This window comes from Musca vetustissima, unplaced genomic scaffold (genome assembly GCF_032173495.1).
Source record: "Musca vetustissima isolate MV318-11 ecotype Yass unplaced genomic scaffold, APGP_CSIRO_Mvet_v1 utg13860, whole genome shotgun sequence".
Taxonomy (NCBI): Eukaryota; Metazoa; Arthropoda; class Insecta; order Diptera; family Muscidae; genus Musca; species Musca vetustissima.
The window spans coordinates 12744-84832 of NW_026878469.1; the positions used below are offsets into that span (position 1 = coordinate 12744).

The following is a 72089-nucleotide window of genomic DNA, read 5'->3' on the forward strand; positions in this document are numbered from 1 at the left end:
TTGTGACGCACCTGCTAAAGCATTTGTATGTGGTATTAAGGGCCACACTTCTTTCAATGGATGTACAAAGTGTCAACAAATTGGTAAACGGATTGACAACGTCAACACTTATTCAATATTTCCTGGAGACAGTAGAACTGATATAGGATTCCTGTCAAGGAATTATACAAATTATCATCTTCCCTTACATAGTGACACTGAGATGAAACTGGAGACTATGAGGGTACAAATGGTTTCACAATTCCCTGTAGATTGCATGCATGCTGTTGATCTGGGAGTTACTAAAAACATGCTTACACGAATTTACGAACGAAAGACAGTAGTTCCAGTTTCTTCCTCTTCGAGTTCATCAATATCAGAAATGCTTCATTCCATGTGCCGATTCATACCAAGGGAATTTGCAAGAAAGCCAAGGATGCTTCTCGAACTACCAAGATGGAAAGCGACAGAATTTCGTCAGTTTCTTCTCTATACAGGCGTTGTTGCATTAAAAAATAATATACCAAGTGAATTGTACGAACATTTCCTCTTGCTACATTGTTCTTATAGAATACTTTTATCACCTTTAAATGAACAGCAATTGGAAAAAATTCAACACATAATACAAGAATTTGTACAAACATTCCCTATTCTGTATGGAAGATCAAGCGTTTCCTACAACGTACATAATCTTTTGCATCTTTCAGATTGTGTTCGGCAATTTGGACCACTGTGTGACTTTTCGGCCTACACATTCGAAAACTTTATGCAACGTATTAAAGCTGCAATCAGATCCCCAAAACATATTTGTCAGCAAATTTTTAATTCATTTGAAAATTTCCCCATAAAAATAAAAGGGCCGCAACTAGGACTTATATATAAGAAAGGCAAAGTTAAATCCGTGCAGACAACCAAAGGGTATTTCAGTACTAAATGCCCTGATAATACGTGTTTGGTAAATGGAGCGACATTTTTGACCATAACAGAAATTATTGATGAATTTAAATTTAAAGCAAAATCATTTCAAGTATTGCACAATTTTTATAACTCTCCAATTGATTCACTCGATATTGACGTTGCCTTGGTTGAGCCGATTTATTGCGAAGAACAAATCTATGCTTTAGAAGATATTAAATGTAAAGTGGTAAAATTACCATATCAGAACAACTACGTTTTAATTCCAGAAATACACTCCTTTTGTTAAAAAAAAAACATGTTCAAAAAGCAAAAAATATCTGCACACCACCTCAGTATGGACATAAGCAACGAAATGCGTGACATTAAAGGTAAGTACTTGCGGAATTTGTCAATCAGTAATAATACAAGACTTTTGCCCAATTTCAGACTTAATAATACAAAAACAAAAAGACGACGATGAAAGATACAAAAAACTAGTGGGTAAATATTAATTTGTTATTTGAATTACTTAAAAAATATCTCATATATTTCAATAATTTATTTTAATAGATATAATCGAACACCAAAATATGGTAATAAGCAACATACTAGGCGAACAGAATGCTCTTTTAAAATCCATGGTTAAAAAATCTAATGCTGACATGTCAAAATTCGTTAACAAATTTCCCATTACATCTGACGAAGGCTTAAAAGAAATTGAAAATTCAATAAACGAAGAAAATGAAGATGAACTAGTGTGTATTAAGATTTTTTTATCATAAATAATTTAAGCACATATCATATTTATTTTTCAGATCGCGGTTATTAAATTTTTACTAGGTTCAAAGGGACTGATAAAAGGGCTTACTTCAATTATAAGCCAAAATTTATTAATAGAATATAATTACATAGGAATACACAACAAGAAACCCCTACGAGATTTTAAAAAGTTTATGGCCGTTTTAAATCGTAAGTATTACAAGTTTAAATATGTATATAACTAATGTAGTCTATTTTTCTTTTAGGCGCAACAAGTGAAGGAGGCGATTTTCAAAGGAATATAAGAATAGCCATTCGAAAGGCCAAAAATCGGCATTTTAGGGACGCAAGTGTCCAAAAGAAAAAAAAATAATATATAACCAACTAAATTTTATAATATATATCTTCACACCATATGGTTTTCGAATGTTTAAATTCCATTCATTCTTAATGTAAAGTGAATTATCCTTATTTATTTTTATCCTAGTATTTTGTGTTTGTTTTTTCACACCACATTTTCAAAATGTTTAAATTCCATTTTAATTTATGTTATTTGCTTCTCAATGAAAAAAAATTATCCTTATTTATATCATAGTATTTTTTGAAATCGCAATGTTTTAAAGACTGAAAATGTACAAATAAGTGTATTTAAAAATCTATATAATTAACATATTCATGTATGCTTCAAGCTTATGTAATTTAATACACAAAAGAGGCTAATTTTATTTACGATATTAATATAAATATATTGTGAACTCGTAGAGAATTAATCACTATATAAAAAAAATCTTTTGACTACCCATAAACTTAAAATGTATAAATTGAATTTTCATAACATAAAATAAAAATAATTAATTTTTTTTACCAACTTATATCACGGGTTACCTGAGATAAATAAATAAGTGGTTATTCTGGAGACGTTAGTATGGTGGGTCATAAGTACATATTTTTATTTGAAAAATATGTACTTAAATACGAAATATCAGTAAGTATTTTTTAAGTTCCTCCCCAGAACTAGTTATTAATGAACTTTTCATTTCTTCGAAATAAATAGTTAAATATGTGCTTAAAGAATCTCTTTAAGTAAGTACTTCCTTCTTAGGACATCCCCAGGTAAAAATAATGGGTGTGTAAGCAGATTGGTAAGTAGTTACCATTGCCAAAAATTGCTTATTAAACCCATTATTTGGTAAGAATTTTTTTGCTGGGTGGCGCCCGATTGATTACAGAATAATCAAAATAAAAACAAAATAAACATATATATATATTATTGTTTACTATATATTCATATATTTGTGTGATTCTTTTAGAAAGAAAAAACTAAAGACATTTTTTTAACACTACACAATTTATTGTCGAAGTCATTCTACAATATATATATTTAAATATATATATATATATATATTTAATATATATATATATATATATATGCTTTCGTTTCCCGTTCCTCTATATATAGTAATTTGTTCGAGACATTACATCTGGAATTCATTAACAATGCATTAGAATAATAAAATGGAACGGATGGCTTAGGCTGCGCTCAATAAAGACATGTTGTAGGACAAATTGTCTATTTAATATTCAAATGTTGTTCTAGTGGGATACGAAAAAGAATATACAATGCAAATGGGGAAAATGCTTAAAATTAAATTTATACAAAAAAAAAAAATCACAACTACGAGGTTTGCTCAAAAATGAATTGCGGATTTAAGCAGGTGTTTTCCTAACCATAAATAAAATATTATTTTTTAAAAATACAATTGTACGCTATTTTATTTTTTGTTTAAGGTTTTCATAGACCATGGCCCCGAATACAGAAAGTCGCATAACCGGTGTCTTGAATGAAAATGATACCGATACCATCGATGGAGGCTTGGCCAAAGATATAACACCATTGAAAGGGGCCGAGAAACGAAAAGTCGAATTGGTCTGGTTCAATATAATCGTATTTGTGTATCTATCGTGTAGTGCCTTCTATGGGGCATATCTTTTTTTTGCAAGAGCTTATAAATGGCAAACTTATATATGGTGTAAGTATATAATCGGAATAATTGTTTTTTTTTTTTTTTTGTATTTTTATAATATTTACATTCTCTATTGCAGTCTTATTCACCCTGTACATGACAGCATTTGGCATTACGGTGGGTGCGCACCGTTTGTGGTCACATCGTTCGTATAAGGCTAAATTACCGCTGCGTTTAATATTGCTCTTCTTCTCGACAATGGCTTTTCAAAATTCCATCTATGAATGGTCACGCGATCATCGGGTCCATCATAAATTCACCGAAACCGATGCTGATCCGCATAATGCTATGCGTGGTTTCTTTTTCTCGCATGTCGGCTGGTTGCTGTGCAAAAAACATCCCGACGTTAAGACAAAGGGCAAGACAATTGATATGTCCGATTTGGAAGCTGATCCGATGCTAATGTGGCAGCATAAGTAAGTTGACCCATATTTATTTCTGATTTTTTTTTAAAGAATATTAAGAAAGAAGGCTTACCAAAGGCGTGGATTTTTTAAGACTAATTATTCAAGAGTCATACAAGGCGTGGATTTTTTAAAGAGTAGTCTTTCAAGGCTTTCCAAAGGAGTGGATTTTTTAAAGAGTAGTTTTTCAAGGCTTTCCAAAGGAGTGGATTTTTTAAAGACTAATTTTTCAAGGCTTACCAAAGGCGTGGACTTTTTCAAGACTAATTTTTCAAGGCTTACCAAAGGCGTGGACTTTTTCAAGGCTTACCAAAGGCGTGGACTTTTTCAAGACTAATTTTTCAAGGCTTACCAAAGGCGTGGACTTTTTCAAGACTAATTTTTCAAGGCTTACCAAAGGCGTGGACTTTTTCAAGACTAATTTTTCAAGGCTTACCAAAGGCGTGGACTTTTTCAAGACTAATTTTTCAAGGCTTACCAAAGGCGTGGACTCTTTCAAGACTAATTTTTCAAGGCTTACCAAAGGCGTGGACTTTTTCAAGGCTTACCAAAGGCGTGGACTTTTTCAAGGCTTACCAAAGGCGTGGACTTTTTCAAGGCTTACCAAAGGCGTGGATTTTTTAAAGAATATTTTTTCAAGGCTTACCAAAGGCGTGGATTTTTTAAAGAATATTTTTTCAAGGCTTACCAAAGGCGTGGATTTTTTAAAGAATATTTTTTCAAGGCTTACCAAAGGCGTGGATTTTTTAAAGAATATTTTTTCAAGGCTTACCAAAGGCGTGGATTTTTTAAAGAATATTTTTTCAAGGCTTACCAAAGGCGTGGATTTTTTAAAGAATATTTTTTCAAGGCTTACCAAAGGCGTGGATTTTTTAAAGAATATTTTTTCAAGGCTTACCAAAGGCGTGGATTTTTTAAAGAATATTTTTTCAAGGCTTACCAAAGGCGTGGATTTTTTAAAGAATATTTTTTCAAGGCTTACCAAAGGCGTGGATTTTTTAAAGAATAAGCTTACCAAAATATTTTTTCAAGGCTTACCAAAGGCGTGGATTTTTTAAAGAATATTTTTTCAAGGCTTACCAAAGGCGTGGATTTTTTAAAGAATATTTTTTCAAGGCTTACCAAAGGCGTGGATTTTTTAAAGAATATTTTTTCAAGGCTTACCAAAGGCGTGGATTTTTTAAAGAATATTTTTTCAAGGCTTACCAAAGGCGTGGATTTTTTCAAGGCTTACCAAAGGCGTGGACTTTTTCAAGGCTTACCAAAGGCGTGGATTTTTTAAAGAATATTTTTTCAAGGCTTACCAAAGGCGTGGATTTTTTAAAGAATATTTTTTCAAGGCTTACCAAAGGCGTGGATTTTTTAAAGAATATTTTTTCAAGGCTTACCAAAGGCATTGATTTTTTAAAGAATATTTTTTCAAAGCTTACCAAAGGCGTGGATTTTTTTTTCGGCCTGGATTTTTTTCAAGGGTAATTTCGGCGTTGTTTTCGAAATAATTAATGTTAAGGTGTTTGGTTGCAATTTCGATTAATTTTTATTTCATTAATGCCAACTTTCAATATGGGCCAATGGCTCGTACCAAAGGTCAATTCAGGGGTAATCAATATTTATACCAAAGGGGATTTACCAAAGGCGTGCTTACCAAAGGCTGGATTTTTTAAGGCTTACCAAAGGCGTGGATTTTTTAAAGGGTAATTTCGGCCTGGATTTTTTTCAAGGGTAATTTCGGCCTGGATTTTTTCAAGGGTAATTTCGGCCTGGATTTTTTTCAAGGGTAATTTCGGCGTTGTTTTCGAAATAATTAATGTTAAGGTGTTTGGTTGCAATTTCGATTAATTTTTATTTCATTAATGCCAACTTTCAATATGGGCCAATGGCTCGTTCAAGGTCAATTCAGGGGTAATCAATATTTTATGGGATTTGAGTGCATCAACATCTGCAGTCGGCACGTGTTGGTGATACCATTAAATATATACATATATAAATGTAATTATCATATTTAATTCATGTATTTATTTAAATGCCACATTTGTTATGAATGTGTATATTAGTGTTGAATATATATATATATATATATATATATATATAGATATATATATGATTCTTAAAAAAAAATGAATATGAATTTGTTACACCCTCGATATTTTCCCAAATTTCATAACAATTTTTGTGGAACTATCAGATGCATAAGTTTCCTTTTTTGAAATGAAAAAAATATTGTTTTGAGGACTTAAAGCGTGGTAATTTTTTGTTGAGGGTCTTTCTGAGCTATGGGAGCGAATTTTTTAATAATATATTTTGAGGGACTATCGGAGTTATGAGTGTCAATTTTTTAAATAATACATTCTAATGTAATATCATGTATATATTGGCGATTAATCATTTAGGGGAAACCCTTATGATCTTTCCTCCAATAATTTATAAATAATTAATGATTTCAATCGGTAGACGTCATTTAAGTGAACTGGATATTATATTATTCGGATTATTGCATGATTATTATATTTTACAAAATGTAAATATTTGTATTTAATTCACGCAATGACGAAATCGGTTATTCCACAACAAAACTTGTTTTTTTCGACAAGAAGAAAAAACGATTTATATCGTTGGAGACCTTGAACTTTTTTTAATTAAAACCAATCCAGCTAAAAAAATTATTTGAAAAAATAATTTTCAAGAATCCATACTTATAGCCATGCCTTAAAAATAATTTTAAAAAATCGACATCTAAAGCCAGTCCTTGAAAAATATTTTTTAAAAATCCACGCCTTTAGGTAGGTCTTGAAAAACAATTTTTAAAAATCCACTTATAGCTCTAATAGTCCTTCAAAAACATTATCCTTATTTTTATCTACATCTGCTTTTATCTCTTCCAGATACTATGGCATATTGATGCCTCTACTGTGCTTCATTTTCCCCACTTTACTGCCAATGTATTTGTGGGATGAAACCTTTGTCAATGCCTGGCATAACACAGTTTTGCGTTGGTTTTTCTTGGTCAATGGAACCTGGTGTATTAACAGTGTCTGTCATATATTCGGAACAAAGCCATACGATAAGTATGTCTCAAATTTTTTTCAATTAATCAAATTTTTAATATTTTTTACTTTAATTATTTTAGGAATTACAACCCAGCTGAAAATGCCCAAATATCCCTGTTTACTGTTGGCGAATGTTGGCACAATTATCATCATGTCTTCCCGTGGGATTATAAGGCAGCCGAATTCGGTGGATCCTTCAACAATTTCAGTGCTGCCTTTATTGAATTTTTTGCGAAATTCGGTTGGGCCTATGATATGAAAACGGTGCCGCCGCATGTCATACAGAAGCGTGTTCTACGTACCGGTGATGGTAGCCATCCAGTATGGGGTTGGGGTGACAAAGATCAAACGGGTGAAGAAAAGAAATCGGCCATAATTCTGAATAGGGAGCTATAATATTGAAATATATATTATACACAACTATATATAGGTTCAAATATGTACTTAATGTCATTCCATTTTTATACTTAATTATTTTCATATTTAAATTTGTATTTGTTTAATTTAATTTTTTTCATCATTAAAATAAACCCCTGTTAATGAGGAATGGGTTACATATATTAAAAAAAAGTATTTTGTTTAAATAGGGTTTCACGGCCAAGGGCCATCCATACAAGGCGTGGATTTTTTAAAGACTAATTTTTCAAGGGTAGGCCATCCATACAAGGCGTGGATTTTTTAAAGAATCATTTTTCAAGGGTAGGCCATCCATACAAGGCGTGGATTTTTTAAAGAGTAATTTTTCTAGGGTAGGCCATCCATACAAGGCGTGGATTTTTTAAAGAGTAATTTTTCAAGGGCCATCCATACAAGGCGTGGATTTTTTAAAGAATCATTTTTCAAGGGCCATCCATACAAGGCGTGGATTTTTTAAAGAATCATTTTTCAATGGTAGGACATCCATACAAGGCGTGGATTTTTTAAAGAATCATTTTTCAAGGGCCATCCATACAAGGCGTGGATTTTTTAAAGACTAATTTTTCAATGGTAGGACATCCATACAAGGCGTGGATTTTTTAAAGAATCATTTTTCAAGGATAGGCCATCCATACAAGGCGTGGATTTTTTAAAGACTAATTTTTCAAGGATAGGCCATCCATACAAGGCGTGGATTTTTTAAAGACTAATTTTTCAAGGATAGGCCATCCATACAAGGCGTGGATTTTTTAAAGACTAATTTTTCAAGGATAGGCCATCCATACAAGGCGTGGATTTTTTAAAGAATCATTTTTCAAGGGTAGGCCATCCATACAAGGCGTGGATTTTTTAAAGAATCATTTTTCAAGGGTAGGCCATCCATACAAGGCGTGGATTTTTTAAAGACTAATTTTTCAAGGGTAGGCCATCCATACAAGGCGTGGATTTTTTAAAGACTAATTTTTCAAGGATAGGCCATCCATACAAGGCGTGGATTTTTTAAAGAATCATTTTTCAAGGGCCATCCATACAAGGCGTGGATTTTTTAAAGAATCATTTTTCAAGGGCCATCCATACAAGGCGTGGATTTTTTAAAGACTAATTTTTCAAGGGCCATCCATACATGGCGTGGATTTTTTAAAGACTAATTTTTCAAGGGCCATCCATACAAGGCGCGGATTTTTAAAGACTAATTTTTCGAGGGCCATCCATACAAGGCGTGGATTTTTTAAAGACTAATTTTTCAAGGGCCATCCATACAAGGCGTGGATTTTTTAAAGACTAATTTTTTAAGGGTAGGCCATCCATACAAGGCGTGGATTTTTTAAAGACTAATTTTTCAAGGGTAGGCCATCCATACAAGGCGTGGATTTTTTAAAGACTAATTTTTCAAGGGTAGGCCATCCATACAAGGCGTGGATTTTTTAAAGACTAATTTTTCAAGGGTAGGCCATCCATACAAGGCGTGGATTTTTTAAAGACTAATTTTTCAAGGGTAGGCCATCCATACAAGGCGTGGATTTTTTAAAGACTAATTTTTCAAGGGTAGGCCATCCATACAAGGCGTGGATTTTTTAAAGACTAATTTTTCAAGGGTAGGCCATCCATACAAGGCGTGGATTTTTTAAAGACTAATTTTTCAAGGGTAGGCCATCCATACAAGGCGTGGATTTTTTAAAGACTAATTTTTCAAGGGTAGGCCATCCATACAAGGCGTGGATTTTTTAAAGACTAATTTTTCAAGGGTAGGCCATCCATACAAGGCGTGGATTTTTTAAAGACTAATTTTTCAAGGGTAGGCCATCCATACAAGGCGTGGATTTTTTAAAGACTAATTTTTCAAGGGTAGGCCATCCATACAAGGCGTGGATTTTTTAAAGACTAATTTTTCAAGGGCCATCCATACAAGGCGTGGATTTTTTAAAGACTAATTTTTCAAGGGCCATACAAGGCGTGGATTTTTTAAAGACTAATTTTTCAAGGGCCATCTATACAAGGCGTGGATTTTTTAAAGACTAATTTTTCAAGGGTAGGCCATCCATACAAGGCGTGGATTTTTTAAAGAATCATTTTTCAAGGGTAGGCCATCCATACAAGGCGTGGATTTTTTAAATACTAATTTTTCAAGGGTAGGCCATCCATACAAGGCGTGGATTTTTTAAAGACTAATTTTTCAAGGGTAGGCCATCCATACAAGGCGTGGATTTTTTAAAGACTAATTTTTCAAGGGTAGGCCATCCATACAAGGCGTGGATTTTTTAAAGACTAATTTTTCAAGGGTAGGCCATCCATACAAGGCGTGGATTTTTTAAAGACTAATTTTTCAAGGGTAGGCCATCCATACAAGGCGTGGATTTTTTAAAGACTAATTTTTCAAGGGTAGGCCATCCATACAAGGCGTGGATTTTTAAAGACTAATTTTTCAAGGGTAGGCCACCCATACAAGGCGTGGATTTTTTAAAGACTAATTTTTCAAGGGTAGGCCATCCATACAAGGCGTGGATTTTTTAAAGACTAATTTTTCAAGGGTAGGCCATCCATACAAGGCGTGGATTTTTTAAAGACTAATTTTTCAAGGGTAGGCCATCCATACAAGGCGTGGATTTTTTAAAGACTAATTTTTCAGACCTATATGAGGCGTTGAATATTTTTTCAAAGCCTATATGATGCGTGGAATACTTTTTCAAGGCCTATGTAAGGCGTGGAATATTTTTTCAAGGCCTATGTAAGGCGTGGAATATTTTTTCAAGGTCTATATAAGGCGTGGAATATTTTTTCAAGGCCTATGTAAGGCGTGGAATATTTTTTCAAGGCCTATGTAAGGCGTGGAATATTTTTTCAATGCCTATGTAAGGCGTGGAATATTTTCTCAAAGCCTATATAAGGCGTAGATTTTTTAAGAATATTTTTTCAAGGCGTGGATTTTTTTAAGAATATATTTTCAAGGCGTTGAATTTTTTAAGAATATTTTTTCAATGCTTGGATTTTTTTTAAGACTTGGATTTTTTTAAGAATATTTTTTTAATTCGTGGATTTTTTAAAGAATATTTTTTCAATGTGTCGATTTTTTAAAGAATATTTTTTCAAAGCATGGATTGTTTAAAGAATACTTTTTCAAGGCCTATATAGGGCGTGGCTTTTTTAAAGAATACTTTTTCAAGGCCTATATAAGGCGTGGATTTTTTTTAAAGAATACATTTTTAAATCTATTTACCGAATACCTTGACAAAAATTCCATTCCGCAATTAAGTAAATATTTACATTTTTTGTTGTCAATTAAATAATCAGCATCTAATAACCTTTCGTTTGGCTTTGGACTTTAGCATCTTGTTTGGCATAACAGGTCCCCAGCTTCAAATACAAACTGGAGATGCGTTTCGTAACGCGGTTACTCTCCGTCTTTTTGTGACCGATTTCAATGAACTGAACGTTTTATTTTTTCGGTTTGTGGTTTTATATCGACAGGTTGTTAATAATACCAATGGGTAATATTTTGCATAAATATCGCAAAATTGTATTTGACGTCAGGCAGCGGACATCAGCAGCGTCGATATTAAATGCATTTTGAAGTTTTAACTGTTTTTTGTTGGTCCATATTTTTTATACCCTTCACCACACTGTGGTACAGGGTATTATGTCTTTGTGCATATGTTTGTAACAGGCAAAAATAATCGAGATAGACCCATGGTTCCTTTTGAGAATATGCATAGAAACACTTTCTAAGTCGATTTATGCATGTCCGTCCGTCCGTCTGTCCGTCTGTCTGTCCATGTTAAATTGTAAACAAAGTACAGGTCGCATTTATGATCCGAATTGGATGAAATTTGGCATAGGTCACTTATTCGGCCCAAGGACGAACCCTATTGAAATTGGGAAAAATCGGTTCAGATTTAGATATAGCTCCCATATATATATTTAACCGATTTAATGTAAACGGTCCCTATATATCTTTCGATTTGCACGAAATTTGGTACAGGCTAATCATTTAGGTCTATAATGATGTCTGCCAAGTTTCGTGAAAATCGGTCCAGATTTAGATATAGCTCCCATATATAGTTTCGTCCGATTTCAGGTAAATGGTGCCCCAAAGTCCCTATATATCTTTTGATTTGCACGAAATTTGGCATAACGTACTGAATTAAGCCTAGAGTGATGTCTGCCAAGTTTCGAGAAAATCGGTCCAGATGTAGATATAGCTCCCATATATAGGTTCGTCCGATTTCATGTAAATGGTGCCCCAAAACCCCTATATATCTTTTGATTTGCACGAAATTTGGCATAACGTACTGAATTAAGTCTGAAGCGATTTCTGCCAAGTTTCGAGAAAATCGGTTCAGATTTAGATATAGCTCCCATATATAGTTTCGTCCGATTTCATGTAAATGGTGCCCCAAAGTCCCTATATATCATTCGATTTGCACGAAATTTGGTACAAACTAATCATTTAGGTCTAGAATGATGTCTGCAAAGTTTCGTGAAAATCGGTCCAGATTTAGATATAGCTCCCATATATAGTGTCGTCCGATTTCATGTAAATGGTGCCCCAAAGTCCCTATATATCTTTTGATTCGCACGAAATTTGGAACAGCCTATTCATTTAGGTCTAGAATGATGTATGTAAAGTTTCGTGGAAATCGGTCCAGATTTAGATATAGCTCCCATATATAGTTTCGCCCGATTTCATGTAAATGGTACACCAAAGTCCCTATATATCTTTCGATTTGCACGAAATTTGGCATAACGTACTTAATTGAGCCTAGAAGGATGTCTGCGTTGTTTCGTGAAAATCGGTCCACATTTAGATATAGCTCCCTTTTATTAAAGATTGATTTTAAGTACTTGACGCACCAAGGAACCAATAGGAACAAAACGTTCTGAAATTAGTACAACGTATCCTGTGACAAGTTTGTTTGAAATCGCTTAATATTTGGCCCGATATCAAGTAAATTGGGCCGCAAACTCCTCATGTTAGTCAGTTTGACATCAAATTTTGCACAACGTACAAAATTGAGCATAGAATTATGTAGTTTCGTTTTCTAGAAGTACAGACATAGCCCAACGGACGACCTATTTATATTTGTTTGAAGACGATTTACATACTTTTGTCCCATTGTAACAAACGAATAACATGTTTATGGATAGATCTACGTAGATTCACATTTAGATAAATATCACATGTTTTATTTCATTCAAGTACATGCTAATAGTCCTGTTTAATATACCCATAGTTTTTTAATGCCGTTTGATATTTTGAAATTGTACAGGGTGTTTTGTGCCTTTGTTGTTGGTGTTGCTTACTATGGTCGTTTATTTTAAAGAAAGTTTATTTATAAAATCTATTGTTTATTTTGGAATAAACTACATGTTTAGTAGACATTATTGGGCACGTTTGGCATATATTAAGATTTGGAGAGTATAATTTTGAATTAGACAAACCCATTTTTTTGAAGAATGTCTATTTTTGGATTTTTTTTCTTCGCCTGGTTTAATTAAATTTTCGATTCAATTACTGCTATCTGAACACAGACATCATAAAAATGAAATACTTCAAAAGAAAAAAAAAACATGTTTTATTTTGTAAAACTTTTTTAAACCAGAAATTAGTTAATAATTAATATAGTGCAATAAAACCTATAGTATGTTGTTATATGTAAAAAATATTTATTTGAAATTTGCATTTCTAATTACAATTAATTGTTGATTTGGAAAAAAATATTTTATTTATTGTTTATAAATAAAAAAGAAAAATGAATTTTAAATAATGTGAATATTTATATACAATATATATTATAATTTGTTTCTAATTTAAACAAATTTTCTTAATTATGTATTTGCATAATTAATTAATTAAATTGAATGGTTTTATTACCCGTTTCTAATTAAGCTGTAAAATAATTGTGCGTAAAATAGGAGCCAGCAAATATATCAATTAAATATATATTTTGATATTTATCAATTTTATTTGATTAAAATAAATAATTGTAATTATTTCAAACACAGGTATATTAAAAAAATTAAAATTTGAAAATCCATGTTCCGACATCTTTTACGTCTATGTCGATGTCCAAGAATATATGGTACAGCTAAGACGCAGATCGCCCCTTAGATCTTCCGGAGAATTTTTCTCTCAAACACTCAATAGCTGCCTCATCTGCTTGTGCAAGTTTCAATGCTTCGGATCCATACAACAGCACGGGTAATTTCAGCGTCTTTTAGAGTGTAAGTTTGATCTGGCCTTGTTCTTAAATTGCTTACTCAGACCATAGTAGCATCTATTGGCCAACACTATTCTCCTCCGGATTTCATAGCTGATGTTATTACTTTTGTTTATGGCGGTACCGAGGTATATAAAATCGTTAACTACCTCGAAGCTATAGTTTTCAAATTCCACAGTTGGTTCGTGTGTACTGGAGGCGTTGATAACATCAGCATTTACTGACCCACTAAGGCAGATTCCTTCTTAACTCCTTCCGCTCGCAATATTCGACCCATTATGTCGATATCGTCGGGTAGCATGTAGCCGATACCATTGGCTCTTGGCTTCAGTCCACACAGTACTCTGAATAGCACTTTATATGCGATGGGAAGGGGACTAATTCCTCTATAGTTGGCACATATCGTCTTGTCTCCTTCTTTGTGCACGGGACAAAGGATGCTGAGGTTTCAATTATTGGGCATCTATCCCTCTAGCCAAATTGTACTAATCATCTGGTGCATTCTCCTAACCAGCATCTGACCACCGGTCTTGAATAGTTCGGCTGATAACCCATCGGCTCCTGCTGCTTTATTATTATTCAGCCGATTGATTGCTATTCTGACCACATCTTGGCTAGATGGTATACACTCTATACCATCATCTCTTATTGGTTCTGGGGTATCTTTTTCAACGCCACTATTTGATACCAGAAGCATTTCAAAATGCTCCTTTCAGATCCTCAACACGCTGTCTGTATCTGTCACCAGGTTTCCTTCTTCATCTCTACAGGACGATGTGTCTGCACCAAAGCCTTCAGTTTGGTGTTTTACTCGTTGGTAAAATTTCCGGACTTCATTCGACTCCTTTAAATCTCGATTTGCTCACGCTCACGTTTTTCTTGTTCTTTCTTCTTTTTTCTGAAAATACGTTTCTCCTCTCTCCCTTTCTCCCGATAATTCTCCATCACGTTACGTGTTGCTACTGACTGCAGGATTGTCCTATACGCTGCGTTTTTCACATCTGTAGCATTACGACACTCCTGATCGTACCATGGGTTTCTTGGTGGTGGTTTTTGGTACCCAAGTGTAGCTTTTGCTGCAGTTTGTAGGGAGTGAGCAATTCTTTCCCATTGTGCTTCTATACTATTATCGGGACAAGAAGTGCTTTCTTCAAGGAGGTGAGTAAGTTGAGTGGAGTAGGCCTCGGCTACCTGTTGTATTTGCAGCTTTTCGACGTCAAGTTTCCGTGTTGTGTTAGATCGCACCTTTGCTGCTACATTAATACGAGTGCGAACTTGGCTGCTACAAGGTAGTCGTCCGAATCGATATTCGCTCCTTGGATAGATCGAACGTCTAATACACTGGATGAATGCTTCCGTCTATCACATCATGATCAATTTGGAGAAATCCTGGCAGCCCTGTGTATATCGAGATGCTCGAATCTGGTGCTGCTAACACCATGTTAGCAGTACCGGATTCAAGCGGGAGAACAAACAAAAATAAACAACAGCGAATCACATGATAGCGAAATAGGTTCTTGTCAGACTGAAATTAATTGGTTTATTGAGAATTTTCAATGATATATTGTGCCTGGTGAAATCCCACCCCACCATTGTATTCCTATTCTCCATTTTTTTAAATCATGGAATACTCCATGCTTTCCCCACTTGTTTGGATATACGTTTTCTTACCTATTTTCCGATTTTTGCATTAAAATCTCCTAGCAGAATTTTAATGTTATGGCCAGGGCAGCGATCATATGCTGTTTCTAGGCGATCGTAAAATATGTCTTTGGTCTGCTCATCATTGTCTTCCGTAGGAGCATGGGCGCAAATAAGACTGATGTAGAAGAACTTCGCTTTAATACGAATTATAGCGATTCGGTCATCTACTGAAGTAAATCTGGAGACGAGGTATTTTATTCTCCTAAAACCTATAAATGCGCAGCCAAATTCATGTCTCGTTTCATGGCAGCTATAATATAGGGCGTAATCGTCTGATTTACTTACGCCTGTCCCTTTCCATCGCATTTCTTGTAAGGCAATAATATCGGCGTTGTACTTCTTGAGTAAATGCGCCAAAGCAAAAACTGTGCCTTTCTGTACAACTTTCACACATTCCAAATTCAGATCGTGGTTCTTTATACGTTTGCGGAGGTCGTCAACATTAGGGGGATTGGTTTTCTATTTCGTTACTTTTTCATAGTAGGAGGGGGTTTCCGAGTGTGGGCAACTAACCCGAGGCCTCAACCCATTTTTATAGTTTTTATGGGTGAACTCGCGGCACATATCAGCTCACTATTTCAGCAGTGAGAGTGTGTTCCTCAGCTGATAGAATTTCAAAAAATAAAAAAAAAACTCTTAATTTCTGAATGCAACATATAATTCTCCCATATTTGTTGACTATACCCAAAAAAATTCCTCTCTGTCAAATATCAAAAGTGCATGCTTGTTCATGGCCAAATAATTTATTAAATTATCACTACACAAAACCCTTACCAAACATTTCAAAGAATCTACACTGGAATCTGCCTTAGCCAACTAGAAACCACCTTCTCTTTTAACATAATCACCATTAAGGCACATCGATTAGATTCTAACAACTTGTTTTTGTTTTTTTTTCTTTCCAATACGAAACCAACAATAAACCAATAAAATTGTAGATTGAATTTTATAAAATATTAAAAAAAAAAAGTTCTTACCGGTTTATTTCGAAATGTCAATTCGGATACATGCAAAAAGGCACGCACAAACACTCACACAACTGCAATTACATCCAGACTTTCCCCAAAACACACACACACACGTACACACAAATAATGACAGTTAAACTGGTTACCCCCCTGGTTTTTTTTGAAATTATTTATAATATCAAATCGAATTAAGAATTAGTACTTCCGAAGCGCATAACGAAAAAGTCTTTATAAATTTTTTCCTCTGCCATTGGATTTTAGATGTTCGAGTATTTCCTGAGGGTGCGGTTGGAGAAATTTCGGATCTATTATTAAGTGAATTTTGAAATTAAAAAAGAAATTAAATTAAAAAAACATAAAAATAAATACGATAATAACGAAGTGAAATCGTATCGACGTTTTAAAGGATTAAAAATGTACGTAAAATTTGAAACATTTGATTTTTGCTAACCTTTTTTAAAAAAAATAAAACGGACATGTGGATAATGTGAAATGCTAAAAGGAATATTACAAAATATTAAAAAGTGAAATAATAACTAATAAAGTACAAAAACAAATGTGAAACCTAACCTCAAAATAAATTGGATTATCACATCATTGTGGATTGCTAAATTAAATAAAGGATCACTGAAGGGAGTGTTGAACACCAAGGATTATAATATAAATGATATGTCAAAACATATTGGGATCCTTAATTTTCAATACACGATTTATATGAACTTCTCTAGCGATTGAATAATCGATATGACAGTGGATAATCGATACTATTAATATCTATTTAAATTATTTTTATATCATTACACATAAAATAGTTAATGCGATATTCAGTAAAGATGGCAACACTGGCAAACACTTGTCGTCAGCGACATCTATTGAATGGGTACATCCATGGCACACGGAATAGGTAGTCCATTTAGAGCAGCTGATGTCTTGATTAACTGTCAAAGTGCGTAATTTCTATATGGATTCAATGAGCAGTGTTGCCAACCATGTGAAATATTATAAGGAAAAATTTTATAGAAGGTCGGGACAAAAACAAAGGTTTTTGTTATAATACATCACCTTATTATTGCATCATGGGTACATCCAAAAATCGATTATCAAAAATTCAAACTTCATTTATTTTTGCCATAACTATTGACCTATTGCAATGAAATTGGTCATATGAAATGTAAAATTTTATAGTTTCTGGTGACATAGTAATCAATATTTTACAGTTTTCAATATGAAATATACGGGTATGTTCTGGAACTCACGGCGTGTTCCTTTCACTTCACACATACACTTCACCTCAGAAGTTACCTCCTGTTCTGCATCTCACGTGAATTCAAATTTTCGAACTGCGACAAAAATAAACGCCGACATTGTACTTTGCAGTAATAGTGTTGCCATACAATATAAACTGTATTCGTTTTTAACATTGTTTCTGTTATTTTTTGTAATTTCGTAAGTTCTAACGGTAATTTTATTATTTTTTTAATATTTTATTATTCGCAACATAAAATATATGTATGGAAGACTCTGTAATATAATTAATTTGTTGATTGATTTATGTGGATCATTTGGTATCCCTATCTTCTTCGGCCTTACTTCAAATCAGCTATTTGTGTCAAGCGAGCAATCCAGTTGAAGAAAATGCAACACAAAACCTTAGTATACATTTAAAATTTGTTTTTAAACGCGTTTTATTTTAAATTTGTGATTTTAAACCAATTATACGCAATAATAACGTGTTAATCTATCATCATGTGCCTTTTTTATTTCAAAAAAGATTTTCTTTCATATAGAAAAACATGAATACACCCCACTCTCACTATGAAAATGTAAGTGTAAAGAATAAACCTCAAATGGGTGTAAAGTGTGTTACAGAACACCTCGGCGTGTGTTCGATACACTTCTGCCGTTGAAGTGAATGCCAGAACATGCCCGATAGTATTGAAGTTTTCTGATATTTCCCTCTGTAATATTTTTATACACATTATTTTCTCACTGGTGTTATATGAAAACGTAAATGCCTGCTTTGAATAATGCTCATCAATAGATGGCGCTGACCACATTTCTTTTCGCCATACGTTTTTCGCCTTACATATTTCAAATGAAAGTAGTGACATATGAATGGTACAAACGATATTTTATTTTTGATTTAAAAAATTGTAACTTTTCTGTTACACTGGCAACTCCGATAAAACTTCATTAAACCCGATTATGTGCTAAAGATATTCCAAAGTTGTGAAGAATTTCAGAAAACTTTAATTTTCTGTTAACATGGCATCTCTGTCAAACAATCCTTGATACTGTCGAATAGTGTATGTCATCATTACGCATTCTTTAAATTTAGCAGCACTGGCAAGCACTTGTCGTCAGCGCCATCTATTGAATTTGTAAATCCAAAAATCGATTATGCAAAATTCAATACTCATTTGTTTTTCCTATAACTTTTGACTGTATATACTGTAAAAATTTTTGTTATTTGAATTTTGATTGTAAGGGCAGTGATCATTTCAAAGTAATTTTAAGTGATTATTTATACTCTTTCGTGTCGAGCTTCATGATCTAAGTCTTGCAATGAAAAGGAAAGCCAGGAGAAGAACCTAAGTATCCACCGTTATGCGACGCGTTTCGCCGTTGGTTATGCGGCTCATCAGGCATATTGGGCTATGTGGCTTTACAAAGGTCGTACGTTGATAACTTGTAATTATTCCGCCCTGATGCGAAACTTACATATGCGAATTAAATTCAAATTTGTCAAAGTTCGACATTTGTCTTCATTCTAGGAACAGTCCTTTTCAAAGCAGATTTTTGTTATAGCGATGGATAATTAATCCACACACCTACAATTTCTTCCATGGTATACACATGTTTTTGCGCAACCGTTTTGGAAGTATGTTGATGGCTCAGAACGTTAAGTGGTCTGGCAGCATTTGTGTTGCTCCGAGGAGCTAGATACTGTAAAAATATAAATAAAATTTTTGTCGTAAGAAAGTTACAATTTCATACATCCATTAATATTAATTTTTTAATTTAATATCCCTCGCTAATATTAGTGTTAGGAATTTTTTGATGGATATAGTAAAGTAGATTATTTACTCTTTCATATGCCACCGATTATCTGTTCAAAGATTATACGTTTGATTTGAATCATATCCACCAATAGATGGCGCTTCCAACAATATACAAGCGTAGGTTGTGCAAAGTTTGGTTTAAATCGGATAGCTCGTTCGCATGCCATTTCAAAACTAATTTTAAAAATATTTTGACCATTTTGTGTGGATGGTACCCACCATCGAACTGGATTCACAATACTGCTACTCCTAGGATATTTGGTATTAACAATGTGATATATCGGTTATTTTGTGCACGTTTTTCAGATGCATTAAGCTAAACTTAGTCCACTTTTTAGGGTAGCGCTATATAAGAATATATAACATCCCACATTTTAAGGGCACCATATTATAACCCACACATAAATGTCCGATCTACTTGAGATATATTATAATATGATTCTATAATATTTTTTTCATTCCAGAGCAATATGCCACCAAATCTAAGCATCGAACAATCGACAACTGGCATTCTTGAGCCACAAGAAGCCGACACCATTGATGGTGGCCTGGTTAAGGACATTGAACAGCTGAAACATGCCAAAGATCGTAAATTACAGATCGTTTGGCGTAATGTCATTATATTTGTCTATGCTAACTATTCGGCCCTTTATGGATTATATTTGCTGTGCACCACGTGGATGAAATGGCAGAGTTATGTGTTCAGTAAGTATGAATAAAAAAATAAATGTTAAAAACTATTGGAAAATGCAAATGTCAAAGATCAGTATTCACTCAAATTGCGACACCATCAAACGTGAATTTTGGATGCACGCATTATTTTCATGATGTGCGGAAAAAAATAAGTAATTGGGGTTTCGACATAGCTCCCACATAAAAGAGTAGCGACCGATTTCAACGGTGAGATGTGCGGACTGATCTAACATAATGTAATGTTTAATCCTTAATTATCCAATATCCGTTACTGGAGAGTCGTAACAGATGGCGCCCAACATGGAATACTTTTTGATTTAAAATTATAATAAGAGACGTCGCATTATTGCTGTTAATGAGAAAAAACCTAGAGAAGAGAACAGATTACGTGATATACTTGGTAGGTGGGTGTAATGCATACCCACCGAATAGTATTAATTTTCGTACAGACATCGGGACACAAAAATTAAGTAACACGTCCTGTTCTTAAAACAAAAAAAAACAACCGATTTGTCATTGTTGCGCCCAAGAAGAGCTCTTGCATCCGTTCCCTAATTGGTTCCAACGATATAGAAGAGTCACTGTTTCGTGTTTGGATGGCATGCAACTGAATTTGTAAGCGGCTGCCTCAAATGGGACACCATTAAGACACAAATTTTACATTGCCTTTCACTATCCGTAGCTGGAGGGCCGTAACAGATGGCGCCAAACGTTATAGGTTTTTAATTAAAATAATAGCAATTGCTATATCGATGTAAATGAAAGAAAACTTATAGAGATAGACAGATTATCTGTCACAAATCGGGACTTTAGAACAACGCGAACTGGCCTATCCACTAACGATAAACTTAAGAAAGATTCTTCCACTCATTCTCTGTGATTGATTCTAACGGCGCGGAAGGTGTTTTGGTAATATGTGCCAAACATGACACCATAAAATGTAGATGTGTGTGTGTCTCAAATGAGAGTCGTAACAGATGGCGCCCACGTCGAGCACTAACGTTTTTTTATTTTGAATCTAAGCAAAATCAATTGCTATTTTGATGTTATTTATTTGGTTATGCATGACAGGCTAACGATACGGGAGCATACCAAAAAAAAAAATAATTCGACATTCGTTAGACTGCAAATTGACATTTCAGTGTTTTAATGTGTTTGCAGAAAGAAGTCCGGAAACGCATTTTGCATAATCTCCTTCAAGGTTCTGCTACATTTAATGTGACCATGGCCCTATGAAATAACCGAAGCTGTTGACATTCAGGGTTCTTTGTGAGTAACAACTTTTTCATAGAAACTTAACGTCGTTTGACAGGTTAGAAAATGTCCCTATATATGTGTACGCTATGCATATCCGGAGAGTGGTAAAAGATGGCGCCCAATATGAGATTCGAACGTCATAAAATTGATGTTAAAAAGGAAAAAAAAACTTTGAGAGGTGGGCAGATTAGCTGGTAATGTTTGGTAGGAGAGCGACACGGGAGCAAATTCCTCTTCTGGAATATGCAACTCGACCTTTCAGTGTTGTAATGCGATATCAGAGAGTATTTGAATACGCGTCGGCAACAACCGTTTTTAGATCAAGAATTTAGACCTAATGACATATGACCCTTTTATTCAATTTCCGGACGGGTCAATTAATGTCAAATATATCTCTCTCCAAGTCCATACTAAAAAAAATACTAATTATCGATATAATTTCCGACTAATATCGTGAAACGCGAGATTTAACCTACTGATGGTTTTAATTAAACTAAAATTAACACACGACCCACCCCTCCTCACTAAGCAAGTAACACATTTAGATTTGCTAATTTCTCGCACGTTTTTCTCTAATCCCCTGCCTGTGAACAAATCTAAAAATACCCCACATCAGTGACCATAACCTCACATAATGAGCTGTGCACCAAATCTAAGTCTATTGAAATAATTAATATGAGCAAAAAAAAACCCCAAACTGGAACTATATTTCATAAAACCACAATCATTAGCCAACTTAAATTATAAACTTGTTTCAAATACAAAATAATGCTGCGTGTGTTTCAAAATTATTGCTAGCTGAATTCTGAAACTGGAAAAAATTGCAGGTTTCATAATCAATTTCTTAAAGTAACAAGCTACCGAGTAAATATTTTTTTAATTGATAAACTAATAATTTTTACTTAGAACCTACAATACCCAACTAATTATGCCAAATATATTCAACACATGCGGGATAAATTTAGCGAAATCAAATAACTAAAAATGAAAAAAACCCAAAAACGTTTGGAAAATGCGTCACAAATGTCACTGTCTCACAAACCAGCTTCAATTGCGGGTATTGCAGTTGGAGATTAAATTTTTTTTGCGGCACTGCAATTCTGTTTATTGAACCTTTATGGGTGTTTCCGTTCCGCTGCGGGCCAACATTTTTTATTAGATGTTCAATTTCGTTCAACATTTTTTATTTATAATTTGGACATTTGGAACAGGTTTACGAAGAGGTTTTTTGTGCTTAAATAAGTAATTATTTTAATGAGAATATTTGATGTCCGTTCGGTTTTTTTAAAAAAATATAGAAATATTGAATTTGTTTGTTGTAGTAACAAAAATAACAATAACAACAAAATTGTTTTAAAATATTATATTTTAATGGAATTTATTATATATACATATTTTGTATTTAATTTCACCTCAATTCAGTTTGATTTTATAACCATGGACTTTGGTCCATGATACAATTCGGCGCAATTTATTTCAAGGCCGTATGACTTGTGGAATATATCTGGATTATTCTATTTTTGAGATACAATTTGTTACGAGATATTAGTCAGATTTCAGTTAATTCGTTTTCATAGCACATCTGTAGAATTATAACAAATGGCGCCCAACATGTAGTATGAACGTTTAAGGATTTAAATTTAAGTTGCTTCACAAAAGAAAACTTTTAGAATTGGGCAGATTTGCTGATAGGTTATAATGGCACAAAGTCTCTCCAACAATAATAAATCGATACTCCTTACTTACTTACTTAGCTGGCTTGTTACAGAACGGTTTTTCCATAAGCCATAAAGTCTTTAACTACCTCGAAGCTGTAGTTCTCAAGTTCCACAGTTGGTTGCTACTGGACGTCTTGCGCGTTGATACCATCAGCTTGGTCTTCTCGCCGTTTACTGCCAGACCCACTTTGGCAGACTCCTTTTCAATTTGTTCAAAGGTGGCTGTTACCGCTCGCAATGTTCGACCCATTATATCGATGTCATCGGCGTAGGCGAGTAACATGTGTTGTTTGGTGTACAGAGTGTCATTTCTGTTCACGACAAACTGTCACCTTGTCTGAATCCTCGTTCGGTATTGAAGGGCTCCGATAGGTCCTTTAATACTTTAACTGCTGACCTTGTGCCACTTAAAGTTATCCTGCATAGCCCTATTAATTTTACAGGAAGCAGACATGGCTTTAAACACCGCTGAACGGATAGGGCTGTCGAATGCGGCTTTATAGTCGACAAATAGGTGGTTTGTGTCGATGTGTTTTTCGTGGGTCTTTTCCAGGATTTGGCGCAGAGTGAAAATCTGGTCAATGGTGGATTTGGCAGATCTGAAGCCGCATTGGTATGGTCCGATGATGTCATTGACCATTGGCTTCAATCGTTCACACAGCACACTGGATAGCACTTTATATGCGATTTACTCTTATTACTCTATAGTTGGCACATATCGTCTTGTCTCCTTTTTTGTGCACGGGACACAGGATGCTGAGGTTCCAATTATTGGGCATGTATTCATCTAGCCAAATTGTGCTAATCAGCTGGTACATGCTCCTGACCAGCATCTGGCCACCAGTATTGAATAGTTCGGCTGGTAACCCATCGGCTCCTGCTACTTTGTTGTTCTTGAGCCGATTAATTGCTTCTATGACCTCATCTTGGCTAGGTGGTATACACTCTATAGCGTCATCTATTATTGGTTCTGGGGTATCTTCTTCATCGCCACTATTTGATACTAGAAGCTTTTCGAAATGCTACTTCCAGATCCTCAACACGCTGTCTGTATCTGTCACCAGGTTTCCTTCTTCATCTCTACAGGAGGATGTGCCTGCACCAAGGCCTTCGGTTTGGTGTTTTACTCGTTGGTAAAATTTCCGGACTTCATTCTCACGTTTTTCTTGTTCTTTCTTATTTTTTCTGAAAATACGTTTCTCCTCTCTCCTTTACTCCCGATAAACGATTTGCATCAAATTTGGATGCGTTTTTCACCTCAGTAGCATTACGACACTGTTGATCGTACCGTCGATACTCGTTAGAATCTGCAAATTGACATTTCAGTGTTGCAATACTTCCAGATAGTAGCCAAGCAAAGAATAAAATACTGTTATACCCGGTATTTAGATTAGGGACGATTTCTCACATACGTTGTAACTTTATAGTCACGCGACCTGGCGCCCAACGTGGCAAAGCAAACTTTAGATTTAAAATTAAGATTAAAACTGTCGTTTTGTTGTTGTTAATGAGAAAAATTCAGAGAGGTGGGAGGATTACCCTGATCTGCTTGGTATACCCCTACAATAATAATTCGATACTAGTTAGAATTTGCAAATCGGCATCTCAGTGTTGTAAAGTGACCAACCAAACTTTAGGCTGCTGATATCACACGATCAGTGTCAATTTTTCTAGCAATGACTTGGCCTAAAAAACAAAGACTTATCAGCGATATGCCCATTGAAGACTTACTCCATCTGTCTACTAATAAGTTATGCTATTCGAGCTATGCATTCTAGGTAGGTAGGTCGTATTTCGATCTTCCAATGACATGCGGCAGAAAAAGTTTCCATCAAATTTGGATGCGGGTGTCTCAAATGGGACATTGTGGAGTTATGAACTTGGTTTGCTCTTCCACTATCCATAGTTGGCGCCCAACTTTAAGCACGAACATTGTAGATTTTAATTTAAAAAAATGTTATTGAGAGGTGGATTGATTGCATGTCCTGCCTTGTAGGTTAACGATCCTAAATCCTCTTCAACAGTTCGATACTAGTTAGAATCTGCAAATGTGACATTTCAGTGTTGTGATGTGATTTACGAGAGTATCCAAGTCATAAACAAGATCTTTCAGATCTAATTAGTTCTGTTACTCGAGCGGTTCCGAAAGCATTTCAGATGGGTCTTGGCTCGATGTTTACGTGATATGCGACCGAACAAGACTCCGTCGAAATTGATTGAGGGTAGATAGCAGCTAGGCATAAATTGTAGAATTGGAATCGAGTGTCCGCCATGCTTTTATGAACAAATATTCGAACTTCTCATAAAGGTAACTCTTTATGACGCAAGTGATAATTTAGACCTTTTACTTATACAAGCAAAATTCTTACCCCTACATCGGCATAATAGGGATGTTGTCTGCTTGGGTGTTATAGCAGGATCACCTCATGGATAGGATTCCCCCAATCAGGCACCTCGAAAAAGATCAATATCATTGTGAGAGAGATCCGCATTATAGGAATGAATATCTAGATCAAACAGATCACACTATGACAACAGCAAGGAAGTGCAGTACTTGCAGCAGAAGAACGAAAGCGACGTATGCAAAGGCTAAAGGGCAAAGCAGAATGCTCGCGTTGAGCCATCCGTTGCGTTATGTGTTATCGAAAATACAACAACCACAAGGAAACGATAACACAAACGCTCGAAGTTGTTGTGCGCTGCGCTTCGGAGTTAAATATTTTTTTAAATTTTTGCGTGCGTTAACGCGATAACAAAAAACGCTCAACGCGAAAATTCTGTTTAGCCCTTAATAATTTTAGTTCAACGCAGATCAGCCTGGCACAGCCTCAATTCGGTTCGGGTACTAATTCATCCAGGTCTTAATACGATATTTGGTCGCAGAGATGCTTAGAGTACGTGGGTAATAGGTACCAATCGATCATACATATTCGCATTAGGAACGATCGGTGCTAGTTTCAGTTCTGTCATTTAACTGGTTCCTTTTTTCTACAGTCGTTCATTATTTGCTCTCGTTCACCCAGTTCCTTTTGATGCAATCGTTCAACTACATCTTCTCGTTTATTGGCCATGAACGACGGAACTTAATGAACTAGTTCCAGTTGTAGAGCAAACAGACGAATATTGAACGGCTTTAGAAACAGAAAACAGACTGGGAAACACATTTGGACTTCAAAATATTGCACGAATTGGAATCGAGGCTACGATCTGTTGTAGTCTTACTGTAAGATTTGAAGGATATTGTTGATTGAATGTGTAATAACCTGGGAGTGTTATGGAAATTTTAGAGTTCACAGGATTGCGCGAATTAAAATCTAGGGTGTGATATGCTGTAGTTAAGGTTGCATGGGCAATAATCAGGAGTGTTCTCAATTAGGTTGCAAATATTTGGATTATCGACGGATTAAATGTTGTCAGAGTGACTTGTAAAATCTAGAATAAAAATTATATCTCAGTATTAAAAAATTCCAAAAAGAATATTTCCATTTACTTACCCCAACACCCTTTCGATTTTTCTTACAGCTCTGGTCATGATGTATTTGGGTGGTTTTGGCATTACAGTTGGTGCCCATCGTTTGTGGGCTCACCGGGCGTATAAAGCCAAACTACCAATGCGTATTATGTTGATGATCTTCAATACAATGTCATTCCAAAATCCCATCTATATATGGGTGCGAGATCATCGAGTGCATCATAAATTCTCTGAAACTGATGCTGATCCACATAATGCCATGCGTGGATTCTTTTTCTCACACGTTGGCTGGCTGCTGGTGAGGAAACATCCTGATGTTATAACTAAGGGAAAAACTGTCGATTTGTCGGATTTGAAAGCGGATCCTGTGGTTATGTTTCAATTGAAGTAAGTAGAGGGTTGAAATAAATGCGATTTCTTTTAAATGTAACTCACCTTTTTATTTTGATTTCTAGGCACTATGGCGTCTTGATGTACACATTGACATTCATTTTGCCCACCATCATACCCATGATCTGCTGGGGTGAAACCATGGAAAATGCCTGGTATTTCTGTACCGTCTTCCGTTGGTATTTCATTTTGAATGGTACCTGGTGCATTAACAGTGTCTGTCATTTGTTCGGCAATAAGCCATACGATAAGTAAGCCACGATCTCCTATTTTAATTAGTTACATAAATTAATTTATATTCTCTTTTCTAGGAGCTATAATCCCGGTGAAAATCATGCCTTCTCGGGTGTAACCATTGGCGAATGCTATCACAATTATCATCATGTCTTCCCCTGGGATTACAAGGCAGCCGAATTGGGTGGTTCACGTAATAACATCAGTGCCGCTGTTATAGAATTTTTTGCCAAAATCGGTTGGGCCTATGACATGAAGACGGTATCACCAGATATTATTAGAAGCCGTGTATTGCGCACCGGTGATGGAACACATCCAGTTTGGGGTTGGGGTGATAAAGATCAGACCAAAGAAGAAATTGAAAGTGCGGTTATTGTTAACAACAATAATAATGATGTAAAGAAATAGGTGTAGAAAAATTATAATTAATTATATAATATGTGTGTATATGAATTTATTATAGGGGTATATATTGTTTTAAATATTTGTAAATAAATAAACTGTTACTATATATAATATAAAATAAAATTAACTATTTAAATTATTTGGGGAAACATCTTTAAATCTTGAGCTCTAAACTCCTAGAGGGAAAAGGGGTTAAAACAAAAACTAGCTTATAACAAGTGAAAAAGCGGTAAGTTCGGCCGGGCCGAACTTTGGATACCCTCCACCATAGATATATTGACAGGTACTAGATATGAAAATATAGGGAACATACCAAAAAGTGGACCTATACCAACATTTCTAAAAACGGATTATGTAAACCATAACACAAATTTTAGAAAATTTTAAAGGATAATTATGCCCTCAGCCTTATGGCTAATGAGGGTGTATACACTTTAACACGGTGAAAATGTGTAATCGAATATATTATATATACCCCATGTTTCTTTGGACCAAATCCGTTTCAGAAAATTTACGATTTCCAGCTTTGCCCATCTTATTATTTCTTCCAAGCTTGTTCAAATTCTGGAACTTCCAATCAGGGGCTAGGTCGCATAATGCGGACTAAAGTTATTTACTAAAACCAGAAGTTTTCTCTCTATCCTCCGCAGGTAAATGATAGATCATCTTTAAATACATTTCGGAACAAATAGTTATCTATTTTATATAAAAAAGGGGTTCTATATACTGACGAAAGCAAATTAACAATTTTTGGTAGAGAGATTTGTTACTATATACGACTACAAATTACCAAATTGCAGCAAATTCGGTTGAAAAATACGCTCAAGAACCCAAATACCGAAAAATGGGGGGACCCTTATATGGGGGCTATCCGAAAAAATGGACCTATATTCATAATTTTTGGTGGAGAGATTTGGAACCTATTAAGAACCCAATGTACCAAATTTCAGCATATTCGGTTGAAAAACAAAATGTAAAACAAAGTGGACTTATATGGGGGCTATCCGAAAAAATGGACCTATATTATGAAAAAACGATCCCAAAGCACACAAAATTGTTGGGTACCCTTATATGGGGGTTATCCGAAAAAATGAACCTATATTCATATTTTTTGGTGGGGAGATTTGCTACCCAATAAGAACACAAAGTACCAGCGAATTCGGTTGAAAAACGAGAGGAAGAGTGTCAAAAAAAAATTCGGAGGTACCCTTATATGGGAGCTATGCCTAAACGTGGACCGATATAACCCATCTTCGAACTTGACCTGCCTGCAGACAAAAGGCGACTCTATGCAACATTTTGGCGATCTATCTCAATTCGTTTAGACGCTAGAGTGATTACAACAGTTCTGGACAAAAAAGGATATGCTTAAATCGTCATATTAATTTTACATTTTGATCAAGAATATATATACGGAAATGATACGGAAATGATTATTTCGATGCGTTACAAACGGAAAAACAAAACTAATATACCAAAAGATACCAAAAATTACTAATTTTTAACATTAACTTCGGGGAAATGAGTAGAATGGGTGAACGCTTCAATAGCATCGGCGAAAATCTTTGATTATACAATGTGCGCGAATAAAAGTAATTGGGTGCAAGTCAGCGCTATAACCATTCACATTTAGACAATTTTTTTGATATGTAATTAGCATATATTATATATCTGGGACGATGAACCACTTGTCCGATTCCAAATCGTTAGAAACGGATTTGGTCCAATGAAATAGGTCTTAAACCAATATTTCTTGGATTCTATTAAAGTGGATTTAAGCCTGTTGTTAAAAACCCCAGTCAGGGACTTTGATGCACCATTTACATAAAATCGGACGAAAATATATATGAGAGCTATATCTAAATCTAAACCGATTTTCATAAAACTTATCGCACATCATTTTACACTTACTTTAGTACGCTATGCCAAATTCCGTGCAAATCGAAGGATATATAGGGACTTTGGTGCACCATTTACCTTAAATCGGACGAAAATATATATAGCAGCTATATCTAAATCTGAACCAATTTTTCCCAATTTCAATAGGGTTCGTCCTTAGACCAAATTTCATCCAATTCGAATAAAAAATGTTAACTGTACTTTTTTTACAATTTAACATGGACAGACGGACGGACGGACATGCAAAAATCGACTTAAGGGAACCCCCCCATTCTCAATTTTTTTTATTTTTAAGATTTTAAATGGGCTGGTAAATGAATACCAATGCTTGTTAAGGTTTGTAACTTTGCACATATATATTTGAAGATTTAAAAAGGAAGAAAAATAATTTACAAAAAATTTTTGTTGTTGTCTTGTTGTTGTTTTTTGTGAATAAAGAAAAGTCCTTATTTTTGATGGCGGGTGATAACTCCTCACTGGAACATCGGAATCCGAAAATTCCAACGGTGTTAGAAAGAGTACATGAGATGAACTAGGATTATTGACTTCGCTCTAAAATTAACAAAATGGTGGACCTTTGAAAAAATATTTTTGGAAAATCGCCGATTTTTTACCAAAACCCAAGTCAAAAAATAAGGAAGATCTTCACCGAGTGGTTTGGTAAATCCAAATTGTAGCTAAACCAAAATACTATATATCATATGATTATACCCTACACAACTATGTTGTCAGGGTATTATAGCTTTGTGCAGCCCCAAAGTTTGTAACGCCGCGAAATATTGGTCCTAGACCCACCTTTAAGTATACCGATCGTCATATCTCGACTAGCTGAGTCGATCTAGACATGTGTGTCCGTCCGTCTGTCCATTATAATTTGTAAACTCGATACAGGCCACAGTTATGGACCAATCTTCACGAAATTTTGCATGTAGGATGGTTTCTGGCCATTGAAGACCCCTATTGTTTTTGGAAGAGATCGTTTAATATTTAGGGGATGAAATGGACCAAAAACTTTATTTTTGTCGGTTTTTCTGGTCGCTTCAGAGGCCGCAATTATGGCCCAAACACCGCGAATTTTTGAATGGAGAAGGGGGTCGGACCAACGAATAAGCATGCCTGTTTTGATAAAGATCGGTCAATATTTAGCGGGTGAAATGGACCCGAACATTTGTGTGAAAAATGACAAAATTTGTATTCTATGGCGTATATATTTACCACTGAAGGACATATACCCGATAAATTGATAGTATATCCAAGGGGAGTGGTCGACCTTTAAATTGATACCAATTATATTGTCGTAGGTACTCGGATGCGGGAGTTACACTTAAATATTTACTATTATTATTAGTAACCTATTACCACACTGGAGGGCGGAAATATAGCTCTGATCGCTTTGAAATGTTCCATGAGGTTCCAGTTATGGTCAAGGACAAAACCTAAAATGTTAGATAATAATTTTTCGGATGAAGTGGACCGAAAACTTAATTGTTTGTATTTTTCGAGTCGAAAGCCGAACATCACAACACAACCCACTGTGAAGGGAATCTGGACAAGTAATTAGAGGGGATGTACTGATTATTAGTAACATTTGCTGACATCTAGCCAGTCAAAAGTGTGCAAATATCGCGAAATATTGCCCAATCTCAGAATATAGAACCACAGAAAGTTAGATTTTCATGGAAGTTGTGTAGGGTATCGTATGGTCGGCCCAGTCCGATTATACTGCTCCGCTCACTGGTTGAACTTATTTTTGCCACCTTACCTGAGGTCTTTAATTATCTTCTTACGTTTTCTGGTATTTCAAGAATTTATTCAACACAAAAGTGTATTCGAGGTATTCCTTAAAAATGATATTCCACTTACGAATATTAAAAATAAAGGTTAATAGAACGATCTCACTAACCACTTATTAACACCAATTAATAAATGATGATTAAAATATTGGACTCAAATGAAATATTTCAGGAATTAACACCACCAAACAAGTGACAATTTTTTTATGAGATTGAATGAGAATTCATTGACCCAAAATGTTGTATAGACTCAACAATAAATTTAAGTCTACCAAATAAGTTTTAAGCCTATAAAGTGACAAAATAGAATATTTATTTATATACGAATTTTAATGCATAACAAATAAGTATGTACATAATAGAAGTTCATAATTCTGTTCCAAATGCACCATCAGGTCAGAGCAGACCTCTTTCAGACTAAACAATATTCGCACATATCTAATTTGAATATTAAATTAATTCCGATTTATCTTATATTCCGCGATTCCGATTTATACTACTTGGAACATGTGGTAAGCATGAATCATGCATAATTATCGAAATAAAACGTATAGGAATTCTATTTTGTTAGTGTCATTCCGTTTTTTTTTTTTTCATTCACATCCCCTTAGGTCGGTTATTTCACGAAAGGTGTTATATCCTAGGAACTGGGTTCGGAAGCTTGGATAGGCTGGACAATGACAAAGGAAATGTTCTAAAGTTTCGTGGTCTTCTTCACACGCTCTACACCAGTTTCTTGCCTCGCATCCAATATTGTTTAAAGGGAACCCCCCATTCTCTGTGTCAAAAATGTTTTTGATTTAATTCAAATCTACTGTAATTCTAGAATATCCCTACAAAAGCTCAAAGAATTCTTGAAAATCTCAAGAGCTCTTGCAGATATAGCCGATTTATTGTGTCAGCATCAAGTGACGGCAAGAGTGATTTCCCCCCCCCCCCATTCTCGATTTTTTATTTTTAAGATTTTAAATGGGCTGGGAAATGGATACCAATGCTTCTTAAGGTTTGTAACTTGGCACATATATATTTGAAGATTTAAAAAGGAAGAAAAATAATTTACCAAAATTTGTTGTTGTTGTTTGGTTGTTGTTTTTTTGGGTTCAAAGAGAAGTCCATATTTTCGATGGCGGGCATGATAACTCCTCACTGGAACATCGGAATCCGAAAATTCCAACGGTGTTAGAAAGAGGACATGTCTGGCTCTCGTATGAACTAGGATAAAGCCAATCGGTGAAGAATTTCCTTATTTTTTGGAATACCGATCAATCTGCTGATTCGCTTTTTGTTTAGTGTTAAGATTTGTTTCGTCTTATCCTCGTTTGGGTCTCCAGATTGGCAGATTGCACTAAACCAATTCAGACACTCCGTTATAGCCTGAACCTCCGCCTGTAAGATCGTATGTAATCTGGTATGCGAAGTGAAATTTCAATTCTCGGGTTTTTCTATGAAAAAAAAAGAAATTCCCGACTTCCCAGCCAGCTGGGAGCCATCTGCGTAACAACTGTTACCAGGGGCATATTTGCTATTGTTCTGCTATCCCATAAGTCCTTGTCTGGTATTATTGTTTCACATGTTACGACTACTCTACCTATGACTAAGGTCCGACTCAAAATTACTAATATGTGGGCTTTATCTACCCGATCTTGCATGTGGTCCTTCCATTTAAATTTTCCGTCTAGGATGACCCCGCGATATTTAACTTTATTTGATATAGTTTTCACATTGCTTTCAGAAATGGGTTCTTCATACTGTTATATTTTTTTCTTCCGTATTGGACGGATTTACGTTAAGTCTCCTCGCCCAATTATAGGCGATATTTAATACCGTTTCAGACTTACAAAAAAAAAAAACAAGTTGTTATTCTTTCTCCTCAGAAGTATTATAGCGTTGTCTGCATAACAGACGGGTTCAAATCCCTTCTCAGTTAAGACCTTAAGAGATTAATAGTGGTAACCCACAAAAGCGGAGTCCCTTGTCCTACTTTCTCTCTGATATTTATGTCTTTTTTTGCAACAGTTTATCCATCTATTCCTTAGTATGTGACTGACCCAGGCTATGATAGCCTGATCAACTCGAAAGGTCTGTTTGAATTGGATAAGTGTTTCAGTGACGACATTATTATGCATACAACTAAAGTAAACATTTTCTTCTCGAAGGTGCTTTCAAAGAGGTGTACCACCTCTAGCAGAGAAGTTTCCACTGATCTTCCACATTGTTGCTCTTAGTCATTGTGTCGATTGTCCATAATTTTGAGAACGAAATAATTTATGCTTATTGGCCGATATGATTTTGGTGTTGCGTATGGTATGAAGACTACCCTAGCTTCCTGCGTTAAATATGGTGATGTATATGATAGCCTGCCTCTGTCCCAGCTGCTTTGAATAGTGCGAAGCTCTTCAATGCATCATTGTACCATTTGTATATCTGTGTTCGACTAAGGGACGGGTCCCTTGCAGGGGAGCAATGTCAAAACGTAGACTTACAGTACGTTTACATTTAACCGGATTTCGTTAACCCAGTGGGTTTCAATTGTCATTTCCTTTGCACATATGTCAAATAAATCCTCATAAAGTAGGTTAACCCGGTAAAAAGTTCTAATGTACAAGGAGTTTTATATTTAATTTTTTTAAGAACCACTCAAGAACCTCAAGAACCACTTCGGTTAAAAATTGAGACTAAAAATCCTGAAATGGGATGGCATATTTATATGGAGGCTTCAACAAAACTTGGTCTTATATTTATACCCTACATAACTATGTTGTTAGGGTATTATAGCTTTGTGCAGCCCCAAGAGTTTGTAACACCGCGAACTATTGGTCCTAGACCCACCTTTAAGGATGGGATGGATTCTGCCCAATGAAGACCCCTATTGTTTTTGGTAAAGATCGGTTAATATTTAGGGGATGAAATGGACCAAATACTTAATTATTGTCGGTTTTTCTGGTCGCTCTAGAGGCCGCAATTGTGGCCCAAACATCGCAAATTTTTGCATGGAGAAGGGGATCGGTCCAAAGAATAAGCATGTCTGTGTTGATAAAGATCGGTCAATATTTAGCGGGTCAAATGGACCCTGACTTTTGTGTGAAAAATTACAAAATTTGTATTCTATATACTCCTGAAGGACATAGACCCAAGAAGTTGATAGTATATCCAAGAGGAGTGGTTCACCTTTAAATTGATACCAATTATATGGTCGTATGTACTCGGATGTGGGAGTTACACGTAAATATTTTCAGGATCTTACGTATTCATATATTATTTAGTAACATATTGCCACAATAGTGGGGGGAAATATAGCGCTCATCGCTTTGAAATTTTCCTTGAGGGTCCAGGTACAAAACCGAAAATCACAACACACGGTGAAGTGAATCTGGACAAGTAATTAGAAGGGCTGTACAGAATATTGGGATATTCGGAAAATATGTCAATGTAAGGAAGAGGTGCTATTGATCTCTAAACGGCCAAGAGGTAAAATATCACGAAATATTGATCAGGCTCGAAATAAACATAAGCAAAAGTTAAAGTTCTGTAGTAGTTGTGTAGGGTATCATATGGTCGGCCCCGTCCGACTATACTGTTCCGCTCACTGGTTAAATGTTATTTATGCAAATACTACACCATATGTTGGAGGTTATTATAAACCAATGTTTCTTTTTCCTTCCGAATTGAGTCCAGGCATACTTGAGTTGTCATACCACCATTTTAGTATATCACCATAAGTTATACCGCGAATCATTAGAAAACGTGAATTTTATTCAGTTCAAAACATCATCTAATACTAAATCATCAACAAATTGTTCACTTTCAATTTCCCTCAACCGATTGAACATGCAACAGAAGAACAAATAAATTATTTCTTACAACATTTCCACGTGAGGTTATTGTACTAATTACAAAAACATAACCTACATACGTTTTATGTTCGGAAATAAATTGTGTTGTCTGACGCGGAATGAATAATATTTTCAATTACTTTTCTAATATGACATCAATTGGTTTTTGTTTCGTTTTCTTTCTTCTTTCCGAATTACATATAAATAATCGCCTCATTGAATAATTGAATTATCATGCATAGATTTGTTGTTGTAACTTGTTTATATTTTTTATTGAATAAATTTATTTCGATTGCAACGTGACAACTATATGACTGCCGTATTGTCGTGAAAATGTCTAATACAGGAAAACGACAGCAACAACAAATTGCTCACTATCAGCATGTTGTAAATGTGTAATGGAAAATTTGCAATTACAAATATGACATGGAACCAAAATATACTTTATTCCTCGAAGACTTTGATCCAGAAATATACTCATAAACGGCATACGATGTGTATTTTTAGACATCATACATTATGACAATACTCAAATCTGAAGAATTGAGCCAAACTATAAAAACATGAAAAATAAGACTATGCAGTCAATGGATCCATTGAAAAATTTTGTCCAGATTTGTCGGTTTGTGGTTAATTCGCGGTTAAAACCTTCAAAATAGCGAAACCCCTGGAATGTCAAATTTAAACCACTTCGGTTGGAAAATCCGACTACAATTTTCCAATTTTCGGTATATTTAGGAGCTTAAGGAAATTCGGAAAAGTACAGAGCCGTTGTTTTTTTCTCCAAACTGTCCATAATCTTCAACAAAATATGGATCCAATTCAAATGGAAACGTGTCAAAGATATACCGACAGTCGGGCGCCAAAGTCCTATGCTTGATTGCTACCACTTATAGTGCTAGATTTAGCACTTTTCAAACTCGTTTAGCACCAGAAAAAGTTATTTAGCACTTAGCACCTTTTTTAGCATTTTTATTTTTTTTCTGGAATTAGTCAAAATTTGGGGTATTATTTTGATTGACACATTAAAATGTAGCTATGTTTCACGGTATGAGTTTGATTTTCAAATGTTAAAAAATGTCAGAACATCTGTAAACAAGTAAAATATCTTGAAGCTTGGCCGATCAGAACTTCGTATACCCTGCACCATGTGCAGTGTATTAAAATTTTCTAAAAAAAATGGTTAGGTACAACATTTGGTTGCTATATCATTTTTCGTTGGAAGAGCTTCAGCTCGATGTGGAGTTGCATCATCAACCGGGTGTTTGACCCATAAAAAGGCGCCTACTCCTCACAAAAGAGGAACTGAAGCTTTGCAGCGGATCTTCGAATTGGTATTGGAGTATTCTGAGCTTTCCCAAAGAGGAGCTGGTCGACGCTCAATTTCGACACCCAATGGTGCATCATGGTTAAAGCCGTTAGGCGGGAATCAATTTAAAACCCACAGGATTCATAATCGCATGCTGGTAGGTTGTTTATTTGGTAAAATGAAAAGTCAAATTGAGAGGGCCTTTGAATGGGAGCCATGTACAAATCACGAACCTAATCTGAAACTTTCTGGAAAGAAGTTTTTTCACTGGGAATCCGGAATGTCAGATTTAGCCACTTCGGAGTTCGGAAAATGGGTCGCGTACCACTATATAATGGGGTTATATCAAAATAGGGCCTACATCGACAAATTTCGGCAAACATATTTTTAAAAAACAGCCACTTCGGCGAAAAAAGGTTCTAAATCTTAAAAGGGCGCAAATAGGATGGAACCTCTATGTGCAAACCTTCGCCTTGACAATTTTGTGGGGTTTTGGGGAAATTTGACACATCATTAATATCAAAAGTTTCAAATTATGGTCAATATGATGGAAATACGTGTCCGTTTCGTTTTCTAGGGCCTATCACGAAACTTAGACCCACATTGATAATTTTCGCTAGGGAACTTTTTACCTAATGAGAATCAAAAATATTAAAAATTACAACCAATTCTACTAATTTCTCTTATAAAATTTTTATAAACAAAGTTTTGGCAACACTGATTGCTACATCAAATGTTGTCTACAATCCATACCCATAATGATAAACATAAATTCAAATTTTGCACAACATAATATTTTGCCAAGCCTTTTTATTGCCTGTATCTGTATCCCAACAAGGGTCTAAATTTTGAGAATAGGTTAATCAACTAACAATCGTGTAAAATATCAAATTTGATAAAAAATATACACATCGTAATATTTCTTTTAAACTTTAATCTAATTCGAAGATGAAACCCATCGGTCCGCTCGTTCTAGTACCTCCCATACAATGAAATATTCCATACATCATAGCACACTGTCGTCAGCGCCATCTATTGATTGCGTAGATCCAAAAAGAAAGATATTTTAATGAACCTTTCATTATTAGATAGAGAAAGCGATGTACTTTTTATGTGTATCAATAAAATACGAAAAGAGTAAATTTTTATGTATCGATAGGGTGGCGTTTTTAGGAATATTTAGGCAAATTTCAATGGAGCAAGAATCATTTAAAGAATAACTATACCCTACACAACTATGTTGTCAGGGTATTATAGCTTTGTGCAGCCACAAGAGTTTGTAACGCCGCGAAATATTGTTCCTAGACCCACCTTTAAGTATACGGATCGTCATATCTCGGACGGACGGACACACATGTCGATCTAGACATGTGTGTCCGTCCGTCTGTCCATTATAATTTGTAAACACGATACAGGCCACAGTTATGGACCAATCTTCACGAAATTTTGCATGTAGGAGGGGTTCGGTCCAATGAAGACCCCTATTGTTTTTGGTAAAGATCGGTTAATATTTAGGGGATGAAATGGACCAAATACTAAAATTTTGTTCGCTCGTTTTTCTGTTCGCTCCAGAGGCCGCAATTATGGCCCAACCATCTCGAAGTTTTACATGGAGAAGGGGATTGGGCCAAAGAATAAGCAAGCCTATTTTGACAAAGATCGGCCAATATTTAGCGGGTCAAATGGACCCAGACTTTTGTGTGAAAAATTACAAAATTTGTATTCTATGGTGTATATATTTATTTCAGAAGAAAATAGACCCGAGAAGTTGATAGTATATCCAAGACGAGTGGTTGGCCTTTAACTTGATACCAATTATATTGTCGTATCTACTCGGATTTGGGAGTTATACTTAAATATTTACAGGTCCTTGCGTATTCTAATATTATTTAGTAAACTATTACCACACTGGAGGATGGAAATATAGCGCTGATCGCTTTGATATTTTCCATGAGGGTTCAGGTATGGTCAAGGATAACGCCTATAATTTTCGGTGATGATCAGATAATAATTGTGGAAGTAAGTGCACCGAAAACTTAATTTTTTGTGTTTTTGTTTTTTAAGTCGATATACAGGCCACAATTGAAAGCTCAACATCACAACATAACGGACGGTAAAGATAATCTGGACAGCTACAGCCCTCGCCTACTGAATATTATAAATATTTGTTGACATCTAGTCGGTCTAGAGGGTGCAAATATCGCGAAATATTGACCAAGCTCTGAATATAGAACCATAGAAAGTTAGATTTTCGTCGAAGTTGTGTAGGGTATCATATGGTCGGCCCCGTCCGACTATACTGCTCCGCTCACTGGTTTTTTTAACTGCTAATGTTAAATGTGTTAACTTTAAATGCTAATGGTGGGGGAAAAACCTAATATGAGGCAGGGATTTTTTTTTACATTTTTTTAAGGACTAATATAAAGGGTGTATTTTTTAAAGGTCTACAAGTAAAAAAATATCAGTCGGTCAGAGAACAGAGGTCTACGGAATTAAACACAGGTTTTACTATGCGCTTTATACAATGTATATGTTTTTTATCAAAGGGACCATTTTTATAGAGGTACCAGAAGAGGTTGCACTATAGACCCCACACTAGGATTCAATGTAGGTTTAGAGAAATACATTTTCAGCTATTTCACTGTTGACCATTTGGTGTGGGATGTACCCGAAGGTATGGACCGATGTTACATATCTTCGAACATTTGTAAGAAATATTAAAATGTGGAAGTTTGGCTGAAATCCCACCGAGAGCTATTGTGCGCCCAGCCTTCTAAACAGACATTTGTAAATCGACTTCAAATTGTCTAAAACGGATTTGGTCCAAAGAAACATGGGGTATCAATGTGAATATACCCTGTTTAGCCGTAAGGCTGAGGGTATAAAAAGTATCAATATATTAAAATTAATATTTCTTGCAATCTTAAATCTATATAATAAAAAATAAATTCAAATGATTCTATTTTTGATTGACATATACGAAGACAAAAATATTGGGTACAGTTTGAATATTTTTTTTTTACTGAACGGTAAAGTGTAACATATTTGCATATTTGTCGAAAAACCTGACTGATATTCCCATAATTTTTTAATTTATTTCATCATCTATTAATAGATCAATTTATTGGTTTATATTTATAGTATTGGCATTATTTACCTTTGTCTACAGATTTATTTATATTTTCCCATTTCATTAATTAGTCTTATAACGTTTGAAATCATTATTTTATTTTTTTGCGCACTTTTCAACATCTGCAAATTAGGAAATAATTTATTTTTTTCATTGATAACAATTATTTTTATTTTTTTTTTAATTGTATACATATTTAAAACTTATGTATATCTTTATTATATAGGCCGTTTAATTTTAAAATAGTAATCCTCTTCTTCTGACGACTTAAAAATATAAAATTTTCTACTGCAAATGCGAAACCATTATCGCTCTGACATCAATTGTTTGTTAATTTGTTCTCGTTATTAATAATTAATAATTACTGGGCCTAATGAATTACTAATTAATAAATTAATTCAATAATCGTTTGTCGTCGCATCGATTCGAGATACAACGTGACGAAAATTTAAGTACAACTTTTGAAATTGAATTTATACGCAATAGGTGGCGCTGTTAAACAATAACAACTTTCCCCATTTAGGCCTCATCACGTGTACAACGGATAATTCGGACACGTTGTTAAAATTAGAAATGTTTAAAAAAAGGAAAATGGGTTTGATTTACTCCGACTATGGAATACCCTACAATTGTGATTAATTCTTAAATATATATTACGACAAATAAATAAATTGTAATAAGAAGCTATAGACTAAAAATATTTTCTGAAAATTTGAAGATGGTTTATCAACGCCCGTCCGTCTGTCTGATAAACGATCAGGTATTTTCTTTTTAAGGAAACCAATAGACCATATTACTTCGGTCGTAATATGAGGCAAGGAGGCCGGAAGTTATATGGGGACTATATAAAAATAAGCCTAAATTACAACCGCATCGGCTGGGAAATTATACTAGGATTTTCAAAATACCTATAATCGGACAGAAAACTTTTTTGGAGGCTCTGTCAAAATGGACAAATGTGAAAAGTTTCCTGTCAGTATGTTTGATATCCTTTTTATACCCTTCACCACACTGTGGTAAAGGGTATTATGTCTTTGTGCATATGTTTGTAACAGGCGAAAGGAAACGAAATAGGCACATGGTTCTTTTTGAGAATATGCATAGACTCACTTCCTGAGTCGATTTATGCATATCCGTCCGTCCGTCTGTAGATGTTAAATTGTAAACAAAGTACAGGTCGCATTTATGATTCGATTTGGATGAAATTTGGCACAAGTCACTTATTTGGCCCAAGGACGAACCCTATTGAAATTGAAAAAAAAAATCGGTTCAGACTTAAACATAGCTCCCATATATAGTTTCGTCCGATTTAAGGTAAATGTGGCACCACAGTCTCGATACATCCTCCGATTTGCACAAATTTTGCACATAGTACTGAACTCGGTCCAGAATGACGTGTGTTAAATTTCGAGATAATCGGTTCAGATCTAGATATAGCTCCCATATATAGTTTTGTCCGATTTTATGTAAATTGTGCACCAAAGCCCCTATATATCTTTAGATTTGTGGGAAATTCTGCACAGTATACTGAATTGAGTCTAGAATGACTTGTGTCAAGTTTCGAGAAAATCGGGTCAAATTTAGATATAGCTACCATATATATTTTTGTCCGATGTAAGGTGAATGGGGCACCAAAGTCCCTATATATCTTTGGATTTGCACGAAATTTGACATATGGTACTGAATTAGATCCAGAATGACGTGTGTTAAGTTTCGAGAAAATCGGTTCAGATTTAGATATATAGTTTGGCCCGATTTTATGTAAATGGAGCATCAAAGACCCTTCGATTTGCACGAAATTTGGCACAATGTGCTGAATTGAGTCTAGAATGATGTGTGTCAATGTTTTAAGAAAGTCGGGTCAGATTTAGATATAGCTCCCATATATATTTTCGTCCGATTTAAGGTGAATGGGACATCAAAGTCCCTATATATCATTCGAATTGCACGAAATTTGGGCCAGCCTACTGAAATAAGCTTAGAATAATGAGTGCTAAGTTTCGTGAAAATCGGTTCAGATATAGATATAGCACCCATATATATTTTCGTCGGATTTTATGTAAATGATGCACCAAAGTCCCTATATATCCTTTGATTTGCACGAAATTTGGCATAGCGTACTGAATGGGGTCTAGAATGATGTGTGGTAAGTTTCGGGAAAATCGGTTCAGATTTCGATGTATATAGCTCCCACATATACATATATATTCGTGCGATTTTACATAAATGGTGAACCAAACCTACTAATGTTTGTCCGATTAACACGAAATTTTGCACAACGTATCACATTGAGACTTGTCCCAAGGTACGCAGACGACTCTTAATCTGCCCGAATAAAATTAAATTTAGCATAGTTTGTAGAAAGACATGAGTATGTTCCGTCGAGGGAACATTGTCAAGCAATTGTAAGGATACATATGTACAATATACCCAAAGTGGTGAAGGGTATCATATAGTCGGCCCAGTCCGACTTTACTACTTTTCTTACTGCTTTGAATATATATTATCCAGGGGTCTCCAACGTAATGACACCTTATATTGGAGAGTATAATAATATATATTCTTTCAAATAGTAGCGTAACTATATATATACATTAATGCGTTGAAACATATTACTTTATTCACTTATTGAATAATTGAAATTTAAAATTTATTAAATAGCATTATTTGTGGTTATAGTTTTAGTGTGAACATTTTCAGAGACCATTGCGATCGAGACAGTGATATTAAACAGTTCGACAAATGAATTAAACGAATAAAAATTTGAAAACAGTGTAATATCCTTCTGAAGTAAAGGATAGTGTTTGAATTGTATTTGTTACAAAAAAGTGTATTTTAAAGTTAAGTGTAATTTCTGCAAGGTGTGTATTAAATATATGGACTTTAAAAAAGTTTTGTTAAAAATTTATTATTACTATGTGATGCTGTTAAAAAGTTATATTATAAAAAAGTGACAATTTTTTTAATTGGGTCTTTTGCCTTACACTAAAAGATATGTGGTCTATTCCAGTACTTTTTCAATAGTAATGCTAGTAGAAGGGAAATATTTCAAAAACGCTCTCAGATTACAAAATAATTTGAAAAGTTCGGGAACGCAAATCTAGTAAATATGCCAAAATTAGATGGCAATACTTCGAAATCAACATAACAACTGTTTGTCATCAATAAATCTGAGATTCACTAAATTGTCGGAAACAAATATTTCGATTTTTTAAACCTTTCTTCTGATGTTTGCTGTGATAAATTAAGGAATGAAAAGTTTTATTTTTAAAAATTTAGGGTTTGTAAATAATACCTATGTCTACCCACCCGAGAGTATTTTAAATTCATTTTTTGTTCTTAAATATAAGGTGGATAATCCAGTTTGACGACCTCTGTATAGGAAAATCCTTAAATCGGGATGTACGGCTGCTGATTGCAACCGTTCACTCAGAGACATGTGTCCATTGTGTTCATCCTTGGTACCTTAAAAGAGAGATGAAAGATATTGGAAGTTTGAAGAATATAGAAATATGGTTTTTTTAGCCATGTCAAAAACTTAAAAATGCTTAGGATCTTCTTTGGGTCTATTGCGGAGGATAATGCTGGATTATCAATTTCATATTTGCCAAACTGCCTGTGTCTTCTGCCACTCAGCGATGGACACCTACAAAGGATATGTTTAATTTTTTCTAGGTTTTCCTTATCCTCACATAGACCGCAGTAATCTACTCCGTTTATGTCCCATTTTGAAGTGACAGACCTAATCCTGCAGTGACCTGTTATAAACCCTTACAGCGATTTTAATATCTCTCTTTTATAATGGGACAACAGCGAAGAAGTTCTAGGGCGAGAGAATTTTGGCCAGATAGTTTTCGAGATCCTGCATCCAGGTTCGCTTGACCATTTGTTGCCGGCTACCTCGCAGTATTTCAAACGGATTCTGCCAATAAAATAACCAATAGGCGGTTGTACAAATCTCTTAATCGGAAGATTGGACGACTGTAAACCTCCTCGAGCAAGCTCGTCGGCAATCTCATTAGCTGTCATGGAACCTGGAACATAATTTAACAATCCGTCGTATATCACGAAGATCAACCTTGCAGTCACGAACCGCTTTTGAGTTAATAGTGTACGATTTAAAAGCTTTAAGAAACGCATGACTATCGACATATATAGTCACCGGTCCTATGTTATCTGCAGTAAGTGTTTTGACTAACTCAGCCGCTTTCGTTATTGGCAGGATTACTGTGCTACGAAGATCATTAAGTTTATATGAGTTATAGATTTCTAGTTCGCTGCAGTAAACGCCTGCATCAGTACCTTTCTCCATCTTAGACCTGTCTGTAAAAATCGACAGAACGGTCAGAGGTAAAGAGCCACAAGTCCAGGATTCCCTAATAGGAAACATCTAGAAGCCTGAATTTTAACCAGAGAGTCCAATGGTTGGAGGTTGAAGATTGCATTCGAGGCTGTTTGTGATGTGCGTCTTAGCGCTCCAGTTATCAGAATCGAAGCCGATCGCTCTACTGTATTCATTTTAACCAGCAGTATGATGATGATGACCCATTGCCATCATACAAGGCATCCATATGTAACAGTATAATATATATAAGGGAGTACAATCGTGACGTACAGCCAGTGTATGATCTCTGGTTTTAGTACCCAGCTCTTTACCGATAGAATTCTTGCAGGAATGGAGTGACATTAGTCCTTTCTTAGTGCGTTCCTCATCATTCCTATTCCACGTTAATTAGTGATCAAGGATTGTACTACTGAAGAGCACCATTTATGTCTTAGTGGGATTTACGCCATGACCATTGGCATGTTTCCAGTTGGACGGAGTTGAAAGGGCACCCTCCATGATATCGAAAATAGTCGACAGAAACTTCCCATCGACTAGCAAAACTATATATTCAGCATAGACTACAACAGTTTTTTAATATGGTCGTATTTCAGCAGTATCTCATTTATCACCAGAAGCCATACAAGATGAGATAATACTCCTCCTCTGTTGACAGATTTCCTCACGAAATTCTCTCCCACAGGCAAATTGATAATTCTACGTTCCGGCATTCTAATAATCAAATCCGTTAGGAGAGAGAGGGCACCTGAGGTATCGAGAGCAGAATGGATAGCCTCCCGTTTCACATTATTGAAGGTTCCTTTAGTATCGAGGAACGCAGCCAATGTGTGACCGGAGGACTCCATATTATTCTAGATACGTCCAACCACATTTGCGTTTTATGTAGTCATGCTGGGATTTTGCTAATTTTATTGTGGTCGACAGTATTCCTAATATCAGAGTTTAGTAACCTTTCTAAAGTCTTTAGTAGAAAGGAAGAGAGGTTAATTGGTCAGGTAGCGTATGACCTCTTTCCATAGACTAGATATGTAAGAGCAGACATGCCCTAAAAATGTCCTGCAGGATGAGTAATACCCCTTCTTGAGCATGTTGTAGCATGGCCGGTATTATGCCATTTGGGCCTGGGGATTTGTAGGATTAAAAGCTATTTATTCTATACATATTATATAGGTATACACTTTGATGTAGTGTCAATCGAGTCAATTCATGAATCATTGTGTTCCAAATATATATACTGATCAAAAAACTTATCATTTACGTATTTCCTTGTGGAAAATAAATTTTCCATTAGATATATTTTGTCTCACCGGGTTTTTTGGTAAAATCTCCCTATATACGCATTTTCGTTCCTGTTCCTTCTATGCCCATATCAAAGTTCATATTCGTCCAATTTGAATATATAATTGTATAGGAAATTGTTGTTTGGATTCGAAAACCAGTTCATGCATTAATGACACAGGTCATTCTGTAATTAATAAACAAACAAATACATTAAATTAAAATCCATAATAATATAATAAATAATTGATTGATTTATTTACTTACTTACAGAAAAATATGACACCGAAAACAGAAATCCGTAATCAATATGCTGGCACAACAACTGGCATACTGGATGAAAAAGAGGCCGATACAACAGATGGCGGCCTGGCCAAGGATATACAAAAATTAAAGCAAGCCGATCAACGTAAAAGTGAAATTGTTTGGTTAAATGTTGTCTTGTTTGGAATTATTACCATATGGGCTCTGTATGGATTCTATTTGTTCTTTTCATTCTCCATAAAATGGCAGTCATATGTTTTTGGTAAGTTTGGCAATAAGATAGGATACTACTACGGGGAGGTATATGAAAAAAATTACTGGGCAGTTTTTCCACCATAATGAGGATTTTTTTATAATTATTTCCTTTTGATATTGAAAATGATATTTGAAGATTTTGGGGCTGTAATTTGTCATTCCTCCGGCTTTCTGGAAGGCAAACAAAAATTTTTGAAGAAAATATACAATGCTGGTCTATGATTTAACATTTCTTCACATAATGGTCATGATATTTAGAAATTTCTCGGAAGATACAAAATCTTCTGAAAGATTTTTTATCACAGTCCCCATATAAATATCCCGTCAGACTTTTAAGTATTTTGGATCCCCTCCTCCCGGCCTGTTCTGACATAATACATTTTTTTCTTGTTTTCTGTTTTAGCCTTTGCTGTCGCCTACATGAGCGGTTTTGGTGTTACAGTCGGTGCCCATCGCCTATGGTCTCATCGTGCCTACAAATCAAAACCGGCCATGGAAATAATGCTAATGATTTTCAATTGTATGGCTTTTCAAAATTCCATATACGATTGGTGTCGTGATCATCGCGTTCATCACAAATTCTCCGAAACCGATGCTGATCCTCACAATGCAATGCGTGGTTTCTTTTTCTCACACATGGGTTGGTTAATGGTGAAGAAACATCCGGATGTCAAGACCAAGGGGCAAACAGTGGATATGTCGGATTTGGAAAAGAATCCCATTGTTATGTTCCAGCATAAGTAAGTTAAGAAACTATAAAGTATACAAAATATTTAAATTTGAAAATAAATATTAAAATTGGAAATTATTTACCTCAATGGATTTCCATTACCTTTGGAAAATTCCACTCACTGATATTTATTTGTGTTTAAATTTCCTTTCAGATACTATATCCCACTGATGTTGTCATTCACATTTCTATTACCCACGGTGATACCCGTCATATGGTGGGGTGAATCGGTGAAGAATGCCTGGTTTGTTTGTGCCGTTATGCGTTGGTATTTCGTTCTGCATAGTACCTGGTGTATCAACAGTGTCTGTCATTTGTTTGGCAACAAACCCTATGATAAGTAAGATTAAAATTAAATATTTGTTTCCAAATATTTATAAAATTCATTCCTTACCAATCTTTTGTAGAAGTTTCAATCCCGGCGAGAATCCCTTTATCTCCACCATGACCATTGGTGAATGTTATCACAATTATCATCATGTTTTCCCCTGGGATTATAAGGCCGCTGAATTGGGTGGTTCTTCGGCAAATTTAAGTTCCTGGTTTATTGAATTCTTTGCCAAATTGGGATTGGCTTATGATCTGAAAACCGTTTCGCCGGAAACCATAAAGAGACGTGTATTACGTACCGGTGATGGTAATCATCATGTATGGGGTTGGGGTGATAAAGATCAGACCAAAGAAGAGCGTGAATGCGCTGTAATTAGAAATAAATCATCATGATTCATCGACAAATAATCTTTAATGTAAATTAAGTAACAAATTATCATATGATATTATTTTTAGTGAAAATGCATTTATTTAAAAAAAAACTATTGTTTATCCTTTAATTAATAAAAATACTTATAATTTATAGTGCTATAATTATGTATGTATATGTTTGAAATTCATAGACCGAAACGTTTATATCCTTCACCATTAGAATTTCAAATAAAGTAAAAAAAGAATAATGGAATATACTGAAAAATCAATCCAAACAATTATAATTGGTCCCGCTATATACGGAAAATGTCAAATCATTACAAATCATTAAATTGAAATTGATTTTTTTGCGATGTCGTATTTCCTAGAGTCTGAAATACCAAATTACAGGCTTCCTTCTGCTAAAAAATCGGGAAATGCCAACAACATACCTAAAATAGGCCGGGATATTTATATGAGGCTATGTCCGAACATGGACCTTCACTCAATTTTTTTAAAGAAAAACAAGGGAACTGAATATCAAATTACAGCCTTCTTTTTGCTAGAAAATATGGGCTAAGACCACGAACATATCTAAAATAGACCGGCACATTCCTAGAGTCTGGAATACCAAATTATAGGCCTAAAAAATCGGGAAATGCCAACAACATACTTATAATAGGCCGGGACATTTATATGAGTTTATGTCCGAATATGGACCTTCATTCAATTTTTTTAAAGAAAAACAAGGGAACTGAATATCAAATTACAGCCTTCTTTTTGCTAGAAAATATAGGCTAAGACCACGAACATATCTAAAATAGACCGGAACTTTTATATGGGAATAGATTGAAAATATTCTTTGAATAAGCATTTTTAGCCTACAAAATCAGGGATCGATAATTTACAATGTGGTTACAACATACATGTTCTATACCTAAATTCTAAGTTGAGTTCTAACAGTGCCATCAATTGTTAAATCGATTGACAGCGTCCCACATCGAGCAAGCTTCTTCATATCCCTTAATGTCAATATGATCTGGAACAACAACAAAGTCTTACAAAATGCCTCAGAGCTAATTTATAGTCCACGACCTGATTGCTTTAAGTGCCGCTTGACTATCGACAAATACAGACACCGGAACTGAGCACACAATTCCTTGATTAATCACGCTGCTGTCTTTGGAGCTGAACCTGAAGGTTTCTGTGAAGACTTGTTAATAGCTCGAATTTTCGTCTTCCCTATGACATCCTTTCCACTACGATTCCTGACCGCTACTTGAACATGCGAGATCGCAGGCTGAGCTGCTTTCGTCAACAAAGGTTTTTTTGTGGCTGGTTGCTGTTCCATCGTCGATCTCTTTTGGGGCTCCATAGACATAGATTTGTGGAGGACCTAAGGTCAAATATAGCCTCCATTGCAAGGACTTGGTAAAACTTTGGAACAAAATAATCGTTTTTCGTTAATTTGGGCAAAATGATTCATTCTAAGACCGTGTGGTTTTATACACTGATTTAAATTCTAAATATTTCGATATTGCCACCGCTAAATATTCAATTTCGTTAACGGCTTGCAATTTGCTACAATTTCGAATTGATTTCCCTCGTCACCCAACAAAAATGTGTTATCATTCCCATATGATTTAACGATTTTAATTTATCGATAACACTATTATCGTCTACATACAGCTGACGGCGCTGACACACAACCACAAGCGGCTTCAGCTTTTGGACAATATCTGCCACACTGGCATGTAATTGGTTGTAAAAACTGTTAAAAATTGGTACACAATTAGAACCTGACATACCAGATTACAACCAATCCAAATCGATTAACGTGTCCAAAATCCTCAATATAACGAAATTTGGTCGTGCAGATATACTGAAAACTGGACCAATATTATTAATTTTTAGTATAGAGAAACCAAAATATCAAACTATAGATAATTTGGTTGAAAACTTGTATTGTTATATGGGAGCATTAGTAAAACATGATTTGATCTGGTCCATACCTGATATTTTCCTCATTTCGAATTTAGAAATAAACATGTGTTCGACCTGGGAGGTACTTAGGGATCTTCAAAAACAATTGTATTTATTTCATTTTTTTCGGAAAATCACTTTCATATTTATAATAAAGGTCTAGATGAACCACAATTACTAAAACTACTAGAAAATAAAGGAAAATTTGTTATCGTAGTAAAAAGTAGTAGATTCTTGCAGTACGGGAACAGACCAATTATAAATAAAAAAATCAAAAGTTGAGAACTCAGCTATACCGGATTTCCTCGATAAATCCCATCGAATTCTAATCGTTACCTTAGCTAAATTCCCGTGTTTCATGTTTATTGAAAAATTTATTTGCTATAAGGATAGTTAATATATTAAATATATAAGGATATCAATATACTTTTGGTCTGTTCCTGAACCTGCAAGAATATACAACTTTTTACTACGACAATAATTGGTTTGTTCCCTTACTGCAAGAATCTTCTAGATCTTACTATTTTCTTCGATATCATAAAGGAAAGTTAGTTAAGTTGAGTACGGGAACAGACCAAATTTTTCCTTTATTATATCGGAGAAAATGTAAACATTTGTAGATTCTTGCAGTAGGGGAACAGACCATTTGTGATTTCCTCAAAGATCAAAAGTCGGCTTCGACTTCTAGTCTTTTCAATACAAAAAGTCGATTAATCGATTAGTCAAAAGTCTAGAGTTGGGCAATCTAGTTCACGTAGCGGATCGATCATTCTCGTTTCTTTTTTAAAAAGGAACTAGTTCCTTAATGTAGTTCCTTTGAACTATGTAATTACTTCATAATTAAGAGTCGAACCACGAATGAGAGAGGGAACAACGCTCGTCTGTACATGGCATTAGACTTTTCAATACAAAAAGTCGATTAATCGAAAGTCGATTTACTTATCCCTAATCATAATTTGCCTAACCATTCGAAACAACACGGTTTCCATTTAGTCTCTATCCCACCTCATTCGTAAACTTTCGGTTATACCATTTTGAGTTCATCTTTATCGGCCATTTTGTCTTCTCCTCCCATTCGTTAGCAGGTGGACCGTTTTTCATTTTTTTTCAGTCGTCGTTTTTATTTTAGCTCCGTTCCAAAACCTAAAAGAATCTACTAATTTTACAAGTTTTGCAACTTTTTACTCGAAAACCGTTCCTGAACCCATAAAACTGTTAAAGCATTGAATCAAATTTAAGAGAGCACAAAACAAAATGGCTTTCTCTTTGTAAACTTTTTGTTATGTTGATTTTGAAGGTATTTGAAATGAAATGAAAAAGTGGACCGATATTTATAATTTTAAATAGAGATATTTGGTACCCAATATGAAAGCGAATTCGGTTGAAAATCGCGCTTAAGAACCTCAAAATATCGAAAATTTGGGGTGCGCTTATATGGGGGCTACCAGAAAAAGTGGGCCGATATTTATAATTTTTAGTAGAGATATTTGGTACGCAATATGAACCCAATGTACAAAATTGCAGCGAATTCGGTTGAAAAGCGCGCTCAAGAACCCCAAAATACCGAAATTGGGGGGTACCCTTATATGGGGGATATCCGAAAAAATTGACCTATATTTACATTTTTTTGTGGAGAGATTTGGTACCTGCTAAGAACTCAAAATACTAAATTACAGCCAATTCGGTGAAAAATACGATAAAAACCCAAAAAATACTGAAAATTAGGAGGTACCGTTATATGGGGGCTACAAGAAAAAGTGGACCTATATTTATAATTTTTTGTGGATACATTTACTACAAATTCGCTTGAAAAACGCGCTCAAGAACCCCAAAATACCGAAAATTGGGGGGTACCCTTATATGGGAGCTATGCCTAAACGTGGACCGATATATCCCATCTTCGAACTTGACCTGCCTGCAGACAAAAGACAACCCTATGCAAAATTTCAGCACCCTATCTCAATTCCTTCAGAAGATAGCGTGATTACAACAGACGGACGGACATGGCTAGATCGTCTTAGAATTTTACCCTGATCAAGAATATATATACTTTATAGGGTCGGAAATGAATATTTCGATGAGTTACAAACGGAATGACAAAATTAATATACCCTCCATACTATGGTGGAGGGTATAAAAAGTACTGGAACAGACCATTTGTTGGCGAAGGTTTGCGTACGACGTCGCGAATTTTTGAAGTCTTGGAATCTCTCTCTCTCAGTTTTTCCATATATACGACGATTAACAAGCGAAGTTTAGAACTGGAACTAGTTCCGTTCGTTCCTTTCTCGGAATAGTTCCAATGAACTAGTTCGTTCCGGAACTACCCAACTCTACAAAAGTCGATCTACTTATCCCTTCTATTGAATTGAATAAACACGTGCATTACCCAGAACGCTAACATTCTTCTATTGAACGCGAATAAAATACACTGAATTAAAAAAGAAAAGATGTCAATACGTGAAAAATTATTAATGAAAAAGATAAAGAAACGTGAGAAAATGAAGAAGGAATTGGCCCAAAAGAAAGGTGCTGCCAGTAAGCCCACAAAACCAGTGCCAAAACATGAGGAGGAGGAAGGTAAGTGAGCATGAAGCGGCAAGTGTTTTTTTTCTTTTGAAGGCAACGTTTTCTTTTCTAGAAGATGAAGTCAATGGAGATTTCCAGGAGGTTCCAAAAAAGAAATTACCCAAAAAGGAAGAAAAGCCAAATAAAAAGAAACTGAAACAACAAATGCAAGTGGTAAATTCAGATTCTGATAGTGACGATGATGATGAGGAGGATGAAGAAAATGATGCCGACAGTGGTGAAGAAGAGGAGGAAGATGATGAAGCTGAAAGTGGTGAGGAGGGTAAGTTTTAATGAGGACTACGGAGAAGCGTTGGAATCGATTGGGACGTGATTAGAGGAAAAATGCATTATTCTGTCGAAAAAAAGTGTTGTTGCATGGGAAATAAGGTGTTGTTGTGCATGATCATGTGCCAGTTCGGAACAGCAGTCAAGTATAGGGACCTGCAGCTGATAGCTTTGAAAATTTTAAGGAGCCTGATTATAGTAATATAATTGCGGAAATCTATACTCTCTTAAATATGGGAATCAGTACTTACGGGAATTCTTGTATTTTCACATGCTCTAGAGCAATATCGGTATCAATTTGAAGCGATTGAAATCCGAATAACAAAAATGTCCCCTTGTTCATAATATCTTCTTGATGCAGCTGGAGAAATTGTGCCACCTTCATTGGTTTTAGCTATGAGAAGAGTTGTTGGTTCGGATGGACAATTTATGGCATGAGGCCTTGCTGCCAGGAGTGAACCTGTTATATATTCCGAGAACATTGACCCTTCATACATTACTATATCCGGACCTTAAGGCAAATCGGAATGAGTTTTTCTAGAAATAAACCTGTTCGAAATTGTAGATGTTCGCTTCTGACGATGTGTTGACGTCCGCAGGAATGACCTCTTGGATGCCTTCAAGTTAGCACCTGAAGTCAGAATGATGTGTCACGGAAGTGTATCAGTCATGTCAGCAGGAAATGCCATGCCTTAGCCATAAATCTATAGGCAATAGACTTGTAGGCTTGGACGGACAATTGAATAGATGGTGTGTGTCGTGAGGGTTTTGCTGTATCCGGACCTTAGTTGTGCAAAAATTGGAAGGGTTTGCCTACACAGAAGTCTCTCACTGTCCGAAATAGTAGGAGGATGTAGTTGTAGGATTTTATTGCATCTGTAGCCATTTATGGCTTCGGAGACCGCCAGTTGATACGCGGATTTCATCGCGTTTTCTATCGACAATCTATTGACGTCTGACATGGATGATGCCAACAGGAACTGCCTAGTCAACAACACATTATGTTGTTTGACTGACAGCATCCTAGTCTCCTCATGGAGGTGATCGACTCTCGTCATCTGCACACAGTCGTTTGCAATTCCGAGCTTGACTGACAGCATCCTGGTCTCCTCATGGAGGTGATCGACTCTCGTCATCTGCACACAGTCGTTTGCAATTCGGAGTGCATTATTTTGAGTTGTTTGCAATGACCTCCATTGTGTGTCACTACAGAAAGAAGTCCAGACTGGGGCTGCATAATTCAGGATGGAACGATATATGGCCTTTATCCTTTGCACCAGGAGGTGCCAGACAAGGCTTTCAGAACTTCATTCCTAGCTTTCACCATCTGGAAGGATGAAGGAGGTTATCGAAGACCACCCCAAGGATTTTCGGGTTATGGACGGTGGGGATGCGCCTACCGGAACGACTTGAGTTCGACTCGGCCGGAAAAACAGGGATTCTAAAATCTGAAACTGGAAGATTGAGCGGTAAAACCAAGAAATTCGACGGTTGAAACGGCCTTATCAGGTTTGAGAATTTAGTATAGAGGACCCATGAACCTACATTACGTCCATCGGTACACTTATATACGAGGCATATGTCTTTGATCGTAAAATTCTGGGTTGATCTTCAACAATTGGTTTTCATGACAATAGGCTCAGTCAGCTTAAGACCCCCGGAGTTGCAGCAAAACATATCAGATTTTATTTGATAATTGATACCTGGGAAAAATGCACTTTTACGAAGATATTTATATGATGATTCAAAGGCGAATTCGAAATAGATTCGAAGACAAGTTATAGTCTTCAGTGTATCTATAAAAACATGTGATAAACATTTTACTGATTTTATATAGTGAATTTTTCTAGACTAGACATCTGCATGAATGTACTCGTACAATGAATCCACATCCACATTCATGGATGTTAAGTCGTATTCAGAGTACACAACAACATTTAATGAGTGCAAATGAATTCAACCACCGAAGTTGTGTGTCGTTGTGCTTTGTCCGACAAACGATCAAACTTGAAAGCACAACATTCAGTATGATGGACTACAAGAACAAGTTATACAACATCAATGAGTCCAATGAGTGAACATCATGCAATGTATTTTGTATTCTGTGTATTCATTCAACAGCTTAACATTGATGGTGGGCATTTATTGTACAGGTACATGCAAATGTTTACCTTGTACACTCTTTAAAACTTTATTAGTGAGCAATAGTGAGAAATAATGTCTTTTATTTTTTTCTATTGAATACAAGTAAATAAAAACTCCAGAAAAATAAGTAAAAGTTAAATGAAATGATGTAAGAAAAATCGGCGGAATCTTCCTCAAGGGATATACAAAAATAGGCCTATGCAGAAAATTAGAGTACAAAGTTATATGAGGAGTACAAATAAGTATTTGCGGAAATACATATGCACTTTTTTGGGACTTAAAGACTTTTCATTTGTTCTTTATGTTTTTGTGGACGTAGGTCATTTTCTTACAAATTGTCTCTCATTACATTTCTTAATTTCTGTAATAAATTTGTACTTTTGTTGATTTTTTACATGATAATATTATTAAGTAGAGTAGAGATTGTTTATTAAAAAATATGAATAAAAATAATTAAAACGTCCTTAAGTTCGACAGGGCCGACCTTTTTATACTCACCGCCGCGAGGTGAACAGTCAAATTTTTAAATTGATCGGTATTTTTATATGGGTTTTATGCCCTGGTAAATAACTACCAAGAGAAATATCAAAAATAGAGACTATTGGAAATTTGGACTAGGACCTTGTACATACCGAAATCCTCAAATTGTCTGTACAGTCAACAACACATTATTTTTTGTTGCTTGACACACTGAGAACAAAATAACAAATTAGAACCTACTGGTTGAAAAACGTATCCAAAATGGAGGTGATAATTTCGACTAAATATAAAATTACAGTCGTTTGCGTACCCAAACCTACCAAAATTTCATCTGGACAAAACCATTTGCAATTCGGAGTGCATTACCTAAAATTTTAAGACAATTGTGAAAATCATGCAAATTCCTAAATATGAAATGTGGCTTAAAGCCTTTACGTGATGTTAAGTCAGTGATGATAATTGGACCTAGCGCCTTTCCATTACAAAACAACAATAACAAAAGAGATAAATATATTTTAATTTTTTAGATCGATGTATTTTGGCTTTTTATACATAACTGTATCAAAATCTCAATTTCTAGATAAATGTACTTGTGTCATTTTCAAATTAATCAAGCGAAAATGTTTTAAATATTTTGTTAGACTGGCAGTATGAACAAACACTTTGCAAAGAAGGTTTATGAAGTTCGCACACACATTAAAAACACACAACAGGATTTTCATTGCATTGGTTATATATGGACGGTCGGGAGGATATACTTAATGTGGACTGATAAAGGCCATTTTGGAACGTAACGGTTTAGTTTTGTATCTCGACACCCCCGAAGGTAGTAATATTACAACAGAAGTCTTAACATATTATAGGTTATGAACTGACAAGTTGTAAACTGGAATATTGAGCGGTAAAACCAAGAAATTAAAACGAATTTAAAAAAAGTGCGTTTAAAAACATCTAAATATTGAAAAAAGAAAAGTTCTGCTATATAGATACATTTGATATTCATAAATTTGTCCTTATTAAGAATATATATACTTTATACAATTGGTTTTCATGACAATAAACATAACATACCCTTCATACTTTTGTGGATGGTGTAAAAACCAAAATATCTCGTCAATTAACGGGTAATTCAGATTTTATTTGACACACTATTGTGAAACATGTTCGTGAAATTTGTTCAAACTTTGTGTGTTACAACATACATTCATACCGAAGTAAACATACACAATAAATACCGGCGAATTTGAAACGTGGATTGTATGAATCAAACGAATACACAACAAATTCGAAACTCTCATACCTGAAGCAATTCATATTTGTTGTACCCTCACTCATTGGACTTCATTTCAAACAAATTTATAGAATAGAAGCCATTACTTTGTGTGAGTGACTCATGGGTGGTGTTTTTGTGCATTCATGCAGATGTCTATTCTAGACCTATATTTCTACAAAAATATATAATAATAATTATTTTTTCTTTTACTTTTCAGAAGAAGAGGAAAGTGATGAAGACGATGAGGAGGAAGAAGAAGTGCCTGCCAAAAAAGCTAAAACTGATAGCACAAATAAAACGGATAAAAAGTCAAAGAAATCTAAGGCCGCCGAAGAGGAACAAGGTTTCGAGGAACTTGATCCAACTGCTGCCGCGGAGGCCTTAGCTAAACGTGATAACTCGGATCGCTCCTTTGCCTCTCTAAAAGGCATTGTATCCGAACCCACCCTGAAAGCCATTGAACAAATGGGCTTTAGTGAAATGACAGAAATTCAAGCCAAATCTTTACCCCCACTATTGGAAGGGCGTGATTTAGTGGGAGCTGCTCGTACAGGGTCAGGAAAAACATTGGCATTTTTAATACCAGCTGTAGAGTTGATATATAAATTAAGATTTATGCCCCGCAATGGTACCGGTGTCATTATTATTTCTCCCACCCGTGAATTGTCTATGCAAACATTTGGTGTCCTTAAGGAGCTGATGACATATCATCATCATACCTATGGCTTAGTTATGGGTGGTTCAAATCGTCAAGTGGAAAATGAAAAACTTAGTAGGGGTGTTAATATTCTAGTGGCCACACCCGGACGTTTGTTGGATCATCTTCAAAACTCTCCCGACTTTTTGTATAAAAACCTACAATGTTTGGTTATTGATGAGGTGGATCGTATTTTGGAAATTGGTTTTGAGGAGGAATTAAAACAAATTGTAAATTTACTGCCAAGTAAGTCATAATTAAAACACATATTCTTTGTATAAATTTTGATTAAATTTTTTCATTACTTTACAGAACGCCGTCAAACAATGTTGTTTTCGGCCACACAAACGGAAAAAATCGATGCCCTTTCGAAATTGGCATTGAAAAAGGAACCAATTTATGTTGGTGTTGACGATAACAAAGAAACTGCAACTGTAAGTGGTTTGGAACAGGGCTACATTGTATGTCCTTCGGAGAAACGTCTTTTGGTGTTGTTTACCTTCCTGAAAAAGAATCGCAAGAAGAAGGTTATGGTATTCTTCTCCTCCTGTATGTCCGTTAAATATCATCATGAATTATTTAATTACATAGATTTGCCCGTCACGTCTATTCATGTAAGTTAATTATTTTTTAGATTTATTAATAATATTTTATAACTTTCGTATCCCTAGGGTAAACAAAAACAAACAAAACGCACCACAACGTTCTTCCAATTTTGCAATGCCGCTGAGGGTATTTTACTATGTACAGATGTGGCTGCTCGTGGTCTGGACATTCCTCAAGTTGATTGGATTGTACAATTCGATCCTCCAGATGATCCAAAAGTAAGGGAATTTTTATTTAGAGATAAAATACGTTGAGATAGTTTTTAAACTGATCTCAAATTATTTTGAATTTTTTTATAATTATTTTTATCAGAACTTATCGTGGTCGTGATTATATTTTATGTTTTCTTCAGAAGTTCATGATCTCAAAACATGAGCAATTGAAGTTAGAAAGATAAAGAGGATATAGTATTTACTTAAATCGTATACCTCATCGTTTTTTGATGAAAATGTGAGCATCCGAGCCACAATTTGCACCTGATTAAACTGAACTTTAATTTAAAAATGTGATTTCCCTTCATAATTTTTGTTTGGTTTTTCCTCCTTAGGAATACATCCATCGTGTTGGCCGTACAGCCCGTGGAACTGGCAGTTCCGGTCATGCTCTTTTAATGTTACGTCCCGAAGAGTTGGGTTTCTTGCGTTATTTGAAAGCAGCCAAAGTTCCATTGAATGAATTTGAATTCTCGTGGAATAAAATTGCCGATATTCAATTACAGGTAAGACATTTTGAAATTTTTAAATTATACGCTTAACGTTGGAACATGGAACCCAGAAAAACTCCACGACAGAGGGGTCTACGATCCAAAACGAACCGAGTCTTACTCGGCCAACGTCTGTCACTTCAGCTAAAACAACAACAACATAACAATATCAAGGAAATGGGAAGGCCTGAAATTGTTATATTGGATGTTAGTGAAACATGATGGCCAAGATTGTGGAGAATTTAAGAATTCAATATATTACTCAGTGAATATAAAAAGGCGTGGGTCTCAGGGGGAAACCCTGATAGAGTGATGGCGATAAAAATAAATTCAAGTGATGGAAACACTGATAAGAACCACTTTAGGTTTCTAATTATGCTGTATATTAGTAGTTACTTATGTGGCTGCAGCACTCTGAGACCGTCAGGTTCATTGATCTATGCGGATGAGAAGAAGGCGGGATAGGGAGGTATGAAAGCTTACAAGAAAGTGTGAGAAGGTAAGTATGAGATAGTAACGATGGCTATAGAGATCGGACAGAAGATATATTATGTGTCAAGGTTGCACTTTTCCCAACCACTTTAGGTTTCTAATATGCTGTAGATTAGATCAGGTTTCGTTGTTGAGAAGAAACTAAGACTCGGTGGAAAATGAGCTCCCACTAGTCTGTGCCGTCGGTAAGACAGGACTGGACAGTGACGTAGGAGATGATGAATTGTCTCCCTCTCCTCCTCGTCAACGCAGAGTCTACATTAATCATTTGCATCATGGTCCCATTTACTGGTAAAGGTCCGGATATTGCAGTGATCAGTAATGATTCCTGTCATTGCTCTTATTTCAAAAGTGAGTGCTCTTTTTGGTAGACAGAGTCGGAAAAATAGATCTTGGTAAAGGTTCGGATATTGCAGTGATCAGTAATGATTCCTGTCGTTGCTCTTATTTCAAAAGTGAGTGTTCTTTTTGGTAGACAGAGTCGGAAAAATAGATCTTGACACATTTGCACCTAGGTTCGTTATGCCAAAGTTCATAGGCTCTTTCGTCGAAGAACGCCTCAAAGTTCATATAAAGATGACATATGGGTGGTTTGATTGAGCCATCAATTGCAAGATCTGTAGATTGAGATCCTCGACTAGCTAATTCGTCTGCTCTTTCATTACCCATGATGTCACGGTGTCCTGGTACCCAACATAGCCGATAGCTGTATGTCAGTTCTTCCAAAGCTGTTCTACACTTGAGGACGGCCTCAGATTTGATGTAACAGGATTTGATGGCTTTAAGAGCCGCTTGACTATCCACAAAGATAATCGCTGTTTCAACGATCTATGCATCCAGACTTTTTATCAATTCCGCTTCCTTCTAAATCGCGAAGATTTCAGCTTGGAGAACGCTACAGTTGCTATCCAGCTGAAGGCCTAGCTTTCACAGTAGACGCCAGCGCCTGTACCTTCTTCCATCTTGGATCCGTCTGTATAGAAAGCCATATCGATATTTTGAAGACATTATCCGCATTTTCCAAACGATGGGGCTGTACTTTGGTATGTCGTGTTTGGGAGGCTGACTTATACACAAACTATTCGATTTGGAAAGTCTTTATAGAAGAAGGATGGACTATTTTTGCAGTATGGGAGGAAATATCGATTAATATTGATATTTATTATATCACATCCATTGTTAGAGTAGTACAAAATATTAGGTTGGGGAAAAAGAAATCTATTTTTTCTGTAAATGGATCTACTGATAGATTTCTCGTAAAGTATTTCAGATTTATGCTCGTTGGAAGGGTGAAATTTCGCAGTAAAAAAATATTTTGGAGCATTCAGTTGTGAGTTACAGGGTGTTAAAAATGGAAGTTAACGAATATAAAATTCGTACATTTTACAGGTACTTTGACAAAGGCGAAAATTTTAGCCAAAAGCGACTAAAATTGTGAATGGTGTTTATGATTCCGAAACTGTAACAGCCAATTATGTGAAATTTTGGTTTCGTAGATTCCATTCAGGATTGTTTATGTTAAAGATGCTCCTCGCACAGGTATGCCGGTCGTCGAAAATGTCAATGAAATCTGAGAAATGATCGAAGTTGACCGGGTGTTAGCAGTCGTAACACCGCCCAGGAGCTAAAAATTCGCCATAACTGTTTTAAACCATTTACAAAAAAATAAAATGGATTTTCCCAGCCTAATTTATTTGCATAAAATATAATAGTCAAATTTGTACAGTACATTAATGTAAGGTGTACTGTACAAATGGTTGCCATCTTCGATTTTACCCTTGCCTACACGTATTCGTATAGCTCGCACACACGATTTTTTAAATAATACTTATTTTAATTATTTTCTTTCCTTTTTATTAATAATTTCTCTCATCTCCCTTTTCAGCTCGAAAAACTCATCTCCAAAAATTACTTCCTCAATCAATCGGCCAAGGAGGCATTCAAATCATATGTTCGTGCCTATGATTCACATCAATTGAAAACGATATTCGATGTCAATACTTTGGATTTACAAGCGGTTGCGAAAAGTTTCGGTTTCCTCGTACCGCCAGTTGTGGATCTAAAAGTGGGCGCGGCAAAACGTGTCCGGCCCGAAAAACGTGTTGGCGGTGGTGGTTTTGGTTATTATAAAAACCTAAACAACGACGAAAAGAAACAACGTGTCTTTAAACAAATTAGTCGTGATCAATTACAAAAGAAGGGTAAAAACTTTATGCGGTAATAATTTAAGATGTTATAGTTTTATATTAAATAAAAAAAGGAAGAAAAAAATAAAAACATCCCGCTCGCTGCAATTATACACACGTTGACTTGTGTAGTTATGTGGCGGCAGCGGCATGTCTGTTTGTCCATTGTCCTATTCTTAATTTCTTTGTAAAGTTTTATTAGTGAAATATGAAAAAAACAAAAATTGAGAGAAACTCTAATAAAGATTTTATATTATTGTACAAACAAATAGAAAACAATGAGTTGTTATTAAGTGACGCCTTTGAAAAAGTAGGCATTGAAAAAATATTCTTAAATCCACGACTTGTTTAAGCCTTGATGGATGGTCCTTGAAAAAATATTCTTAAAAAATCCACGCCTTGTTTAAGCCTTGATGGATGGTCCTTGAAAAAATATTCTTAAAAAATCCACGCTTTGTTTAAGCCTTGATGGATGGTCCTTGAATAAATATTCTTAAAAAATCAACGCCTTGTTTAAGCCTTGATGGATGGTCCTTGAAAAAATATTCTTAAAAAATCCACGCCTTGTTTAAGCCTTGATGGATGGTCCTTGAAAAAATATTCTTAAAAAATCCACGCCTTGTTTAAGCCTTGATGGATGGTCCTTGAAAAAATATTCTTAAAAAATCCACGCCTTGTTTAAGCCTTGATGGATGTCCTTGAAAAAATATTCTTAAAAAATCCACGCCTTGTTTAAGCCTTGATGGATGGTCCTTGAAAAAATATTGTTTAAAAAAAGCCTTGTTTAATGAAAAAATATTCTTTAAAAAATCCACGCCTTGTTCCTTGAAAAAAAAATACGCCTTTCTTTAAAAAATCCACGCCTTGTTTAAGCCTTGAAAAAATATTCTTTAAAAAATCCACGCCTTGTTTAAGCCTTCAAAAAATATTCTTTAAAAAATCCACGCCTTGTTGGATGGACCTTGAAAAAATATTCTTTAAAAAATCCACGCCTTGTTGGATGGACCTTGAAAAAATATTCTTTAAAAAATCCACGCCTTGATTTGAAAAAATATTCTTTAAAAAATCCAAGACCTTGAAAAAATATTCTTAAAAAATCCACGCCTTGTTGGTCCTTGAAAAAATATTCTTAAAAAATCCACGCCTTGTTTAAGCCTTGATGGATGTTCCTTGAAAAAATATTCTTAAAAAATCCACGCCTTGTTTAAGCCTTGATGGATGTTCCTTGAAAAAATATTCTTAAAAAATCCACGCCTTGTTGGATGGACTTTGAAAAAATATTCTTTTAAAATTCCACGCCTTGTATGGCCTGGACCTTGAAAAAATATTCTTTAAAAAATCCATGGACCTTGAAAAAATATTCTTTAAAAAATCCACGCCTTGTTGGATGGACCTTGAAAAAATATTCTTTAAAAAATCCACGCCTTGTTGGATGGACCTTGAAAAAATATTCTTTAAAAAATCCACGCCTTGTTGGATGGACCTTGAAAAAATATTCTTTAAAAAATCCACGCCTTGTTGGATGGACCTTGAAAAAATATTCTTTAATAAATCCACGCCTTGTTGGATGGACCTTGAAAAAATATTCTTTATAAATCCACGCCTTGTGTAGGTCCTTGAAAAAATATTCTTTAATAAATCCACGCCTTGTTGGATGGACCTTGAAAAAATATTCTTTATAAATCCACGCCTTGTTGGATGGACCTTGAAAAAATATTCTTTAAAAAAAAAATGGACCTTGAAAAAATATTCTTTAAAAAATCCACGCCTTGTTGGATGGACCTTGAAAAAATATTCTTTAAAAAATCCACGCCTTGTTGGATGGACCTTGAAAAAATATTCTTTAAAAAATCCACGCCTTGTTGGATGGACCTTGAAAAAATATTCTTTAACCTTGAAAAAATATTCTTTAAAAAATCCACGCCTTGTTGGATGGACCTTGAAAAAATATTCTTTAAAAAATCCACGCCTTGTTGGATGGACCTTGAAAAAATATTCTTTAAAAAATCCACGCCTTGTTGGATGGACCTTGAAAAAATATTCTTTAAAAAATCCACGCCTTGTTGGATGGACCTTGAAAAAATATTCTTTAAAAAATCCACGCCTTGTTGGATGGACCTTGAAAAAATATTCTTTAAAAAATCCACGCCTTGTTGGATGGACCTTGAAAAAATATTCTTTAAAAAATCCACGCCTTGTTGGATGGACCTTGAAAAAATATTCTTTAAAAAATCCACGCCTTGTTGGATGGACCTTGAAAAAATCCACTGGAAAAATATTTTTTAGTCCAAACCACGCCTTGCTAAGGCCTTGAAAAAATATTCTTTAGTCCAAACCAAGCACTTGAAAACATCTTCTTTAATCCAAATAAATTCCATGTTGATTATAATATGGAATGACCCATATAGACCTTGCCATCAAATTCCAATGATGGGGGCGTATGTTTAATAAAATAAATACTCCAATTTAAGCCCACAAAAATAATTTGATATCTTAGTCGGTCATCTGAATTGCATTACTCATCTCTATACTTGGCTGTCTGTCTGGCTGAAACAAATCTTGAAATTTCATTTCGGTCAAAACAACAACAACAGCACCTAAATTGGTGGTCGTTCGGTGTTCTCAATTAAATGTCATCAATTTTCGAAGACGAACCTTAAATGGTCATGCCCAGGCGTATGAAACAGTCGTGTGACATCCGTTGGATGTCACCAATCAATGAACCACCAGCCTGCCAAAGACTTGATCACCCACCACTCCAACACACACACAGACACCAACAACAACAACAGCTACACATTTTCAAATGTCTGCTCATAAGGTGACCATATAAAGTCAGATATGCTTGGCGAGTAGCAGTCAGACCGGAGATAAGGGAGTGGATTCGATTCAATGCTTGATTGCAAATCGAATTTGAAAAGCAATATAAAAATTTGTTGCTGTTGTTGTTGTTTGAATTGAAATTGAAAGAATCCAAAACGTAATTCAAAGTCATAAATTCAAAAACCAACGAACAACAACGAGTGTGTGTGTTGTGTTCGTGTGGGGGAAGTTGTTGGTTGATGATGATCACCAAGAAAACGCCTGCGCAACGTTACGAGTTTTCAAAATATTTTTTTTGACTACTTGGAAAGTTTGAAATTTTGGACATAAAACGCATGATGACATTAAAATAAAATGGAAGTGCGTGTTACACACCCACTCGCCCCAAAACATTTATTCAACAAATTTCATTTGAAGAACAGCAACAAAAAAAAATGTTACTCGAACAAATAAAAAATTAATGACCCATTCCCAGTGACACCGCACACACACATGGTATATGGGAATTTGAAACACAAATAAAGAAAATCTCAATCAAACCCACTATTGGAATTTTTCCTCAATATTCAAATATTTCTATTCCGTTTCCATTGATTATTTGTTTTGTTCTATGGTTCAGTGACTGATAGCTGGGTATGGTCGGCAGACCTTTTTTTCTAAATTAGATTTTCTTTCCTCAACCAATCTTTCAACCATCCATCACTGGTTTTACCGGAACATTTGTTTTGTTTTTAATTCGATTGGGGTTATATATTTCAATGGAAAACAATCATGGCTGAAAACTGAAATTTATCTAATTGACAAATTATGGCCACTCGAGTTCCGTTTAATTGCATTTTATTTATACCAAATTCCTTAAACATATAGACCAGATGGTGAATACCCTTACTGAAATTTATATTTAAGTTTTGTTTAGGGGTTTTCATTGGGTACATTTTACATTGATTTCAATTAATTCATTGACAATATCAGTTTCTAATTTCTTTGAGAAAAGTGGGAAATTTCAACAAGGTAGGGGATTTGCTGCATATTATTAGGTATAGTGGAAATATTGGTAAAAACTCGGAATAGATGATCGTTTTTAACCATAAACAGAACTTTCATATTTTTAAGATTTTTGAAAATTTTTGGTCATTTATTGGGATGATATTCTGAATTTCTAAAACCCCGTTTTAATTGAATTTTCAATCATTTGTGGAGAAAGTACCGAAAAGACACCTTCAGCGAACCGATTGCATGTTAACATATTGCTCACGTGTAGATCAGTAATATTGCCAAAGACATTATATGCCTAAAATGCAAGGGTTTTGAGAAATCATAATCGGAATATTTTAATTTTTTTTAATGGGGGGAATATTGACAAAACAAAATTGTGATCAAGAAAAACCCTGTAGGATTGTAAAGAAGTTTGAAAGAAACTACGTTTACTATTAATAAAATTCAGATCGGTAAAATTTCCACAAACGAAATCCGATTCAGGTTCTAACTACAACCAAAGTTCTAATCCCAACAAAAGAAAATCCATAAAACGAGCTTAACAAAAATGTCCAGGCGCGTAGGTCTTGCTTCTAACTTGAAAGATCATGTTCCGAAATGTTCTCTTCCACTTGATATTTTAATTTATTTCGAGGCTTTCCCCACATGGGCGTTTTGCGCAGACCCATTTTGGCAGACTCCTTCTCAATTTGTTCATCAAATGTGGCTGTTACCGCTCGCAATGTTCGATGTCATCGGCGCAGGCGAGTAACACATGCTATTTGGGGTACAGAGTGTCATTTCTGTTCACATTTGCATCTCGTATGACCTTTTCCAGCCGGATGTTAAACAGGTCACACGAAAAACTGTCACCTTGTCTGAATCCTCATTCGGTATTAAAGGGCTCCAATAAGTCCTATAATGTGGGATTATAGTCGACAAATAGGTGGAATGTGTCGATATGTTTTTCGTGGGTCTTTTCCACGGCCCCTTATACAGTTGGAAAATTGAGTCCAAAAATATCTACACAGCCAATACCTTAAATTCCACATGCTAACCCTGCTGCAGCTCATACATCTGTTTTTTATGATTCGGTAGCAACAAAGAAATATGATGCGGAAATTACCACTGAAAATTTGAATGGACGTAGAAGAGAAAAAAATCGTCTCAAGTGCCTTTCAATGCCTATCCGAATCACGCCGACTCAGCTACTCGACAGGTGATTCTTTAGCAGCAATCATAAACATAAATAATCCTGAGAACAAGTAAAAACTTCCAAAATAGCAAATGGATTCAATTCGCGATGACCCCCTGAACGAATTATTGTGACGGCCTGCCCAAGGCATTCGACACGATCGATCATACCGTGTTGATATCCGACAACACAAATTTCACCCTTACTAGTCGGCAAGCTTTTAAGTTCCATGGCAACAAAATCAAAATTTGGGTTCCCCAAAGCGGTGTCCTATTTGGCTCTTTTGCTCAGATGTTTCAAATGATTTCAACATTATTTCTTCATCATCGACGTAAGCTCGTTGTAGCCACCATCACCAACTTCCGTGTCTCTTTTTGATGTGAAAATCAATTCTTGGGAATTGCACTCTTCTTGGACTTTATTTAAATCCCACATTGGCCGCTACCATTTCGATTTTAGATTCGTAATATTCAATATTTATTGCAGACCCGAATTTGTGTCTACAACTGCGAACATTCTTCTAGCTTCTCTCCATATAATTTAAATTTCTAGTGCTTAAAATTCCCAACATACGATACATAATGGCTCCTACAGCTTGTCTATTTGGGAATTGAGAACTCTTCACATTGTCTTTCTTCGATTCGAAATTCTTTCCTTTCAGCATAAGCGATGCAACTGGCCTGCAATCAGTGAACCTAAATCGTTCCAGAATTATTTTTACATATGCTCCCTGACTGATACTCCACGTTTATTTGATTTTATTTTCAGTACCTGACATATTACTTACTGTGTGTTATTTTGAAATCTCTTCTCAACTCTTTCAAAAATGGATCTATTTCGTCGTTTGCTGTTTGGTGCTGTATGCTGTTTGGTGTACAGAGTGCCATTTCTGTTCACCTTTGCATCTCCTATGAGCTTTTCCAGCAGGATGTTAAAAAGATCACACGACAAACTGTCACCTTGTCTGAATTCTCGTTCAGTATAGAACGGCTCCGAGATGTCCCTTCCGACTTTAACTGCTGACCTTGTGCCAATTAAAATTATCCTGCATGGCCGTATTCATTTTGCAGAAATGCCGAACGCATTGCGGTTTGTAGTCGACAGGGTGAAAATGTGGCGCCCAATAGTTCGTTATTTCAAATACCTCCACCAGTTGGGACACCGTTAATTTGCTCCAGTCAAACATAATTTAACGAAAATTCCAAATGGCGCCCAATAGTTTGTTGTTTCAAATACCACCACAGGACGCGCATTAATTTTAAAACCGAACAGTTTTGGATATTTTGAAATTTTGATCACTTTTATTCTAATTTCATCAGAACCTAAATAACTTATATTCAACATTATTATTTATATCGATCTCATTAACTTGTGTGGTTAATGCCAAATTAAGGGGACCCCCCATTCTCGGTTTCAAAAATTTTAATTTTATATTTTGATTTAATTCGAATCTACACTAATTCAAAGCTGTCCCTATGAAATTTCAAGTGAAAATCTCAACAACTCGTGTGATAGCATCAAATGAACGCATTTTTCTATAAACAGCATTTTTGTGAATGGCGGGCACAAAAAATAAACTTGTGACGTTTCTCTGTAAGTGTATAGCTACCGTATGAACTAGGATAATTCCAATCGATCAAGATCTTCCTTATTTTTAAACTTGGCTTGTGGTAAAATGTAGGCAATTTACCAAAAATATTTTTTCAAAGGTCCGCCATTTTGTTGATTTTTGGGCGTAGTCAATAATCCTAGTTCATACGAGAGACACATATATACTCTTTCTAAAACTGTTTGAATTTTCGGATTCCGATGTTCCAGTGAGGAGTTATCATGCCCGCCATCAAAAATAAGGACTTTCCATAAAAAGATCGGCTCATAGATCATTGGGAGAATTTTTCTCTCAAGGGCTACAAGAGCTGCCTCATCTGCTTCAGATCCATACAACGGCACGGGCAGTATCAGCATCTTGTAGAGTGCGAGTTTGGTCTGGCGAGAGGTGGCCTTGTTTCTGAATTGCTTACTTAGAACATAGTAGCATAGTAGTAGTTGGCCAACACAATCCTTTTCCGAATTTCAAAACCGATGTCATTAATTTTATTTAGGGCAGTACCAAGGTTTACATAAAAAAGAGGCACCCTTTACAAAATTTCTGTGTGGCGCCCAATAGTTAGTTAATTCAAGTACCCCCCACCGGGCATGCATATCTAAATTAATTATATATTTAGCACCACAGATTGTTGGAAATGTTAAAAATCCCGTCACTTACGTCTTACTTTCACCGAGCTTCAATGTTCTATGTGGCAAAAGCTAATAGAGATATATCCAGTATTATTTTTTATCGATCTCATTAACTTGTGTGGTCAATGCCAAATTAAATTGTAACACCTCTTTGTCGTGGCACCGCGCAAACAAATCATTAATTAAACTTCCGGCAAAAACAACAAAAACGCAGAAAATTTATTCATGAGCTCTAATGAAAGAGCAAATTGGCACGTGGGTTGGCTGGTTGAACAAAATATGGCTTGGAAAAAAAGTTGGCGCAACACAAAATCGCTGTAAACAACTTCGGGCGGTCAGTTAATAACAACAAAAACACAATAGTTGTTAACTATGACGGCTATACATGTGGCCGTAAGGGGGACAGACGGACGGACATACACACCGATCAACAAAGCCAACCAACAAATAGACAGCTAACAAATCTTAAATGCATTGGACAGAAGTCTTAAAACATTAATCCGATCGATATTCGAACAAAACTCGTGCCAAAAAAACAAACCAACCTGGTTGCATATCAATGACGTGTTTAGGTGGGTGTATCTGTGGTGTGTGCGGAATTATACTCCAAATACAAACAATGAATGAATGGCAAAAAAAAGAGTTTTCCCCTCCACATCAATATCCCAAAGATAATCTAAACTAGTCTTGACAATTGTCATCTTGTCGTTCAACACCATGCGGGATAGATACATAGATTATGTAGAACAAATTTCAAACACAATAAATCTTGTTTTAGGGATTTTTATCTCTGTACGTCACTTGACAATTGAATGCAGGGCAGACAGTGTGAGAGGCCGGCACACTGGGGTTATGATCTGCATCGAGAAAAGTCGGATTTTCTTACTTCGTCGATATGTTTTTGAAATAACCCACAACGAAAAAGCGTAGGTGCTCAACCCACAGGTGCTTATCGGCCGGACAGGCTAACTAACGTCCGCCTGCACAGCCCCAGAGCTGCAACTCGTTTCATTTTTCTTTGTGTTTTTCTTTTCACTATTCTAACGATGAAAATAACAACAACGGCAACAACAGATCTCCTCCTCAGATCTATTTCAACAAATTGCGTCTTTTTAGCCTGTCAAACAGGTTGCTTGTTGTGTTAGATCATACAACAAATGATCGAGCGAACAGTACGCACGATACACACACAAATACACATTTACGAACCTCATTCAAATGTATGTAGTTCGTAAATACGTAAGTGGGCCGATCTGGTAAGCTGCCTCGAAAAAGAGCATTTTTCTTCAAAAATTCTGACATACAATATTGAAACATTTGGATACCTAACGCGCTTGGGTTTTGGAAGTGGGTGTCCCACAGACAGGGGAAAAATAAACAACAACAAAAATTAGATCTAAAACAATAACAACATTTTAATTGTTTTCTGATAGAGAGCAAAGACAGTCGCTCACTCAGCACACCATTTGCTAACATTTGTTGCTGTTGTTTTTATTTCGTATCGAATTTGTATCAACATCGGCTATCAGAGTTTTGGGTAGGTGGCAGCCGCAGCGTCGTCGGATGTGGGTGGAAGTTGAACAGCAATAATAACGAATAATACCATTGTTTATTTGGTGTATTAGAGATATTATTCCAAACAAATATTCGTGATGAATATATACGAGGTTCGTTAAATACGATTTCGAAATTTGTATAACATTCACAATGTATTAACTCGGTCAGGACAGATATAGAGGAGCTATGTCATTGTAAATCTCGTTATGCCATTAAAATTCTCTAAGACATGACATTCAGATTTGACGGCATTTTTGTGAAGTGGAAACGCCTAAAACAGGCGTTGTGAAAATTGGGCCTATATTGAATATATTTCACCGAAATCCCGATGGACCTATTTATAGTCTTATCGCTTCTTCCTATAAGAGATCTGCAATTTTTTTTCTTCCTGTAGAAGAGCTGAAGGCATTCTTATTGCTGTAGAAGAGCTGTAGGTATTCTGCATCCTGTTCTGTTCCTGTTCCTGAAGGTATTTTTCTTCTTGTGGAGGAGCTGCAGGTGTTCTTCTTCCTATAGAAGAGCTGCAAGTAGTTTTCTTCCAGTGGAAGAGCTGCAGGTATTCTTCTTATAAGAGAGCTGCAAGTATTTTTCTTCCTGTGGAAGACTTATCCCTCTTTTGTCACAATTTTGGACACTGACCGATATTATTGCCTTACAGGAAATGTGACGGAAAGGGACAGGCGTAAGTAAATCAGACGATTACGCACCGTATTACAGCTGCCATTAAACGAGACATGAATTTGGCTGCGGATTTATGGTTAACAGGAAAATAAAAGACCTCGTCTCGTGATTTACTCCAGTAGATGAGCGAATTGCTATAATCCGTAAAAAAGCGAAGTTCTTCTACATCAGTCTCATTTGCACCCATGCTCCGACCGAAGACAAATATGAACAGATCAAAGACATATTTTACGACCGCCTAGAAACAGCAAATAACCGTTGTCCTGGTCGTGGCATTAAAATTCTGCTAGGAGAATTTAATGCAAAAATCGGAAGAAACATCAGACAACGGCATGAGGTTGATCGACTTTGCGGCAGCAAAAAAACATGGTAGTTGGCAGCACCAGATTCAAGCATCACGATATACACAAGGCCACCAGATTTTTCTTGATCAAGCAACGAGAAATCAAATTGATCGTGTTGTAATAGACGGAAGGCATTCTTCATCCAGTGTTTTAAACATTCGATCGATACGAGAAGCAAATATCGATTCGGACTATTACCTTGTGGCAGCCAAGGTTCGCACCGGTCTTAATGTAGCAGCAAAGGTGCGATCTGATGTAACACGGTAACTCGACGTTGAAAAGCTGCAAACACAACAGACAGCAGAAGCATACTCCGCTCAACGTATCCACCTGCTTGACGAAATCACTTCTTGTCCCGATAATAAAATAGAAGCACAATCGCAAAGAATTGCCCATTCTCAACAAACTGCGGCAAAATCAACACTTGGGTACCAGAAACCACCATCAAGAAACCCATGGTACGATCAGGAGTGGTTCAATGCTACTGATGTAAAAAACGCAGCGTATAGGGCAACCCTGCAGACAGTAGGAACACGTCATGCGATGGAGAATTATCGGTAGAAGAGGAGAGGGAGAAACGTATTTTCAGAAAAAAGAAGAAAGAACAAGAAAAACGTGAGCGAGAGCAAATCGAGATGTAAAGGAGTCAGAATGAAGTCCGGAAATGTTACCAACGAGTAAAATACCAAACCGAAGGCTTTGGTGCAGGCACATCGTCCTGTAGAGATGAACATGGAAACCTGGTGACAGATACAGACAGCGTGTTGAGGATATGGAAGGAACATTTTCCAAAGCTTCTGGTATCAAATAGTAACAGTGAAGAAGATACCCCAGAACCAATAAGCGGTGACGGTATAGAGTGCATACCACCTAGTCAAGATGTGGCAAGAATAGCAATCAATCGGCTGAAGAATAACAAAACAGCAGGTGCTACCAGTCGAACTATTCAATTTGGCTAGAGAAATACATGTCCAATGATTAGAACCTCAGCGTTCTGTCCCCGTGCACAACGATATGTGCTAACTATAGAGAAATAAGTATCATTCTCATTGCATATAAAGTGCTATGCAGCATGCTGTGTGAACGACTGAAGCCAATGGTCAATGACATTATTGGACCAGACCAGATTTTCACTCTGCACCAAAAACTGGAAAAGACCCACGAAAAACACATCGACCCATTCCACCTATTCGTCGACTATAAAACCGCATTTGACAGCCCTATCCGTTTAGAGGTGTTTGTCTGCTTTCGGTATTCCTGCAAAATTAATACGGCTATGCAGGATAACTTTAACTGGCACAAGGTCAGCTGTTAAAGTCGGAATGGATCTCTCGGAGCCCTTTAATACCGATCAAGGATTCACACAAGGTGTCTGTCATGTTAACTTTTTAACACTCTGCTGGAAATAGTCATATGAGATCGACATAATGGCTCGAACATTGAGAGCGGTATTAGCCACCTTTGAACGAGTTGAGAAGGAGTCTACCAAAGTGGTTCTGGCAGTAAATGGCGAAAAGACCAAGCTGGTGGACCAACTGTGGAACTTAAAAACTACAGCTTCGAGGTAGTGAACGATTTTATATACCTCGATGCCGCCATAAATAAAACGAATGACACCAGTTTTGAAATTCAGAGAAAGATAGTGTTGGCCAACAGATGATACTATGGTCTAAGTAAGCAGTTTAGAAACAAA

General features: G+C 35.6%; 4 protein-coding genes across 4 annotated transcripts; all 4 read left to right on the forward strand.

The window, feature by feature from the left end:
- The first annotated feature begins 3436 nt into the window (after positions 1 to 3436).
- On the forward strand, positions 3437 to 7506 carry LOC133323218 (acyl-CoA Delta-9 desaturase-like). Its single transcript, XM_061532174.1, has 4 exons — positions 3437 to 3665; positions 3739 to 4075; positions 6946 to 7128; positions 7191 to 7506. The coding sequence occupies exons 1-4, from the start codon at positions 3437 to 3439 to the stop codon at positions 7504 to 7506; spliced, it is 1065 nt and encodes a 354-aa protein (XP_061388158.1).
- Positions 7507 to 19946: 12440 nt separating this feature from the next.
- LOC133323220 (acyl-CoA Delta-9 desaturase-like) lies at positions 19947 to 27648 on the forward strand. Its single transcript, XM_061532176.1, has 4 exons — positions 19947 to 20169; positions 26667 to 27003; positions 27072 to 27257; positions 27318 to 27648. The coding sequence occupies exons 1-4, from the start codon at positions 19947 to 19949 to the stop codon at positions 27646 to 27648; spliced, it is 1077 nt and encodes a 358-aa protein (XP_061388160.1).
- A 7855-nt stretch (positions 27649 to 35503) lies between these two features.
- Positions 35504 to 47204, forward strand: LOC133323221 (acyl-CoA Delta-9 desaturase-like). Its single transcript, XM_061532177.1, has 5 exons — positions 35504 to 35557; positions 45506 to 45758; positions 46155 to 46491; positions 46636 to 46821; positions 46889 to 47204. Exons 1-5 carry the CDS (start codon positions 35504 to 35506, stop codon positions 47202 to 47204), a joined length of 1146 nt encoding a protein of 381 aa, XP_061388161.1.
- A 4386-nt stretch (positions 47205 to 51590) lies between these two features.
- LOC133323219 (probable ATP-dependent RNA helicase pitchoune) lies at positions 51591 to 60623 on the forward strand. Its single transcript, XM_061532175.1, has 7 exons — positions 51591 to 51725; positions 51787 to 51996; positions 56120 to 56842; positions 56909 to 57210; positions 57268 to 57420; positions 57750 to 57920; positions 60283 to 60623. The coding sequence occupies exons 1-7, from the start codon at positions 51596 to 51598 to the stop codon at positions 60616 to 60618; spliced, it is 2025 nt and encodes a 674-aa protein (XP_061388159.1). The 5' UTR covers positions 51591 to 51595; the 3' UTR covers positions 60619 to 60623.
- Positions 60624 to 72089: the final 11466 nt, after the last annotated feature.

Excerpts from the sequence above, each read along its gene's own strand:
- LOC133323218 (XM_061532174.1), top strand. The coding sequence starts at position 3,437 with ATGGCCCCGAATACAGAAAGTCGCATAACCGGTGTCTTGAATGAAAAT. Across the intron at positions 3,666-3,738 it reads ATGGCAAACTTATATATGGT|TCTTATTCACCCTGTACATG; the intron begins GTAAGTATATAA and ends TCTCTATTGCAG. Across the intron at positions 7,129-7,190 it reads GGAACAAAGCCATACGATAA|GAATTACAACCCAGCTGAAA; the intron begins GTATGTCTCAAA and ends TAATTATTTTAG.
- LOC133323220 (XM_061532176.1), top strand. The coding sequence starts at position 19,947 with ATGCCACCAAATCTAAGCATCGAACAATCGACAACTGGCATTCTTGAG. Across the intron at positions 27,004-27,071 it reads GTGGTTATGTTTCAATTGAA|GCACTATGGCGTCTTGATGT; the intron begins GTAAGTAGAGGG and ends TTTGATTTCTAG. Across the intron at positions 27,258-27,317 it reads GGCAATAAGCCATACGATAA|GAGCTATAATCCCGGTGAAA; the intron begins GTAAGCCACGAT and ends TCTCTTTTCTAG.
- LOC133323221 (XM_061532177.1), top strand. The coding sequence starts at position 35,504 with ATGTCTAATACAGGAAAACGACAGCAACAACAAATTGCTCACTATCAG. Across the intron at positions 35,558-45,505 it reads TTGCTCACTATCAGCATGTT|AAAAATATGACACCGAAAAC; the intron begins GTAAATGTGTAA and ends ACTTACTTACAG. Across the intron at positions 46,492-46,635 it reads ATTGTTATGTTCCAGCATAA|ATACTATATCCCACTGATGT; the intron begins GTAAGTTAAGAA and ends ATTTCCTTTCAG.
- LOC133323219 (XM_061532175.1), top strand. The coding sequence starts at position 51,596 with ATGTCAATACGTGAAAAATTATTAATGAAAAAGATAAAGAAACGTGAG. Across the intron at positions 57,211-57,267 it reads TGCCCGTCACGTCTATTCAT|GGTAAACAAAAACAAACAAA; the intron begins GTAAGTTAATTA and ends TCGTATCCCTAG. Across the intron at positions 57,421-57,749 it reads ATCCTCCAGATGATCCAAAA|GAATACATCCATCGTGTTGG; the intron begins GTAAGGGAATTT and ends TTTCCTCCTTAG.